General features: G+C 36.9%; 6 protein-coding genes across 8 annotated transcripts; 3 read left to right on the forward strand and 3 right to left on the reverse strand.

Moving 5' to 3' along the window:
- Positions 1–3,957: 3,957 nt before the first annotated feature.
- LOC120010074 lies at positions 3,958–5,670 on the reverse strand. Its single transcript, XM_038860769.1, has one exon. The coding sequence runs from the start codon at positions 5,668–5,670 to the stop codon at positions 3,958–3,960; it is 1,713 nt and encodes a 570-aa protein (XP_038716697.1).
- Positions 5,671–8,926: 3,256 nt separating this feature from the next.
- Positions 8,927–11,544, reverse strand: LOC120013093 (CBS domain-containing protein CBSX3, mitochondrial). Of its 3 annotated transcripts, none has more exons than XM_038864761.1 (6): positions 11,382–11,544; positions 10,239–10,501; positions 10,069–10,150; positions 9,605–9,678; positions 9,455–9,515; positions 8,927–9,377 (listed from the first exon to the last, which is right to left on the reverse strand). In XM_038864761.1, exons 2-6 carry the CDS (start codon positions 10,494–10,496, stop codon positions 9,370–9,372), a joined length of 483 nt encoding a protein of 160 aa, XP_038720689.1. In that variant the 5' UTR covers positions 10,497–10,501; positions 11,382–11,544; the 3' UTR covers positions 8,927–9,369. The 3 variants fall into 3 exon arrangements, with proteins under 3 accessions (XP_038720689.1, XP_038720681.1, XP_038720674.1); XM_038864753.1 differs by having other exon boundaries at positions 8,927–9,381; XM_038864746.1 differs by having other exon boundaries at positions 8,927–9,319; positions 11,382–11,541.
- Positions 11,545–11,762: 218 nt separating this feature from the next.
- LOC120013084 lies at positions 11,763–14,190 on the forward strand. Its single transcript, XM_038864733.1, has 3 exons — positions 11,763–12,127; positions 12,478–12,710; positions 13,802–14,190. Exons 1-3 carry the CDS (start codon positions 11,894–11,896, stop codon positions 13,992–13,994), a joined length of 660 nt encoding a protein of 219 aa, XP_038720661.1. The 5' UTR covers positions 11,763–11,893; the 3' UTR covers positions 13,995–14,190.
- Positions 14,191–18,359: 4,169 nt separating this feature from the next.
- LOC119981451 (sister chromatid cohesion protein SCC4) lies at positions 18,360–24,182 on the forward strand. Its single transcript, XM_038824574.1, has 12 exons — positions 18,360–18,865; positions 18,974–19,115; positions 19,207–19,323; positions 19,566–20,034; positions 21,174–21,212; positions 21,290–21,411; positions 21,746–21,892; positions 22,161–22,250; positions 22,354–22,478; positions 22,915–23,120; positions 23,554–23,678; positions 23,807–24,182. The coding sequence occupies exons 1-12, from the start codon at positions 18,480–18,482 to the stop codon at positions 23,993–23,995; spliced, it is 2,157 nt and encodes a 718-aa protein (XP_038680502.1). The 5' UTR covers positions 18,360–18,479; the 3' UTR covers positions 23,996–24,182.
- Positions 24,183–24,664: 482 nt separating this feature from the next.
- On the reverse strand, positions 24,665–25,966 carry LOC119982130 (NAD(P)H-quinone oxidoreductase subunit N, chloroplastic). Its single transcript, XM_038825340.1, has 4 exons — positions 25,497–25,966; positions 25,280–25,396; positions 25,111–25,196; positions 24,665–24,917 (listed from the first exon to the last, which is right to left on the reverse strand). Exons 1-4 carry the CDS (start codon positions 25,890–25,892, stop codon positions 24,854–24,856), a joined length of 663 nt encoding a protein of 220 aa, XP_038681268.1. The 5' UTR covers positions 25,893–25,966; the 3' UTR covers positions 24,665–24,853.
- Positions 25,967–42,422: 16,456 nt separating this feature from the next.
- Positions 42,423–54,797, forward strand: LOC120014987 (ABC transporter B family member 25, mitochondrial). Its single transcript, XM_038867154.1, has 18 exons — positions 42,423–43,333; positions 43,499–43,560; positions 43,899–43,942; positions 44,998–45,100; positions 45,473–45,580; positions 46,657–46,740; positions 46,889–46,949; positions 47,161–47,306; positions 47,402–47,518; positions 48,644–48,729; positions 49,548–49,636; positions 50,235–50,290; positions 50,547–50,627; positions 50,718–50,783; positions 50,898–50,990; positions 52,516–52,580; positions 53,750–53,885; positions 54,206–54,797. The coding sequence occupies exons 1-18, from the start codon at positions 42,601–42,603 to the stop codon at positions 54,347–54,349; spliced, it is 2,274 nt and encodes a 757-aa protein (XP_038723082.1). The 5' UTR covers positions 42,423–42,600; the 3' UTR covers positions 54,350–54,797.
- Positions 54,798–71,182: the final 16,385 nt, after the last annotated feature.

Below are 71,182 nucleotides of genomic sequence, written 5' to 3' on the forward strand. Positions count from 1 at the left end.
CTCTCTCCAACCGCAAGTAACCTCTAGCCTCTTTTCCGACCGCAAGTAACTTCTAGCCTCCTTTCCAACTGCCTCTTAGAGAAAACCACTTGATTGATTTTTTGACTAAGATTCCCAACTTGTCATGGAGTCAAGAACCAATATTCTTTATAAATTGAAGCCTGAGTAAGAATCAGATTACACTACTAAATCTTAAAACTTTCATAAATTTAGTTAAAGAAGTAGCTAAATGCAAAATTAGATGAAGAGGAAACTTATTCTTTTATTGATGACACGTTGCCGAAGGCTTAAATTAGCCATAATCGGCATTACACATAAAATCTCCTTAGGTTGGAGATATTCCAAGTTCTGTGGACACTTCTGCCACTTGCCTAACTAGCCTGTAGGCTCTTTGGCCGACCCGTGCTATGACTTGGAAAGGTCCTTCCCAGTTCGGACCCAACTTTCCATCAGTTGGATCCTTAGTCTGAGATAAGACTTTTCGTAAAACTAAGTCCCCAATTTCAAAACTTCTTGCCCTAACACTTTTATTATAGGATCAAGACAAGACTTGTTGGTAAGCAGCCAGCCGCACCATGGCATGATCCCTTCTTTCCTACAGCAAATCTAGGTTCCTCTCCATTGCCAGATCATTGTTGCCTTCCTCAAACATTTGCGTTCGAAGAGTTGGAAGCCCCATTTCTAAGGGAATGACAGCCTCCGCTCCATAAGCAAGCACAAATGGGGATTCTCCAGTAGATCTGTGAGGAGTTGTTCGGTATGCCCATAATACTGACGGGAATTCTTCTACCCACCTTCCTTTGGAAAACTCCAATATTTTCTTAATTCCGTCTAATATGATCTTGTTGGATGCCTCTGCCTGACCATTGCACTGTAGGTAGGCGGGAGTGGAATAGAGATTCTTTATCCCATATCCACCACAAAATCCTTTAAATTTGGCACTTGAAAACTGAGTTCCGTTATCACTGACAAGGCATGAGGGATTCCAAACCTTGTTATGATATCTATGTCTCAGATTGCTGCCATAGGCTTTGCCTTGATCCATTTCGTGAAATAGCCAGTGGCGGTAATTAAGAATCTTCTATTGCCAGTAGCTCACGGAAGCGGTCCAACAATTTTCAACCCCTATTGGGCAAAAGGCCATGGACTTGTAAGAGGACAAAGATCCCCAGTGGGTTGGTGGGGGATTGGTGCGAATTTCTGACACTTCTCACACTTTTTTACGTACTGCAAAGCATCCTTCTGCATGTACAGCCACCAGAAGCCTTGGGTGATTGCTCGAAATGCAAGTGTCCTTCCCGCTGCATGTGCTCCACAAGAACCTTCATGAATCTCAAACAACAGGTCCTCAACTCTTCCTGAGTGAACACATAATAAGTATGGACATGAGAAAGACTTATTATAAAGCTTCTGATCAGGAGACAACCAGAAGAGCGTTGCTTTGACTGCCAATTTTCTGGCTTCTTTCTTATCTTTGGGAATAATGCCATCCTTTAAGTAAGCAACGATTGGATCCATCCAACTAGGCGTTTGCTCTTCTGCGCATCGTATCTCTTCTGGCAACTCATCTATGCTTGGTCGTTCTAGCACTTGTACTTGGATCACCCTCTTCACCCCTAGTTGGTCGACCGACGCAAGGGTAGCCAAAGCATCTGCGTGGTCGTTTTGTTCCCTTGGAATTTGTATTACCTCATAGTCATGAAGTCGGTCTAGCAACTGCTTAGTTTTTTCCATGTAAGCTGTCATGGTTGCCGTCCTGACATTGTAGAGTCCAGTGAGTTGATTGACTACCAATTGAGAGTCTGAATAAATCACCAACTCCTTTGCCCCAAGTCTTAGAGCATTCTGGACTCCATGAAATAGGCCTTCATACTCTGCTTCATTATTTGTTGCTGGGAACCCTAATCGTATAGCCATCTCCAACACTTCTCCTTCCTATGCTATGAGCACAATTCCTGCTTCAGATCCTCGTCTTGTTGAAGAACCATCAACCTGCAACTCCCAAAGATACTAAGGAGTTACCTGTACCTTCCATATCTGGTTGGCTTCTTCAGGCCGTTGCTCCGTGGTGAACTCGACAACAAAATTAGCTAAAACTTGAGGTTTAATGGCAGTCCTTGGGATGAACTACAAATCATACTGAGCCAATTCGACTGACCATTTGGCAACCCTTCTAGACATGTCCGCTTTTCCTAACAAGGTCTTCAATGGATATTCTGTCACCACTTCCACTGGGTATGCCCGGAAATAATGGTTCAACTTCCTAGAAGCCATTACCAATGCCAAGAGAAGCTTTTCCAGGGGCGAGTACCTTGTTTCAGCATCTAGCATTGTCTTGCTTACGTAGTAGATTGGGTACTGGACCTTCCTTTCTTCTCTCAGGATTACGGCACTGATGGCATGATCTGACACTGCCATGTATAGCTGAAGCGTGTCTCCTTCCTTGGGAGTTGCTAACAATTGGGGTTTCTGCAAGTAACTCTTAAACCCAAGAAAAGCCGCCTCGCATTCATCATCTCATTGGAAAACTCTTCCCGACTTAAGCAGTCAAAAGAAAGGCCTGAATCTGTCTGAGGATCTACTGATGAACCTGTTAAGTGCCGCCACCATTCCAGTTAATTTCTGTATCTCCTTCACCTTGGTAGGTCGCTCCATGCATTGAATGGCCTTGATCTGCGTTGGGTCAGCATCGATTCCCCTTTGTGTAACAAGATGGCCTAGGAATTTGCCCGTACTAACTCTAAAAGCGCATCTGCTAGCATTAGTTTTAGGTTATTTCTCTTTAAGACATCAAACACCTCCTGAAGGTGCATCAAATGGTCCTGCTAAAATTTGCTTTTGACCACCATGTCATCTATGTAAACTTCCATAGTCTTGCCAATCAGTGGTCCAAAGAGTTTTGTCACCATCCTCTGAAATGTAGCACCTGCATTCTTTAAGCAGAAAGGCATTACTTGGTAACAGAATATTCCTTTTGGGGTGATGAACGAAGTCTTCTCCTGATCAGACGGATGCATTGGGATTTGATGGTACCCTCGGTATGCATCCAGGAAGCTCATCCTTGCCATTCCTGATGTCATATCCACCAATTGATCGATTTTAGGAAGCGGGAACAAATCCTTTGGACATGCTTTGTTCAAATCGGTGAAATCAACACAGACCCTCCATTTTCCATCCTTATTTCGGACCACCACTGTGTTTGAGAGCCATTCGGGATATTGTACTTCCCTGATGGCCTTAGCTTCCAGCAAGTTTTCTACCTCCTTAACCACGGCCTCCGTATGTTGAACCGATGACCTTCTCCCCTTCTGAATTACAGGTTTAAAACCTGATTTGACATTCAACCTATGGATTGCCAATTCCGGATCCACCCCTGGAAATCTCATAGGGAGTCCATGCAAACACGCCCACATTTCTCCTTAACATCCCAATTAAGGATTCCTTCTCTGGTATGGGCAAGCTAGTCCCAACTAGAAAGTATCTGTCAGGACTTTCTGGTGTAACTTGAACCTTCTCGAGTTCTTCCATCGATTTTGTTGTTAGCTCCTTTCCAACTTCCTCTAGGACTGAAGCCTCTTCGTCCATCATCATTATTCTTCCTGCTTGCTTTGCTTTTGCCATAAAACACTCTTTTGAGGTAGCTTGGTCTCCTCTTATTTCCACCACTTTGTCCCCGAAGGGGAATTTGAGCATATGATGATAGGATGAGGGAATAGCCTCCATTAGGTGAAGCCAAGTCCTGCCCATGATTGCATTATACATCGAGGGTAGATCTATAACAAGGAAATCCACCTCAACTGTTCTTGGACCTGCTGTGACTAGCATTCTTATCCTTCCGAGCGGCCAAACTGGGGTTGCATTAAGTCCCACCAGATGTGTCGGAACAGGAATCAAATCTGCATGAGTTTTCCCTAACTTCTGGAAGAGTGAATAATACATGATCTCTGCGGAACTTCCTTAGTCTACCATCATTCGTTTCACTGTTGCTGCTCTGATTTGCAGGGAGATCACAAGAGCATCATTATGCCGAAAGATCACTCCTGTTGCATCTTCCTTGGTGAAAGTGATTGCAGTTGCCTCCCTTGGTCTTCCCAAATGGGGATTAAAATCCATCCGCATTACCTCTTGTTGGTGTCGGACCCTCCTATACTCCGTTCGCCTTATCTCATCACCAAGTAGTGCATCCGGTACCATTGTATCAATAAAATTAACCACGTAGTGTGAAGGTTCTCCTCGCTCCTTTGACTGAGGTTCTGCCTTCTTTTCGGCAGCGGTTTTCTCTTTGTCAATAAATTCCTTAAGATGCCCCTGCTGAACCAATTCTTCCAAATGCCGTTTGAACTCTCTACAGTCTTCTGTCCTGTGGCCTTTGTCTTTATGATAGGAACACCATTTGGACTGGTTTCGAGTCGACGAATCCCCTGACATCTTATTTGGCCATCGAAAATACGGCTTGTCCACGATCTGAGGCAGAATTAGGAAAATTGGGTCCTTAAATATTGTTTTTACCGCCTCGTAAGAAGTTGGCTTTGGATCCTTCTTCGAGTCTTTTTCTTTCCCGTTCTTCTTTTCAAACTTCTTATTTTCCTTTTTTGTCCCTTCTTGAGAAGCAAACTGCCGATCCCCCTGTTTGTCTTCTTCCAGTTTGACGTATTGATTAATCCTGTCCTGGAGCGTGACCATACTCTTGGGTGGAGCCATCGTCAAACTCTCTCGTAATTTATAATCACGAGGGAGCCCAAGGCGAAAAGTAGCCACTGCGGTCCTTTCATCACAATCTTCTATACCTGCATAGGTATCTGAATACCTAGCAGTGTAAGCCCTGAGTGATTCTCTTCTCCTCAGATGTAAAGCACACAGCGTATCCAATGTTGCTGGATCTCGACTATTTGCTATGAATCTTGCTACGAAGATCTGGGCCAACTCCCTCCAAGACGAAACTGAATTCTCTGGAAGTTGGTGGAACCATTTCATGGCTGTTGTCCCGAGGCTTGACGAAAACATTTTGCACATGAGTCCATCTCGACCTGCCCAAAGAACCATCTTATGAGTGTAGGCTGAAATATGTGCTACAGGATCTGTTTTTCCATCATAGATTGCAAACGTCGGGTGTGAAAACTTGTTTGGTGGATCTTCCAGTCGCAGAGCCCGTACAAAGGGTGTGGAAGTCATCTTTCTGAGGCTTTGCTCAGCCTTCTTCTGAGCACTCCATAAGACTTCCCCAGTATCTTTCTTCATTCGAATTCTTGGGGAAAAGCTTCGGTGCCTTTTCCTCCTAGACGGTTGCGAGGATTTGTTCCTTGCACCCCTTGGAGATGGAGTATGCCTTCTCCTTTCCGTAACTGGTCCCCTCCTCAGATAAGACCTCCCAGTGCTCCCACTGTCTTGCTCCTGAACACGCTTTGGATCTGCATCCCTATCACCTCGGACAACACTCTGAATTTCACTAGCCAAACGCTTCTTCTTTCTCCTCATGGTTTGGAGTCTTTCCCTTAGAGCTTGAGCATGCTCTTGTCTCTTTAGCAAATCTTCTTCTGCCCTAAGGAGGGCTTCTTCCAATTCCAATTCATTTGGAATTTGCTCTTCTATTTCATCATGATTATGCCGAGCCCTCTCCTCTTTTGGATGAGGCAGTTCCTCATGTCGTGATAGTTCCGCTTCTTGAGACATGGCTTATATTAAAGAACATTTTCCCACAGACGGCGCCAATTGTCGATGCTAAATTTACACCGAGGTATAAAATATGTTTAAAGTAGAAAGATTCAAGAGAATGACAACAGAGTTTACGTGGTTCGACAACTTGCCTATGTCCACAGAGTCTAATATTCTATTAGAGTTGAGTGTCGATGATCCTTACAAATGTGTGTATTTATAGGCTTGGGATTTGTCAGTTGATGCGGTTATGACAGTTCTTAAGACAATTTAACTGCCTCTGGTAACCTCTCCTGGTAACTGCTCGTGGTAACTATCGGTAACTGAATTGTCGGATAAACTGCTTCTGGATAAAATTCTTTTTGTCTAGGAGCTGCCAATCCTCTAGAACTGTACATTCGGAGTGTGTAATAATTTACTCCACAAATTCTTATTTATGCTCTTGGTTGATTATTATGGTACTCTTTTTATCCGAATCGCAATCTTCCATGTTTAAACATGCATCAATGTTTTCATCTCTCATTTTGGGACACTACTTCGATTGTCACCCAACTATATCCCACGGTTTAAAGCTCACTACTTTTTTTCCAAATTGTGCATGCATGTGTAGATCGGTTATTTAGTGGTAGTGTCTCTCTCCTACACCATCGAGTTCAAGGGTTCGAGGCACGAAGGCGTTGATGGCAGGGCGAACAAAAACCCCCATCAACAGTGGGTTTTCCTTCAATTTCCAATTCTCTACCCGATAATTATACACTAACATTTAAATCCATTTATACTACATATATATATATATGTAAGTCTAGATGTATATATATGCATATGTCACACCATTTTAGACCGATGTACATTTTTTTTGTATGATCCATGTAATTGTTTTCATTAATTTTGTTAATCTTAATTCCAACATCGATTACTTACTCACGTCCACGGCACATGTTAGATTTTTGGGTCAAAATTATACATATTTGTATATGTATCCGTATGGTTATAAAAATAATTTTTTTTTTCTCAAAGCTCTTTATTTATTTAACTATTTCTCCATGGAAAAATTTACATGTAGATAACCCTAAATTCCTACACGTGTACAAAATTTTGATAATTAACCTACTTTATAAGTTTTCTGGTGTTACATATGCAGTGCAGATAAATTAAATTGATATACAGTATAAATAAATTCATATATAGTGCTGATAAATTCATTGCAATTCAGATAAATTAAATTTACATGTGAAATTTTTTTCATCTCAGAATATATCAATAAGTGATCTTGTTTGACAGAGTTTTTCACACTGGTTGAGAATATATAATTTTTTTCAAATTCCGTCATGTATTTTGTGAGAAATCATTTTAAAGTTTCTTTTAAGAAAAAGAAAAATGTCAAAACTGATGATATCATGCACATGGGTGTTAGGAGCAAAAGTGGCAAGATAAAATGGACTAATATTTTTTAAAAAAAAATGAGATGAGCATATACGTAATTTAAAATTTTTATGTCTTTATTCTTAATTTTTCAAGTGTCTTTATTAGAACAAGTTTTCCTAATTTTGTCATTATTGGTAATTGCACATTTTCAAAAAAATATATACTTAATTTTTGTGACAAAAAATATACTTAACCTATTAATAATGAACAATACATGATAATAATAATAGTAATCTTGATATTATTCATTTCATTATTGTTAATATTAAACAACAATGCATAATAATACTTTTTTGTTTTAAAAATTAGATTGCATTTGTAATATGACTTCTAGTTATACATTTATATATGCTATTTCATTTTTACATGATCTTTAATTAGTTTTTGTTTTCATCAATTTTAATATGTATTTGTATTAATCTTTTGAGTTACTTTATGACAAATGAATGTTTATCAATAATATCGTTTCAATAAATCATATTGTTGCAAAATAAAAATTCATCGAACATATCAAAAAAGAATTATCTTAAAGTTGTCATTGCGTAAAGTTAGCCCACCCATTGGTAAAGAAGCGTCAAGGAGAGAGTAGAGAAGTCGAACCTTTCACATCATAAAAAACTAGTGTCCCTCTTGTCACTAAACCAATTGTGGGGGACGTACACTGGTGGAATTCTAATCCTTACCATTCCCTTTTTTTCTTTTTTCTTTTTTTCTTTTTTTTTATAAATCCCCGACTATTCTTAATATCATACGATTGATTCTTACAAATTAACTTAAAACTTGAATTGCGTTTTTCTTCATTTATTCAAGTTTTGAATATAATTAACATCAAACACTAACTTGCAATGGGCTTAAGATACATTCACATTCACTTGAAAGAAGTGCAATGAGTGAGACCGGCAATTGACACACCTACTAGTCTCTTAACAATTGCATCATATAACTGCTAACCCACAAGAGAATAATGACGTATCACAATAAACCTAGTATAAGCAGAAGTGCCAAGCAATATGGCTGTGACTATTATTATCATTATCAACCTTCACAACCGTTAACTACATGCTATTGCGTACATCTAGGAATGACCAACCGAAAATGCTAAATCTACAAGTGAAACTTGTGGGAGCAATTTTAGGGCCTTGCCCTTTGTCTCTCCAATCAGATATTGTACGCTTTCGGTGCCCACACCACCTCTCTCACTATAATCCATGATCATTTGGAGATGGGTAGTGAATACCAAGTGACCACACAAGCTAGATGGTACAAAACTCATGGAACGATATTGGCTCCGTTTTCTCACTATAATCCATGACCATGACCATAGCGAATACCTTTCTCACTATAATCCATGACCATTTGAAGATGGATAGTGAATACCAAGTAACCACACAAACTAGATGGTACAAAACTCATGGAACGATATTGACTCCGTTTGATGAGGCGGTCCGTATAGTGGTACTGTTAATAGTCCCCACTTTGCTAGACCGCCTCACCAAAAGATATTTTTATTTTTTAAATTTTTTTTTTGTCCCATAAGTTTTTATTAAATATATTTATATTTGTATATTTATATTATACATATTATTTATATTCATATTAAATATAATTATATTTATATTAAATAGATTACTAGAATTATTTGTTAATAATTATAAAGTAATTAATTTATTAAAATGGAATAAATATAATATTTATATTGAAATGAAATAAATAAAATAAAAAAAATACAAACAAAATATATTTTACACATCTTTAAACTCAGGTTTTTCTTTTCAATCGTTAAAAATCAACACAATCACTCTACCAAACACACAATTATATTATAACCAGAAAAAAAAATGCTGACTTGAAAAAGCTGTGACAAATCACCATGAACTGAATAGAGTATCTGCAAGGTGCCAAGAAACACAACAGAGATGATTATTAAGCTTCAGAGTTCAGACTGATAGCTACATGCTACCGTTCCATGTCACAGCAATTGACATCTGGGACGATTAACAGAAGATGCACACAACATAAGCAAACCATATTTACAAGCTTTTAATAGTGCTAAAGGAGTTTCGCAAGTAAAGTTCATTTCATTGTCATCATCATCATTTCTAGTAACCACCCTGTATATAGGCATTCAAGCGGTCGAGCTCCTCCCGGTGCTCGCTCACCACAGCTCGTACAACATCTCCAATGGACACCATACCCAACATCCCTCCCTTATCAATCACAGGGATGTGCCTGATACGGTTATCTGCCAAGCCGTTAAAGAATCCAAGTTCACGCAATTCATCCATGATAATGTCAATCAACTGACTTCAGAAAACATTAAAAAAAAATTGGATAGTGCAAGAAAAAAAATTGGATAGTGCAAGCAAAAAAATGATACCTGTCATTAATTGCATTGCTCGCAGAACCTTAGTGTCAGGTGTGACCGTGATAAGTTTGTTCTACAACCATACCACAAAAAATATAAAATTATAGCGGCTGCAAACACATGCATATATTAATATATTCTTGCAAAGCACTGAAATCTTACCTCTTCAGTCATGATGTCCCCAACTTTAGTAGACTTCGAGGATCGTCCCTGTACTATGATCTTCCTCAGATAATCTGAAATTGAATATCACGAAACAATAAATAACAAACCTATTGGATCAGTGAGACTAGCATGTGAACATGTCACATGAACAAAGCTTGTGAAAGTAAAAAGTTTCCATTTACTTGAAAGTAAGAAATAGAATTTCCCAAGATATCCAATATGCACTAGTCGTGGCTATCCATAGCCCATGGACAACAAAGATCAAGTAGTAATAAATGGAGGGAAACGTGGCATTTTTGTGGTATGGTTTCACCATACAACTACTCTCCTCCCACCAGCACACAAAGCACAAGTATAACTCTATATCATTTCCCTCACACTTATACCTAATTACCTATCACAAAGGCAAAGAAGGAAATTCGTTTTTCACGTATCCAAGTATGATCATAGACTCTTTCTACCTCTCTCTGTGATGATTCCTGCAATTGATGTCTGCTCCCCAGGTTTGACCACCACCAAGGCTCCAACATTGTGTTGCGTCATCTGCAAATTTAAAGCCTTAGTTAGTTCACACATATGCTTCCATATGCAAAGCCGACTGGATGATCAAAATAAAAAAAGATTTGCATACCGACTTCACAGCATCATAAACAGTGTCAGTCATGGTGCACCACAGCCAAGAGCCATCAGCACTTTTGCCTTTTGCTTTCAATATGTCTGCAATTGTGGTGCTTTCAAAACCATGCTCTTCAATCCGGGCTGATGAAACAGACTGAGAGCGTGAAAATACAAGTGGCCGCAACACTGGATCCATCATGCGAACATGTTGCAAAACTGAGCTTTTGATTACGCTCGAGTGGGATAGAAATGCACGAAACGACCCTTGCATTTTTCCTGATAATAGCCATTTAAGAAATGATGCTCAGTCACTTAGGCTCTGCTTGGGAAGATGAAGGGGAAGGCAGGTTGAGGTTATATTAGGTAAGGTTTGGGAATATTTTGTAAAGTGATGTGTCAGGGTAAAAACTAACTTTTGATTCGGCGAGAGGGGAGGTTAGTAGAGGCCTGGAGGGATGAGTTATATATGTTGTTTCAGGGAAGGGATCGAGGAAAGATCATATTTAATGAAACCTCCCAAACTCCCCAATTTGAAGAGTTGGAAAACACACCTTCAAATGAGGTTTTCCAACTGATGTTATGCTTCTCCTCACCTCCCCTCAACTCCCACCCAAGCAGAGTCTAAACTCATAACTTAAATCAATGGAAATAAATTATTAACTGGGATCACCAATCATCTAAAACTCAAAATAAAACCTGTTGCAATTGTATCAGCATAACCACTATAAACAAGATCAAGAAGTAAACGACGATTTACAAGATTTATCATGGAATAAACATTCATCCAACAGCCAAGAGAGACGAAGAATCTGGCAAGAAAATAGATAAACAAATGATAATTACAACTAAATATTACTTAAACAGGACAAGTTGCGACCATTCCCCACGATAGATCGATCGGACGAAAATAAATAACATGTTGTCACTATGGTCAAGAAACGCGAATCCGATCATGCAAAGCCAGATATGTATAACAGAAGCAAGAAATGAAAACTAGCACAAGTAGTCGTTCAGCAACCATCCATAAACTTTCTGGTCAGATCCAATACTAGTTGAACACACTCAACAAAAACAGCATGCATCATACCATCACCACCACCACCACCGCCACCGTCAACGACGATGAAACAAGGGAATTTGGGAATCTCCAACTTACCTCAGTGGATGATACACAGCAAAAGCCAAAAGCCACGACCACTTGAAGAACCAGAGCGGCTACACGGATTATGAACACCCACAACCGAAAGTGACCTAACTATAGAGAGAGCAGAGCAGATGAAGCGTCACGGGGATTAGACGTTATTTTATCTTATCCATCCAATGCGGTGTCCTTTTCCCATTCCTTCACCCACTTTTTTATATTTCAAAACTCAAAAGTATTGCAAATCTGTGGATGAGATTTCGATCTGAGTGTCAACTTGTCACTTACTGGCAAAACCATGGGTGGTCGTACTAACGTAGCAGAGAACCAGCACCCAGAATAAAGTACCCAACTATCAAATAAAACTGTAATAAAGAGAGTAATAGTTAATTAATAAATATCCTATCGTGGATGAGTAGATAAGGTTTCGCCATTTCAGTTTTCCCGATCTCATCCAAAGTTTTTAGACCGTTGATAACAACATCACAAACGCCATAAGCCGTAATTGGTGGAGTAGTGGGAGAGTAATGTTGGGTATCAGTGCGGGTTCGTCATGCGGGACGGTGATGGTGGGTGGCGGGCCGTTTTCCGCTACCCCGTCTGGTGCTGGCAAAGCATTTGCTGTGATGAGCCAGACTAAAGGCGGGTCCAGTCACTCAGAGAATCTGGTCTTACCCACCAGACGTATTTCCTCCTTCAAGACTGCCGTGGCTGCCATTGACTCGGGACACCTCAGTTCCTCCTCTGATTCTCCTGATAAGGTTTTGTTTCTTCTTTTATTTCTCACGGCCACGAATGTCTTACTTCCTTTCCTACTCTGCCAATGTATGAAATGTGAAATCTTAGAACTGGCTTTACCTGTTATTTGGAATGCATGTGATTGTGGACCAAAGCAAATCACAAACCACAGTTAATGCAGCTCAAAGGTTTGCTTTTGAGATAATGGCAACACAGTCTGGTATAGAAAAATGCGAATTTTACTGAGAACGATTACTCCTTTTCTTCCTACCGAAAAACTAGGTTCGCAAACTTAGTTGCTTTTATACGGTTATTGTGTTATCTGCTTATGGATATCCAACCTTACTCGCTTGTTCTCTATTCTCTAATGCAGCAACAAGCCAACAAGTATTATTTTGTAGTTGCAAACGCAAAATTCATGCTGGATGAAGAGGAGCACTTCAAGGAGCTCTTGGCTGAGCGACTGCGTCACTATGGAGAGCGTAGTAAAGAACAGGATTTTTGGCTTGTAATTGAACCCAAGTTCTTGGATAATTTCCCAAATATTACCAAGAGGCTAGGGAGACCTGCAGTTGCTCTAGTCTCAACAAATGGTCCGTGGATCACGTAAGAACTTCACTTTAGTTCCTGTCCTTTTATTTACATTGTCTTATTTCCAGTTGGCGTGCCTAATTTCTTTGCTGCTTCTTCATGTCATTTCAATATGAATTGCCCATTATTTGATTGTAATGAGGCTCAATTTACATCATTAGCGAACCCCACAAACCCATCTTGGCAAAGTAAAGCTCACTTGCCATTTTGGTAAGCAAAACTGTTATAATGGAATTATGGGAATGAAACTAAATGGTTTTTCTCGTTGAGAAAAACGCTGAGCTACTCTCTCATGCTACATGATTACATCTATGCTGCAAATTCATTGGGTTGTCAAAGCATAGATTATAGAGTTGGTAGGAAAAGAGTTGCTTATATTTGTTTTTTTTAGTGCAAGATTTTGGCCGGAATTGGTCAATAATTAGCCTAGCTAGTACAAAGAAGTTGAAGTTCGGAGCTTGAGGCTTGAAAAAAAATTCTCGTGATTGATATTGTCGATCAGGTTTCACTTGGTTTCTTCATGCTCATGAACAGAGTTCATCACTGCCCATGAGCAGGGGCTTTACATATTAGTTTATTACTGAGAGTTCTTGTTTGCTATTGTCTATAATTATGATTTGTGAACATGTTAAGATGAACTTGACTCCCTTGTCTGCTCAAGTTGAGTGGATTCAAGTGTGAGCTTTAACAATTAATTTGGGCTTATGTTTATTTTTATTTTTTTTGTGAAAAAAAAAAGAAAGAGTTTTAGCTTAAGAATAAGTTTGACAAACCAGGTTTGAACTTTGAACAACTCAAAACAAAGCTCAGCTAAATTTGTTGTAATGGCTCTCAGTACTTGGAATGATCAGGCATTAGTTTTCTAATAAAGACAGTGAGCATATTTTTTGTTTTTATCATACTCATGGATAAAAGGTACAACACTTTCTGGCATTTTTCCTTTTCTATAAATTTGAAAATTTGAGCATTCCTGCCATGATAATTTTGTAGTATATGGGAGTCATCTCCCTGCTTAATATGAATGTTTTATTTTGTCTTTCTACCTTATTCAGGCCTCTCCTTCATTTTTAATGCTTATTAATACTCCCCCTTGATTGGATCGGCAGGTTCATGAAATTGAGATTGGACCGAGTTTTGTCAGGTAGCTATGAAGCTGACAGTCTTGAAGCGGCATTAGCTTCTAATCCCGCTGCTCTGGAGTTCGAGAATCCAAAAACATGGACGGCCCCATACCCAAAATATGAATTTGGATGGTGGGAGCCCTTCTTGCGAACTGGATTGATGGAATCGAAAGCATAGAACATCTTACTTAATCTGCCTGGTTGTCTTTTAGAGGGTTATGTAATCGAATGAAGAATTTCGCTCTGTATTTGTAACCACCAGGTGAAGTTGGTGAGGTTCACATACAACTATGTATTACAATTTAGGGGTTGTTCTCAGGAACCAGCCCCATTTTAGTCTCAATAATTAGTTTGGAGCCCCAATGTATTTATGATCCATGCCTCAGAATTAGGAGATGTCATCGCATGATGCATTGAGCTAATGTCTCAGTCTCAAAAGGCTTGTGTCTCAGTCTAACGTTGAGAATCCTTCGAAATAGCAGGTCTCTAGAGTAGAGACAATGGGTATGTTTGGCAGTGAGTTCAAACACTGCAAAACGCACCTCATTGTGTTTTATATGGATGCGTCTGGGTTATTTGTGTTTGGGCATGTGGTAGCAGCAACCTCACCACACCTGAGTTGAGTTTTTTAGTAAAGCAGATCACAGCTATGGCCAGCAAAAAAGTGGAAGTTAAACGCACGCGGGACGCTAAATCTTCCGTCAGATACGTTAATGAAATGTCAGAAAATTCCTCCTAATTTTTTTATTATTACAACTCTACCCTCAACCCTATCATCTTCTCTTTTACCAGTTACAACAAGTCCAGCCGCTCCTCCACTGTTCTCTCCCTGAAGCACGACATCCTCCTGTCAAATGGCATGATTGAGGTAGTTTCCAAAGAGTTTTTTCTTGTTTATTGGTATTTTTGTTCATCAATTCTTGTTATCCGTTCTCTTAACATTTGTATGCGTTTTTTATCGACGAAAATAGCGTTGAAACGTGACATCGGATCGGGTTCGTTTCAGCACATAAAGTAGCTGGATCTCTTTCAGAATCATAGTCGGCTCCAAGGGGAGGTCAGACAGGCAGTCGCCTAGGGCCTCTCATGGGGGAGGGGCCTCACTTTTCATTAAATTGTATATCTTTTTAGGTGTATATAGACAGTACAATGTACTTGTCAATTGATATAAGAAAAAAATGGATTAGGAGGCTCCGCAATTAGTTTCAAATTGTAGAGTCTACAATTGGAATCCAATGGCTTGAGAGATGTGCCACATCACACTATATTTTTGTTTTTTCATTTTTAAAATTTGTATGTCTTTTTCTTCACCATTGAATATAAATTGTAGACTCTAAGGAATTGTGGAGCCCCCAAATCAGAAAAAAAAAATCCTAATATATTGTTATTTAAGAAAACAAGCCCATTAACCCAAACACAAAATGACACGCCATCACATATATAAAAATTAAAAAGTGCAATTCATTGACCTATAACTTTGATTGTGGTAACAAATCAAATCCGAACTATACAAGTGAGGCCCCTCCCCCATGAATTATTTGGTTTAGCGTTATTTGGTTTCATTTGATGTAATAAATTTATAAGTTTGAGTCGCTTAATTTATTGGATATTGGTGATAATTTATTTGTATTCAAGAACTAATTATATTGCATTTTGAATTTATTAGATATGCTGGATTTCATATTTATAAAAAAAAAATTATTTTAGGTAATGAGGGCCTCAGTTTCTTAACTTGTCTAGGGCCTCCAAAATGCTACAGACGGCCTTGTTCAGAATAGCAGTAGAGGAGTAGTTGGGTGAGTGTTTGCTTTTCTACTCCGTTAGATATTTTGCTATTCTCCTATATTCGTTCTTTGATAATCATAATGTATTTAGCTGAACTTGATTAATGGTGATCATAGGCCCTGATAGTTGCTTGCGTTAATGCCCAGCTCTTGCTTGGTCTTCGATTGAGGACCATTGTACTAGTCTTTTGTACCCCCATTAAAAACAAATTATTGACTGAGGGTGAGGGGAAAAAAATCCGTTTGTTTTTAAAGTTGTCTTTTGCTTGTGGCTGAAAGCTAAATCCATATCGTAAAGATTCCCCTCTTGACAATCGATTGAATGGCTAGTGAATTGATGCATAGAAAAGTGGGGATTCGGCCCATAAAACCATGCTCTCCCTTACTTATACAACCAAGCTTTGCCCATGAATCTTGTTCTATTCAATCTGCTTTAACGAGCATCATACATGCAGGAAACATATATACTTTGCATTATCTATATTGCATAAATTAAATGCGGTATACAAGGAACCTGTGTCCTTATACTTACCCTGCCAGGAAAGAGCTTTGCCTATTATGGTCTTGCACTTTGTTCTGTAGGTCTAAGTATGGGTTAATCCATTAGACCATCTCCAACCCAGTTTGTAAATGCAAATGTGAGATACTGTTTTGTGAGATACTGTTTTGATTATGATACTGTTTTGTGAGATACTGTTTTGTGACAAAGGTATCACCTTGAAGTTTTTCAAAATGGTCCGGAGCCTCAAGGTCCCCGTGAGGCATTCAACCGTGCTCATTCATCTCTTAGGAGTGTTATTGAAATGACGACTTTACGAGATATGATTGCAGCAGAATTATTTGAAATATAAGTTTAATGTAATTTTAGAAATATATATTAATATTATATATATATGTAATTAAAGACGATCTTTTCTTCAATATATAGAATATTAGACATTAAAATACAATAATGTTTAATTTATGTAACAATATATTTATTCCAATGTATAATTTAAACAACAAATTATCTCTCATCACACCTCAACGTAATTTGTAATTGCCAAACGCAAAACTACATAATTACCTCACCTCAACACAGTTTTTTAATTGACGCGCCAAACACTTTTTTTCATTAGAACTCACAGCACAGCACCACAGTTTTAGAACTCACAGCACATCACCACAGCAGCTGAAAACCCAACACACGCCCAAACAGACCCAATGATGGGTTTAAATTAAGCAAGGCTTGTATTTATTGTTGCTTAGCCCTGTGAAACGGAAGAATTCAAAGCTTTTGGAGGCCCATCAGACATGACCACCTACATGTTTATTTCAACCAAGGCCGTCTTCATAGAACACCGGTGCTCCTGCAGCACATCAAACACTGCAGCAAACAATGGAGTAGTTGTAGTAGAAATCCTGTGAACGATGACATGGGAAAAGGGCATGAAAAGATGCACACTAGAAATGATACTACATGTTAACTTGTTAATTAAACATTTTTTTTGAGTATGGAACTTGTTAAACACGTGTGTACGCATCTCTAACACTTGTGTAGCACTGGTACCTTCTTCAGCACATCAAACCCGTGTAGCTCCAAACGGAGCCCTGCACGGTCACTCTAGCGTTATCTTCCTATCCGTCACTCGGTTGGTCGATAACGGGTGAACATGTGATTGAGTCATAGATTTACATGTCTATGAAGCATGCAACCTATGATATCTATTGCTAGATGCAAGTCCTTGAACATCACCTTTCAATCTCAATTTAGCATCACAACATTCAAATATTGACTAGCTATTCAAAAGCATTAAGAACACCAATAGACCCTCAATCATGGAATAATAATTACAAATTAATATAAGCTAAAGTTGTCAAATATTCATGGTTAAGCTACATTAGAGTTTTAGTAAGGAGGATTAGTTCCTCATCAAATATCGAAATAAATCTAAAGAAATCCACAAGTTTAGAGAGATCAAACACTAGGAATAAAGAGAATAGAATCACAGCTTGCGCCTCCTCCTTTTCTTTGTTATGGTGTAAGTCTGTTTAATCTTAAAACAATTGAGAGTTTGTATTTAAATAGTTTAGCCCTCTTTCCTAATCCCAAATTACTCACTTGACCTGTTGTAAACCTTCTTTTTAAGTCTATGACGTTTTTACCCTTTTAAGCCTTCTTTTCCTCACCCGTGAGATTCAATTTCCACTTAAAGTCATGCCCTTCCTCAAGAAAGGGTCTCCAAGAAGGGCAAGTTGGTCCGTAACTCACTTTTGCATAAATGAATAGTTTTTCGTTCTAAAACTTGAAATTTAGATAAAAGGCAAGCTTTAGGTAATATGATAGTTCAATTCAACTCAACCGAAACAAAAACAAGTGCAATTATAAGTATAAAACAATATAAATAATGAGTATATCAAATTATCAATGAACATATGATTCAGTCGTAAATTTATATTTTTATAGAGACAATCTAAAGGTTACACTTCAATTCTCAAAAAGATTATCTCCACATATTTTATGGGATAAAGTTTGCGCGCACATTCGGTCTATCCTGACCCTGTTCAATGTGGAAGTTTGTGCACATATTTCCTCCATAGAGGTCTGAAAATCGGAAGACTCTGAATGTTGCAGTGTACAGTCGTTCTCTAAATAGGCATGCGGCCCTGTTACTAGTTTACCAGGTTTTTTTGAGGGGCTTTATATGAGTAGTTTACCTGGTTTATTAATTATTACTTTATTATTTGCTCACATAAAAAAATTATTATTTGATTATTTCCCAGACCTGTGAACACACACCCAAACAAAAGAAAAGAGAATTTTTAGATGTCAGAAAATTTCTCTCTTTTTCCCCTAAAATTAAACAACACTTGGTAATTCTGGAATTTCATGGTTGATTATGGAAGCTGTGGCGGAAGGGTTGTGGGGACTCGCAGACTATGCAGAGAAGAGAGGGGAGATAGGGAAGGCGGTAAAATGCCTTGAGGCGATATGTCAAAGCAAGTCATCCTTTCTTCCCACGGTAGAAGTGAAGACCCGACTACGCATCGCCACCCTTCTGCTCAAGCATTCCCACAACGTGAATGAGGCGAAAACCCATTTGGAGCGCTCCCAATTACTGCTAAATACAATACCTTCGTCCTTCGACTTGAAGTTTCGCACTTACAGCTTGCTGAGCCAGTGTTACCATCTCGTAGGCGCAATTCCCCCTCAGAAACAGATCCTCAATAAGGCTCTTGAACTAACCCAGACTGTGTCTTCAGCGGCAGCTGTTCCCGCTTATCAGTAAGTTTTATTTTCGAGGGCCAATTGGAACTTTCAAGTTTCAATTCGTACTAAGGGTTTATTTTAGTTTAAATTTTGTTAACATATTCGATTTTGTGCTGTCCCAAGGATCTCTGGGAAATTGTGGTCCTGCAACTTCAATTCGCAGCTTGCCAATGCGTTAATTATTGAAGGAGATTATCAAAATGCTATATTTGCTTTGGAATCTGGGTTTCTTTCTGCTGCCGAGTTATATTATCCGGAGCTACAGGTCTCCTAATCTTCTCCATATTGACATTGAATCCTTCACTTCATCCACAATTTTGTTTCATTCATTGTGCCTTGTTTTTTCGGGATGTCAGATGTTCTTTGCGACTTCTATACTACATGTGCATCTCATGCAATGGGAAGGTCAGAGTCTGGTAGAGAAAGCTCTTCATACATGTGATGAGGTCTGGGAGTCTATACCTCTTCACAAAGTACGTGTCTACATGCTTCTGATTTTGTAGGCATTTTTAGATTTCCATGTTGATATCCATTTAATTAGGATCTAAGATACATGACGAATGAATTATTTTTGTCTTTTTCTCTGTGATATCTTATTTTGTGTCACGCTGCTAAAATCCCCATTGCAATGTACGTTTCATTTATAATGTTTAAGATTTGTGATTTTCATCTCATACATTTACTTTACCTGGTATCGGTATAAACCAACCCATAGAGGGAACAATGCTTTGGTTTGCTCTTCTACAACGACCTGCTCCACATATTCTATCGACTTCGGATATGTGATTACAAGAATGCTTCTCAACATGTAGATAGATTGGATGCTGCTGCGAAGACACACTCCCAAAAAGCTGCTCAAATGCAGGACCTCACCAACGAACTTAATGCCCTGAACCAAAGTCTCTCCAGATCTGACCTATCCTTCCGGGAAAGATCAACACTCTCTTCTAAACAAGCACTGCTTCAGGAGGGCCTTGGAAGCATCCCTAGTCTGGCTTCCACTGGTTGTTTGGAAATACATGCAGATAAAATTTTTCTGGCACCACCTCCTATTGATGGAGAATGGCTTCCAAAAGGCGCTGTCTATGCACTGGTTGATCTTATGGTTGTGATTCTTGGGCGTCCAAAAGGATTTTTCAAGGAGTGTGCAAAGCGGATTCAATCTGGTATACATGCTATTCAAGGTTAGTATAGACTGTATGGTGGATGAGACAATATTAAAAGTTACACAAAACTCGAGATGTGAAGGCAAGTATTAAAGTCAAAAAAATTTAAATTAAGTAGGACTAAAACATAATATATGAAATGTAAGTTTAATAAGAGTTGACATTAAACGAACAAACATTTGAATTAGATGGGAGTGACTTAATAGAAAGTAAGGTTTTAAAATATTTTAACTCGATTTTTCAAGATGGCAAAGACATTAGTGAAGATGTAGCTAATAAGATTAAAACGGGTAGATGAAGTGAAGAATTGCATCCGGGGTTTTATGCAACCGAAGAATTCGTTTAAGGTTGTATAGAAAATTCTATAGGTCAGCTATACGACATGCGATGATGTATATTAAGAGACAACATATCCAAAAAATGCATGCTTTGTTGGATGTGTGGTCACACGATGGAAAATAGGATAAAAAATTAGATTGTTAGATCTAAGGCAGAAGTAGGACTAACTGAAGATAAGTTTCGAAAAAACAGTTTAAGATGATATGAACATGTGCAATGTAGAGATGGCAGTTGTCTAGTGAGGAGAATTGAGAGAATTTGTATAGTTCAGAGTAGGAAGGGAAGATGAAGACTCTTAAATACATGGCTTGAAGTGGTAAGAAATAATATGGATTCAATAAAAAATTTATGAAAGTATGATCTTAGATAGAAATGAATGGCATAAACGAATTTACATAGTGGATTTCCATTGATTTTCTCACAGACTGATGTAGCCCACCTTAAACTTTTGGTATAAAGCCTCGGATGATGATGATATTATAGGGTTGAATTTTGGCATCAATATTTATTTTCATTGAATTTACTGGTGGATCTCCTATACAGCTGCCCATATCGGACAGCAACTTTATTATCTTGTTCACACTATTTAATATTTACTTCTTGTTAAATTATTGATTAAAGTAAGAAGAAGAATGCAATCTTTTGTTAGTTTGAACTAAACACTTCTAACAAATTCAGTTCTTTAGAAACGTGATCTCTTTGTATTTGGTGACAACTTGATAACTAGTTTAGAGAGTTTTTTTTAAGTAGTGTTTTATTACCAGTTTTGCATTGGTAACATACACTCCTGAAAGTCTGGGTAATTATGTTTCTTGTAGTGGAGCTGGCGAAGCTTGGAATAACCGATGGCGTTAGAGGTGAGCTTTATTTTTTTTAGTATCGTCCATGAATAATTTGGTTATTGCTATAACAGATAGGATCTTATGTTGAGCAGAAGTGGACTTGCAACACTCTGCCATTTGGATGGCTGGTGTGTATTTAATGCTACTAATGCAGTTTCTTGAAAACAAAGTTGCTGTAGAGCTTACAAGGGCTGAATTTGTTGAAGCACAAGAGGTAAGTGGTATCCACCCGCAACACCTCCCAACCTCTCTCTTTCCCTCTCTATGCATTGGTGGGTTGGTGTGCCGTTTCTGTTCTTCATTTATTATGAGAATGCGTCCTTCTTTTAAGCATTTTTATTTTAGTCCAAGGTTGCGAAAATTGGCACAGCTGAATTTCAACTCTGGAGCAACTACTTCTATTATTAGTGCAATTTAAAATCGTCATTCTGTCGTATTCCCCAGTCGTTATTCTATTGTGTTCCCCAGTCTTTGTCTTTGCACACCTACCACATCTTTTTTGTTGATTAAAAATGGAACTAATACAGGATCTTTATGAAATAATGTAGGCATTGGTGCAAATGAAAAGTTTGTTCATTCGTTTTCCAACAATTTTACAATCTTGTGAAAGCGTTATTGAGATGCTTAGGGGCCAATATGCTCATTCTGTTGGCTGTTATAGTGAAGCTGCATATCATTATGTTGAAGCAGCAAAGGTATGTCTTGATTTTCTGATTTACATCACAAGCAGAAAAAATGTGATGCCTATTGCATTTTTGTAAACTCTGTGGGTTTAATGGTGCTTTGAGCAGTTAGCTACAATACCTTGTGCATTGTATATTTATGTTTACGCTCCTTTTCTTTTAATAGTAGCTTATATAAATTAGTGCAAGCTACCACCCTGTGTATGCTAATGATAAGTATTTTAGGAGTTAGTATTTACTTTTCCTATACCATATGATAATTCCACACAACCATTTTCAGCTAACTGAGAGCAAATCAATGCAAGCCATGTGCCAAATTTATGCAGCTGTATCCTACTTCTGCATTGGTGATGCTGAATCTTCTTCACAGGTTGATTTTTTCTTTGTTCTTTTTAATGTCTACTACGTAGTTTTGGGGCAGAAATTGATTTGAGTGATTTTGGAATTAAAACCAAGAAGTTAATTCTATTCAGGCACTCGATTTGATTGGACCAGTTTACAGAATGAAGGATGCTTTTGTTGGAGTTAGAGAGGAAGCAAGTGTTCTCTTCGCCTATGGCCTTTTATTAATGAAGCAACAAGATTTACAGGAAGCCCGGTATATGCGACCTTCTGGTTATTGTGTGCTTCTGTTAGGGCATAAATTGGAGCTAGATGATGCTTTACATCCAGAATTGATGAGCTGTTTGAAATCTGACCAATTGGGATTTACTTTGCTCTATCAAATAATATTTGGAGTTTTGACTTTTTTTTACGTTATAACTTGGACCTATAAATGCCATGAAAACTGAAAATTCTTTGTTTTCTGGATAACCGGTATCAACTATGTGAATGCTACAAATCTTTTCAAAACTTTCATTAGACCTCTCATTAATTTATGCATGTGTGTGAGTAAAGTTAGGGAGTGACAGAAAAAAGGAGGGGGTTGAGGGCGACAAGCTCAACAAGTTTAAAACGTCTCACCTGCATATGCAAAGCTCAATGGCAAGCCTCTCTCTCAATCTCTCATTCTGAAATAACAACTTTTGATGCAGGAATCGACTGGCCAAGGGCTTGCAGATTGCACATAATAATATGGGGAACCTTCAACTTGTTTCTCAGTATTTGACCATACTTGGGACTTTGGCGCTTGCACTGCATGACACTTCACAAGCAAGAGAAATCTTGAGATCGGCTCTTACGTTGGCCAAGAAGCTTAATGACATCCCAACACAGATATGGGTTCTCTCAGTTTTGACAGGTAATACCTCTACTCACTTCCCATATTCTCAATGGACTGTGGAACTGAATGAGTTATAATGACTAACTAATTACCATCTAAGGACCTCTAATTAATTCTACCAGAAAAGCAATGCATTTTCAATTATGAAGTTTCAGATCTTTAAGAAGATTCATAATATAACCCCCAAAATAATTCTGATCAGAGAAAATGGAAACAAATGCCACATGTCCACAAAATTTCGAACATAAAAAATACGGGGTAGCAGTTTTTAGCTTTAGAAGCATAATACAAAGACTTGGCACAGCTTTTATGAACTTTAGGAGATTGCTGCAAGCATGGCCTTCAACTTCTTTATTTTCAGTGCACCTAGCATTTGTTTATTTCATAGCGTCATCATCTTTGGATTTTGCACTAGTCTCACGTGGGTTATATATGACTATCCCTCTTACAGATTTGTATCGAGAATTAGGTGAGGAGGGCAATGAAATTGAGAATGATGACTATCGGAGAAAAAAGTTCGATGAGTTACAGGGAAAACTTGCTGATGCACATTCCTCCATTCATCACATTGAGCTGGTAAGGGTATTAATATGTACATAATAGAGATAACTGACTGTATGATTACATCTCATACGCTCTTCACAGACATATTTGACATATGCTTAAATCTGCTGGCACTTATTGTTTATGCATTCTGTGATCAGATTGAGGAAGCCAGAGTTCAAGTTCAGCAACTTAATGACATCACTATCAAACGTGCAATGGAAGGCCAGTCCATGAGAATCAACCTCGACATTCCAGAATCAGTTGGTCTATTTGCTCCAGCTCCACCTCTATCATCATCTAGGCTTGCTGATTTAGACACTCGAAGACGTGGAAAGAAAAAAATCTAGTCCTAGTTTTAGACTCTGCTGTTTTGTGTTCCCAGTAGTGAAATATAGTACGTTTAACCTTCATGAGGCAACCTGTAGATTGCCAAGTAGATAACTCTGGCTAGACAGGGTGCTTCCATTATTTATATCATTAAGTAATGATATTTGCGAGCCATGTTCAAATATCTGCTTGCGATATTCTTCCTTTTCATTTTACTGAAGCTCATCCCCAATAATAATTTCAATTTTATTTCTTGGGTTCTTTTTTCACCATATGTTTGGCATAGACAATTATGCCTCCGTTTTTCACCAAACGGCCTAAATATGCTAGCTCATAAGGAACCGTATTTTCATAGTTGCAATTCTCTCCTTTTATTTCTCTCAAATGTAACTCTCTCAACTTTAAAAGTACCACCAAACAACTACAGTTTATTATTTGATAGTTTATAAGTTAGTTTATTTTTTTAAAAATAGAGCTAATTTATTAGCCCCGGTGTTGCAGCAGAGCTTGCTCCTTGATATGCTAATGGATTGGCATCAAGGTAACATTCGGTTATTCAACCTTTTTTGGTGTCATTGTAAATACTCCATAATTGCCGTAAAGCTCAGTAAACGCTAAACAGCATTTGTTTTCCGCATTTAACTATCCTCCTATTTAGCAAAAAAAAAAATTCCATCAACCCAGAAACAAAATCTGCACTTGAAGATCATTTTCGCATTTAAGGTAATCTGAGCAAAATTAAAAGTATCTGCAAATACTTGAAAGCCCGTTTTTCTATAGTGTCGGTCATCTTCTTTTCGTTAAAAAGAAACTTGGAGGCTTTTCAGGTGAGAGGAAGATAAGAGTTGTAGTAGACAACTGGAAGGGAGAAAAGTTTTTCACGCTCCATCAATAGGAGTTAGCCCAGAAATCTCTTTGAGTGGCTTCCACATGAACTTTCTCCTGCACATACATAGATTGTCATGACAAACTGAATCATGACTCTGTTTAAGCAGTTGCTTTGGTACATATTTGCAAACATAGCACAGGAAATTGAGTTGCTTTGGTACATATTTGCATTAAGAGAGAGATGTGAATTGAATTGGTAAGAGTCCGATAGAGGGCAAGGATAAACAAAGGAGGGCTATTGGCATACCAGTTCCCGCATTCAGCAATGACCCTGACTCTTGGTCGGAGTGTAGGAAGCAGGGCAAGAAACTGCAACTCAGACTTGGATAGAACCTGGGCAAAGATAAGGTGATTTGTGCTTCCTGTCAATCATTTACGAAGAAATTCAGATAAACCTAAGTGTTGGACTAGCTTACCTTGGCTTCAATTATCCAGACCACAAGTCCCTTGGCATCTGGAGGCAGGGCTTCAAGCCTATAATCAACCTCCGGAGGGAAATACCACCTCGCGATGGGTTGCTTGCCAAGATGAGCCTACAACATTTCCTTTATTTATGTAAGCAATCTGGCTAATATATCGAAGTCTGGAAATGACAATGATGAGAAATAAAAAGAAGAGAAAATTGAATCATACAGGGCAAACAGGGTGAATCTGAGTGAGGGTGGCTTCAGGGTCGCCAAGACCACGAGCACTGAGGTCGAGGAAGTAGTAGCCCTGGTATCTGAGACGGTTAAGATATCGACCCTCGTAGCCACCCTCATGAGGAGAGTAAATGGCAAGTGCTTTGTGTTCTTCCACATCTGAAAGCCAACGTCCCAGATCAAACTTCACAAGATCGCCTCCTATGAAGTCCCCTATTCCAATTCCATTACTACCACACCTAACAACACCAATCCTTTTCTTGGAAGCCTTAGAACCTCTTGCTTCTGGTCTCATTATCTTTGGCATACCATGGATTGTTCCTTTATGATAGACCAAGCCGGGAGCTGGCGCCCCATGTCGCAAGTAGACTGCGGCAGCAGTTGCCATTCTCTTCTATCTTCAAATCTGAAGCCGAAGGCCAATCAGTGCTTTTCTTTCATAAAATTGTATGGTATTGTCTGATGGAGAGAGAGGATAAGAAAAACAGAGTGTGACATTGAGGCTCAACTTTCTCTTGAAACCAGGGGACCCATGTAGGCTTTAGCTGGGATTGGGTGTTTCAATTCTTCGTTACAATTGTAAGTTGTAACTACAGTATTCCCAAACCCAACATATCAACCGGCATGCTGAATCAATTCTAAATCTAGGCCGTCAATCCAACCCGTTTCATGCTAGTGACATGTAACACCGAACCGAAGCCTATTAAGGGAGAACAAGGCCAAAATCCACAATGGATAGTTAACTCTTTAAAGCCTCCGATGAGCCTTTGGCCTATGAAAGAAATAATGTTGAAACTGTTGGACATGAGAGATGAATTTCCGATGCGACCTACTGTATTTGCAAGGAGTTACCATAATCAATTTCATCATTTCAATCAAAGCTTCATTGTTTCCTAAACTCTAAATCTTTTTTCTTTTTTTTTGTAACATGAAACTCATCCAGGTGTTCATGGAACAATTGATTAATAAACCCTGGGCCATATGAAAGACCCTACAACTTCCATGGATCAACTGAGACCTGATCGAGGCCCAAGGAGGGAACCAAGCCCGCTAGACGCTGGCAACAAGTAAGATCAAGCCGAAACCTATTCGGGGAGAATAAGGCCGAAGCCCACAAAGGATAGTTAATTTCTCAAAGCCTCCTATGAGCCTTTGGCCCTTATAAGAAATAATGTCGAAACTATTAGGCATGAGCGTTGAATTTGCGATGCAACCAGCCGCATGTGCAATGAGTTTTCACAGTCAGCTTCATAATCTCAACAAAAGCTTCTTTTTTCCTAAGCCCTAAATTCTTAACCTTAAACTCTAAATCTTGAAAAAAATTTCGTAACGTGAAACCCATCCAGGTGCCCATCGGATAATTGATTGGTAAGCTCAGGGCTACATAGAAGACCTTACAACTCCCATGGACCAGTTGAGACCTAGGTCGTGACCTGTTGGTGCAAATTCGCAAGCGTATGAATTGCTCAAGTAATAAAGAGTGAATATAGAGTTATCTTCCCACAAGGATGTATTGACAATTCAAATTAATATCAATTAAAGCTAAAACTATGCTAAATGGAGAGTTTGTTTGTCAACTAACACTAAAATAGGAAATTTAACAATTAACTAAGCAATAAACAGGTGGAATTAAGCAATCCAACAACCAAACAAATTTCTGAATTATTAATTCAAGAGGGCAAACACTAGGGCACCTAATGTCACCACCACTTATCCAATTAAACTACCTTGGTTCATGAATCCCTAATTCCCAATTCAATTGTTGACAACTGATTTTCCTTCCTATTCAACGCTCCATTCCTGGTTACACCGAAAGTATTTTCAATACCAATCCTTGTTAATCCTAACAATCAGATTTAAATATCAAAAACCCATTAAGTTTAGTGGATAATCGTGTAGCGATTGCATATGTCATTCACCTATATTCCTATGATTCAATGCAACCTATGTCATCTAAGGTGAGGACAACCCTAGGTATCTCTTTACGGTCTCAACCTAGGCAAAACATCATTCGAATGGTGATCAAGCATTCAAAAGCATTAAGAGCATCCATAGATAATCAACAATTAAAGAGGAAATCAAGAACAATAAACCAAGTTCATTCAATATTCAAAGTGGGGCTCCATTAGGGCCCTAGCTAGAAGATTAGTTCCTCATATCATCTAAATACATAAACAAATCCAAAATAACAGTCATAATTATAAGAAATAGAGAGAGATACAAGAAAACCCCTAAAATCTTCCTCTTCTTCCTTGCTCCTAAGTTGCTTTCAAGAGCTCTCCAAAACCCTAGCCTCCAAGAATGAGACACAAACCTAATTTCTACCCTTTTATACTCCCTAAAACCCCATAGTCGTTTTTCTAACAAGTCTATGTTGAGTTTGGGGGTATTTTCATGAAGTTTGAATTGCAGAATCGCGAACTGGTAGAAGTTTGATCGATAGGAATTGGTGTCCGATTGATTGGAAAAATCACTGGGATGGAATTGAAATTATGATCATCAAGGCCTGATCAATCGAAAATAGGGCCCGATCAATTGAGAAAGTCACTGTAAAGAGACTCTCCAATTTTGCATCTTTTTGGATCCTTTCTTCCCGATTCACTCCTTTATACCTGAAATGCACAATTGAGACTAATTAAGCAGAATCTATCCTTAATCGATTCAAAATGACACTAAGATCAATGAAAAGGGTGCGCAATTGTATGCATATAATTGGCACAACACGGCTCAGTGCGGGAAGATAACGTAGTGTGGCATTCGCACACATTGGGCTCAGCCAAGACTTATCTCGCAAATTGTGATAATGGAAACACCATAGAACTTAAACTCACGATCTCTAACTTGCGCTAAGAGTTACCTTAGTCAAGTTCACCATTACAGCCAACGACCCATTGTTCTCTAAACCCTAAATCCTATTTCCTAACTCCTAAACTCTAATATGTCATTTCATAAAAAAAAAACCATGATTTAACATGACTTTTGGAGAAATTTTAACTAAAATTATATCTAACAATTAGAGCCCTTCCTAGCACTTTCAACCCAAAAACCAAGAAAAAAATTTCTTTAATAAATAGTAACACACAGGCTGCCAGGCACACCAAGAGAATTGAAAGTTTTTCATATGTGCTACAAAAGTGGTTTTTGGTGATAAGTCCTTTCGACCTCAACCTAACAATGAATGGTAAATGAGAATTTAGAACACAAAGGATTGTGAAGAAAGACTTTTTCATTTCTAGGGTTAAGCATGGGTAAGGGTAAGGTCAGTTGGTTGTTGGTCAATTATTGGCCCGACCCGACCAATCGACTATTGATTAAATCTAAAACCATTATCGGCCTGATCTTTTTGGATCGGTAATGATTTGTTGGTTGACAAATGAATCGACCTCATACCAGTCTAAAATAGTAACAAAATCTAAAATTCTAATTTCTAAAATTTGAATTCCCTCATAAGTCTACATTCTGCATACAATATAATTATATAAAAAACACACAAATAGAACTACATATGTTGATAGCCTGATATGCTTATGAGTATATTACTCAATGACTAACATAATGACATACATATATAATCAAATTATCAGCTATCAAGTGTTGAAGAAGACAAGAACCAAGACTTTTCTATAAAAAAAAAAAGAATAAGAGTTCAAAACTTCGAGTAATCAAGAGATTGATGAATACATTAAGTTATCGACCAGCAATTGCCAATTGAGAGCCACAATCTTGCTCCTGCAAAGCGAAATTGCAAATTCCAACCATCCAGTAGGCAGAAATCACTAATCATTATCTAAGATCCCAAGTTATCAATCCACAGCCATAGTCACAGCCCACATGTCAATAATGGCACAATCACACAAACATAGTAATATACAATCATTAATTATATCATTACCAATTTACCATACTGGAGGATAGAGGGATTAGGGAACTAGTTATCAACCACAGCTATAGGTGACAACCATGAACGAACCAATAATGAAGAACGTACCAGAGGTAGACGGACTAGGGATTAGGGAACTAGTTCTCCCTCAGTTATCCAAACAAAAGTAAAAACATGAAAACAATATAATATTTTAACTTGGGATACATGGTTAAACAAAATAACAAATACAACTCTACAATCCAATAATGAAGAACTTCAAACACCAAACACCGAATACCAAACTCTAAATTCTATAGTCCTCCTGGTCCACTCCACAGTCCGCACACAATCACACACCACACTCATCTCTCCACAATCCACTCTCCAATCCAGTAGTCCATCTGTGAATGAGTTTGGATGGTTAAACACTTAATGTCAATGACATGATCAAAGTGGTAGCTATATATTCTTATATTATAATGCTATACTATGAATGACATTAAAGAATCGTGTCTCACATAAGAGAGAGGTGAATTGTGTCCCCAAATTTCAAATAGGAACCTCTAGTACAATTTTGACCTCAGTGATCACCAAATACCATAACACACACAATGTAAGTCTCTAAGTAATTAACTAAGTCAATTTTCAAGTAATTAATGCACAAATTGTGATACCAAATGTAGTGAATGTCAAGATAATAAAGTCAAAGCAGCAAAATGGCACTTAGAACACAATTTGACTTTGAATGCAATTTCACTAAAATGACAAGGTTACGCACGAGTTCACTAGGACTCAATCCTAGGGTATTCAAAATGATTCCAAATTACTCAAACAATATATGGTATGTCAAATGAACTATCTAAGCAACCTCAAATCACCAATTTAACAACAATCACAAAATGCACAATTCTAGACCTATAATCGGGTAGACTTTGATTCACCTAGCAAATCAACTCCAAATGTAGCCAAATTTGATATGCAAGCTAACAACACTATGATGAACAATATATATTAAAATGGAATTCAAAAACTCACTATAATCAGGTTGGCCGTAGGTCACAAATATGGGGCAGATTTGGACAATTTCAAGATCTAGGCAATTAACTCAATCAAACATGCAAACTAGTGATCCAATAATCTCCACTAAGTAAGCAAACAACCTCACACTCGTGTTCAACACACAAGGGCAGAAAATCAAGTTTTAGTGCAAGGTCCACAATGTCCAAAATCAAGCTTTGAAAGCAAGTAAACAAGTAGACAAGCAAAGATCAACATAATCAATTTTAGAGTGGTTCGGAGACCCTTCTTCAATGTTCACTACCTAGCTTTACCAATCTAGGACTTTTTCAACTCCACTAAGGTGTGGTTTTGTCAAGAGCTCTACAAAACTCAATAACACCAAGGGTTTCTAAGAACTCCCTCAAACTTCCAAGGTTTACAATGCCCTAACAAAGGGAATTTTGCAAAGGATATCCAAATGGGTTCTCACAAGTAGAGAATCATTCTCTCTTTTTGCAAAAGTAAATTGATGAGAAGGCCTTGAGTATGGCTTAGGTAGAAACTTAAATCAATGGAAAAAATAGGCTTGAATGCTTGTTGAAGATGAGAGCAAGTAGTCTTTCAAATTTTCATAACAGCTTCTCCAAAGAACAATGAGAGAGAGGAGATCCCTCTTTGATTCAATCTTCTATTGCAATATTGACCATTGGATCTTCTTCAAGTCTTCATCTCAGCCATCCATAGATTCTTTTAATGTTGACCATAGATCATTCAACTTCATAAAATCTCCACCATTAGTGATAGATTCTCCAAGGAATGTTGCAACTTTAAGCTCAACTATTGGATCAAAATCAAATCTTCTATTAAGGGTCATGTTGGGGTTTTTAGCCATTCTTATAGTGCAGGTTGAGTGCTCAAGTGATGAAAATTAACTTCTTGTTTTATCTGTGTGAATATGTTTTCTGTGTGCGGTGATATATCTTGAAATAGGCTACCCTACTGGAAAGTTTCAAGTATCTTGATGTAGGTTTGGATCAGTTTTCACACGGATCAAGTATTCCAGCTCAATAGTTATGAAATACGGATTATTTGGTTCATGGGCTTTGTGACATTTGTCAAGGACTAGGTTAAAATTTTCTTTTATCAAAAATACTTTGTCTAGGTTTGTTTTTAAAGGAATACTTGTATTTTACGTTTTCTAGTTTAAAGTTAAGGAAACTCCTGTTAATCAGGTTGATGATTGATTCCAACTTAGGAAACTAAAATCATAAGGGATTTGAAGTCTTAGGCAATTAAGGTTCCTGGGAAGAAATATATACTTGACGTCCAAGACTGTCAAACCTATTCAAGTATGAGCTCAAAATTCAAGGCAGATTCCTATCAAGCTTCGGAGTTTTTTGTTTCATGTGTTATTGTGTTTGTTGGAGAAGAAAACTGGCGTAAGATAGCTCTTGGTGGAGTGTGCTACTCGTTGGCAGTGTACCAAATAGTATCTTCTCAACACTGTCACTTTGGTTACGGCCGAAGTCTGTCTAGTTGACATACTTGCTGGGGTTTAGAAAGCATACGCTGAATACTTGATGTACTAAAGTATCTTAGGTTCGATCTTGTGTAATCTTTATTCACATAGTGGATTGTTTTCAAGATTGGTTGCTTGATAGACTCGAGGTTTTTCCCTGCTGAGTTTTTCTTGTTATTCTGGTGTGTTTGATTGTTGTTTAAATATTCTGCAAGTTCCATAAGTTTGACTAACTGTTCTTGAACAAGAACAAACTTGCAATTGGTATCAGAGCATGTAATCAATATGAAACATAAAAACAATCAATTTTCACACTTTAATGGATTGAACTATTCATAATGGAAAGCTCATATGAGAGCATATATGAAGTCCATAGATGAACGTGTGTGGGTATCATTTGTACAATGGTACAAAGATCCAATGATTGATGGCACATATGGTAAAAAGATCCTAAACCTCTTAATACTTAGGTTAAAGCTGACTTAGACAGTACATGTTGGAATAGCAAAGCCATGAACTCTCTATTAGCTGCACTTTCCATACATGAGTTCAGAAGGATTTCTCACTATGAGATTGCTAAAGAAGCATAGGATCTACTGAAAATTACCCATGAAGGAACTACGTCAGTAAAGCTATCTAAACTACAAAGCCTCACCACACAGGTCGAAACTATCAAAATGGAAGAAGGTGAAAAGTTTGATGAATTCTTTTCAAAGCTGAGTGACATAGTTAATACATCTTTTACACTTGGAGAATCTATTCTTCTTAACAAGATTGTTAGAAAAATTCTGAGATCACTGCGAGAAAGATTTCTAATGAAGGTTGCTACAATAGAAGAAAGCAAGAATATTGATGAGATGAAAGTCAAAGAGTTGGTAGGTTCACTACAAACCTATGAGGTAAACTTTGTAGCTCAAAAGAAAAGTAAAGGGATAGCTCTTAGTTCTATAGAGGATCCTAACCTTATTTTTGATGAATTGTTGTTGCTAACAAAAAATGTCAAAAGTTTTATAAAGAATAGGAAGACCAAAGATCTGAAGAAGTTTGGACAATCATCTCAGCCATCTCAGAAACAAAAAATAGATGACAAGAAAGGTAAAGACTTGTCCTCAATGCAATGCTTTGAATGTAAAGGATTTGGACACTTTGCATAGGATTGTGCTAATAAAAAGAAGAAACCAAAGGCTTTGAAAATGGCCTGTAGTGATGATATTGATGAGGAATCAGCCTCAGAAGATGAAAAAGATGAAGAATAAGTAGCTTATCTAGTTACTCTAAATGACTTTAGTGTTGAAGAGAGTTCTGCTGACAGTGAATCTAAGAATGATGGTGATGAACTTCAAATTGCATACAACAATCTCTTTGATGAATGTTTCAAAACCAAGAAGGAAAAATTGGAACTTATTAAAGTCAACGAAGCATTGACCAAAGAGTTGAATCAAGCAAAGATTACTATTGAAGAACTCAATGATGAGATCTTAAAGCTAGAAGCATGTTGTTTACCTCATACATTTGCAGATACAACATATTTCATTGACGCTGAGGCAAAACGTGAGAAGGTGCTAAAAAGGTGTGTTCTAATGTTGACAAGTTTGAATATGGCTCTAATAAACTCCAAAACATATTAGGCATGCAGAGAATGTCCAAATAGACCACTGGTATGGGGTATGAGGAGGGGGAAAGCTCCAGACAATGTCAAAAGAATAAAACTTATTCAAAGTTACCTTCTCAATGTGTCAACTTCGTACCAGCCAGTACAAGAACCTATGTGCAAGAAGAAAAGTCTTTTTCAGCTCCTCCTAAGGTAAACAAAAAAGATAAAAGATCTCATATACCTCTCATGCGTGAATCCACTCAAAGTTTTTGTAGGACTGCGCAACATTTCTTTCAAAAGATGCACTACCAAAATGACAGATATCACAAGTTTACACCTATTTGTCATTATTGTTGTATTAAATGGCATATTAGACCCAACTGTCACAAACTATATGGTATGTCTATAGCGTATCTTACCAGATTACCACAAGTTCAGAATAGTCAAAGAAAGTTTTTGAGCAATAGATATCAATTCCTTGCTAAAAGGCCTGTTGCTATTCCTAAAATTATGCCTACAAAAAAGGATTCTTCTGAAAACAAACAAGCGAAACAATTTTGGGTCAAAAATATGAATTGAATTGTTTGTTTGTTCATACTACCCTGAATGCTCTTAAAGGAGATGCATGGTACTTAAACAGTGGGTGTTCTCGTCACATGTGTGGTAACAAGTTTTTGTTTCCTTCTTTCAACAATTATGATGGCGGTAGAGTAACTTTTGGTGACAAAAGTAAAGTAAAGATTAAAGGGAAAGGTCACATGAAAATTGTGTGTTACTACAAGGTCTTTGATAATAACAAGTTGTGTGTTATGCAAGGAAGAAGGTCACATGAAAATTGCTACACTATTCCTGTTAAGCCCATAACTGCATACAATTCTACGGTAGTTCCATCTTCTGACGGGTTATGACATGAAAGATTAGGTCATCTTAACTTCAAAGATTTATAGAAAATATCAAAGACAGAAGTTGTTTGTGGAATTCCTCACATCGGTTCAAAGCATGGTATGTGTAATCCTTGTCATATGGGTAAGCAGACTACCTCAACTCACAAAAAGGTGAATACGGTTAGTACTATTAGACCTTTTGAACGTCTTCATATGGACTTTATGGGACCTACTAGAGTAGAAAGCCTGGGAGGTAAGAAATACATTCTTGTGATTATTGATGATTTCTCTAGATACACTTGGATAAGGTTCTGTGAGAAAAATCTGCCACTTTTGATGCTTTCTATGATCTATATCTAAGATTAAAGAATGACGATGATTTTCACCTATGCAAAATCAAGTATGATCATGGTACTAAGTTTGAAAATGTAAAGTTTGATATGTTTTGTAGAGAACATGGAATAAAGCATGAGTACTCAGCCCCCAAAACTCCTCGACAAAATGGAGTTGTTGAAAGGAAGAATCGTACTCTTCAAAAAATGGTACGAACTATGCCACACGCTAAATCTGTCCCTCAAAAATTCTGGGTTGAAGCCATTAACACTGCGTGCTATGTCTTAAATCGAGTTCACATCAACCCAGGTACTTCTTATACTTATGAATTGTGGGAAGGTAAAAATCCTATGGTGAAACACTTTAGAGTTTTTGGGAGTAAATGCTACATCTTGATAGACAAAGAAAGTCTAAGCAAGTTTGCCACTTGGAGTGAGGAATATACTTTTCTTGGATATTCGTTGCATAGTCAAGCATATCGAGTATATAATCATCGAACTATGAATATAATGGAATCTGCAAATGTTATTGTAAATAATGAGACAACAAAAAACTCTATTGAATTAACAAGAGAGCACAATGATACAATTATATTGCAAGATGAAGCTGATATAAATGAAGAAGTAGGTTCTGTCAAAGGTAGAGACACAAATGTAACAAGAGAACATGCTACTTCAGATGACCATGCTAAAGAACCTGAAGTAACCTCTAGTAAGCCTATGACAGAAGAACTTATTCTGTCTCAAAGAGTGAAAAAGAATCATCTGAAGGACTTAGTGATGGAATAAATATTTACTCCAATGAAAACTCGTAAGCAGATGAGAGAAGAAGTTAGTCACATATGTTATGTGTCCTATATGGAACCCATAAATGTGAAAGAAGCATTAGATGATGATTGGTGGGTCAATGAAATGCATTATGAGTTGAATTAGTTCATCAGAAATGGTGTTTAGACTCTTGTTCCTAAACTAGATAATGTTAACATCATAGGCACCAAATGAATTTTCAAGAATAAATTTGATGAAAATGGAACAATTGTTAGAAACAAGGCCAAGGTTGTGGGTATGGGTGAGGATATAAGGGATGTAGATTTTATCTATACCCATGTTGAGGATAATTTGGAGTTAACCCTTGCAAAGGATCCGGTTGAAGGTGTGCTAGCATTAGGTGCGAAAGTTAGTCAACCTTTGTGAGAGAAAGATGACTTTGAGAAATTAGAGCTTCCTACACTTAGAGTTGAATCATCCCAATTGCATCCACCAAGACCGGGAAAAAAACCTTTAGTAAGTAGAGTGAAAAAGTCTCCTTAACGCCACTTTGTGCAAAAAGTTATTGGAAAAGTTAGGAAAGTGTGGCAGCCCAAATCTTGGGTACAATTTTTTCTCAGGATTTGCGGACCAAGGAGAATGGACCTTTAGATGTTCGCCATGTTCCTCAACATGGAAGTAGTGATTTTGAGGACACTAGTGGCAAGAAAGTGTTTAAGGTGAATGACCAATGCTTGATACCATTCATGGAGAACTTTGATGCTTTGGTTGTTCCTCGGGATCTAAAGAATCCCACGCCCACCTAGTTTGTGGGAGATTCCACCTTGTACCATAGTATGGTCATAATTAGTTTTGATTTGATTTCAATTTTTGTGCGTGTCTTGTATGCTCACAATCCATTTCTCAATTTTTTTTCTCCTTGTGCTCATTCAAGTTAGGGGTACGAATTGTGAAATGGTTGTATGTTATGTTGTGATTTTCTTACCCTTATATTTTGGTGCGTTTTTGTATGTTCACAATGTCTTTCACAATTTGATCTTGCCTTGTTTTTCATTCTTGACATTGGGGACAATGTCTCATTTAAGTTGGGGGGGTGTGGGAATTGTGAATTCATTGTGAAACTCGCTTTATTTTGGTGTGCTTTGTGAATATCAAAAATTTGAAAATTTGAAAAAAAATCTTGTTTTGTCATGCTTGGATAGTGTAGTTGGTATTAACTTTTTCAAGATATGCTTTATTTCTCTTGATTCCAACCACTTTTGAAGAGTATGGTATGACTTCCTACCCTCCATCCTATTGTGTTGGGCTTTGTTGTTCATACATGCTAGATGGACTTTAGGAAGGGATAAGTAGCAGCTTTTGGGATTCACTACCAATTTGAATGTTAATTTCTTATTCTTGTTCAAACGTGCAAGTGTAGAGTAGGTTTCCTAATTTCTTTTGCTAAATTGATGCATGTAATTGAGTAGGATAATTATGATCGATTTCTCTTTGAATGATTGGGACCTAGTTTGATATAAAATTGTGTAATTGAGCAAACATCTTGGTATTGAAGCATTTGTATGACTGTGTCTTTTGATCATTTTGTATAAAAATTACCTTTTTACCCTTCTCATTCTTTTGAGCCATTCTTTATTGATATACATTGGGTTTTGGGTGATTCTCTTCATTGTTATTCATTCGACAATTTTATGAGCGTGTTTTTTAATAGCTTTGCATTCATTACATTTGATTACCGAGAAGTGTGAATCTTTGCATTTGCCACTTGCTTATAAACTTAGGATTGAAGGATTCATTAGGTTGTGAGATTTGAGCTTAGCCTATTCATTTGTGAGTGATTATAAACCCTAAATTTCTTTGAGCCTCTTGAATTACTTACAAGCCTTGTGTGAACCACTTTCCCAAATATTTCTCACCTTTGGTTGCAAGGTTAAGTAGGAACTTGAAAGATAAGTCGGTGTTGGTACTAACCCTCCTTACTTTGAAAAAACAAGGGGGATTGAGCTACGATGTACAAATGAAGAATAAATTCAAAAAGAAGAAAAAAAACACAAAAACGAGAAGTATGCAATAAAGATATCCCTAATATGTTTAAAGGAGAAGTAGTTGAATTTGTGGTATTTATGAAGAGGTGACAAAATGAGAGTGTAGCTCCCATATTTGAACTTAACCTTGCGACTTGTTTCCTAGTTCCAAATTCTTCCCACCTTGTCCCCTAGCCACATTACAACCTGATAAAACCTAGTGATGAATTTGATCCGAGGTAAGCAAGTGAGTTGGTGGATGTATAGTTTCTCTTGTTGGTGAATTATTTCTCAAAGCTATGCACATCCAAATTGCCTTTCATACACATATACATTCAATTCAATTGTGCAAGTCATTTACTTAGCACAACATTTATGTTATTGTTTGCAATTGAGATTGAGAATTTATGAACACCAAGATGGTCCACGACAAGGTTTCACTTGTGTGAATGTGTTGAGTTGCCTTACTTGTTGCACTTATATTTTTTTTAATATAAAATGTTCTTAGTCATCTTTGAGGGGATTGAGATTGGTTGTCCAATGATTTTGCATGTTTCGACTAGCGGGAGAAACTTGGGATTTACTCTACTTCTACACGTGAGAACTTAAGAATCATTTATGGTGCTTTTAAAGTAATGATGGATCCCTTGGCAAGGTGTTTGTGGGTATCGCTCTGATAAACTCTCACGAGACTATAACTCATACACTAGGGTGACCTACGGGTTTAAAGGCTTGTTGCATGAGCTAAATGCAACTGTGATGCCTACGACAGTGAGTTAGGATTTTATTTAGTACTTGCTTTCATTTTTAGATAGTGTTTGCATTGCTAGGGACTAGCAAGACTAAGTTGGAGGGTGTGATCTGACCTCTATTTTGAGGTCATAATGGCCTTTAATTAGGATGTTCTAGTACTTAGATGATGTATTTATGTTTAATTTAGTTAGTTTTAGTCTTATGGTTGCCTCTCATTGGTTTTGCAGAAAATAGGATTAAATCAACAAAGAGATGAAGAATTGTTCAGACACCTTCATTGGATGTCCGGACAGTTGAATCGAGGGGTAAAAAGGTCAAAGAATCTTGAAGCTGCAGCCCTAAAATGGAAAGTTACACAAATTGTCCGAACACCTTATAATCCGTCTGGACAGTTGGATCCAAGAGCTTTAATTGTCCAAACAGATTTCTCAACCATCCGGATAGTTTCCCGATTTCTACACTCTGAGAATAGATAATTCAGCTGGGTTTTTGGGTATTTCTAAAACGTAACCAATGGGAGAAAGCTTTGTAAGGGTAGATAGGTAATTCCACTTGTAAAAAGAGGAGAAAACCCTAAGATTTGGGTTTTTGATTCAATCATTCATTTTTGAACATCTAGCCTCCATTGTAGTTTCTCTCTCTCTCTCTAGATTTTGTCAAGCTTCTTGTGATTTTGATTGTAAACACTGATTTTCTTCTATAAAATTGGTTGTTTATCTTCATTATGGTGAGTGGCTAATTTCCCTTTCTAGTTTCTAGTCCCGAACGGTGGGTGCAAGGTTTGGATTGCTTAAGGTATGTCTAAAGAGTCGTAGCTTCGATCTCTCTCTTCCGATTTTGTGAAATTTGTGTATTTGGGTGCTTGAGAATAACATGTTTATTGTGTTTTTGGGATTGTATAATCTAGGGATTCAATTTAATATGCTTGATTAGGGATTGGTAATGTCAATGCATGATTTTCCTAATTGATTGAGTTTTTATTGCATAGCTATTGATTGTGTGTATTGATGATGAGATTTTGTGGAAATTATGGAATATGCATGGTAAAGTTATGGTCAATTGGTCTTTGAGTGTGAAATTAGGGTGCTAGCAAAGCCGAGCCCCAAGGGAGAATATTAATCCATAAGAGTAGGTGTCACCCCTTTGCGTTCATCGTAGACCAAGAGGCCTGACGGCCTCCATGTAGGAATTTAAGTCTTTATGCCCAATTTCCTTTGCATATGCATAGTTAATAGTATCGCACAATGCATTATGTATGGTTGTGCGTGTTTGCAATTATACATTAAGCATGAGAAATGAGCATCCACCAAGACGGATTAGGGACTAGGTTTTTAATTAGTTGTTTCAAATCAAATCTTGTTTGATTTTGGTTACAAATTGCCTATGCTACCGAGTCATTCGACCACCTTTCTTACTTGTCTTTATTTTGATATTCGTTGCGTTTAGTAGTGTTAGCGAGTTGTTGACATACCATTCACCACCATATTTGCATTCATTCCTCGTGGATACGATACCGGACTCAGTGGTTTTATTACTTGCCGAAACCCTACACTTGGGGTAAGTACACATACACTTTTGTGTCGATCACATTGATGATAGGAAAAACACTTCTGGCGGATGCTTTTATATTGGAAACAATCTGGTTTCATGTCACAACAAGAAACATAATTCTATTTCTTTTTCTAGGGTTTGTTTTGTCTGATACTGTGATTGTAAAAGCTTGAACTTAAAGTCTCGAATAGTCGAATATGGGTAGTGGTGCAATGACAGTGGATGTGAGAACCGAGACTAGAGTTGTGAGAACTGGACCGTGCCAATCAGTTGGACCGAAACCCAGTGACCCGATCGCGAAGCCGGCTTGATTCTGTCGATATTACCGTTTGAGCATGTGACCCAGTGAAAATCGATAAAATTGAGAGGTCAGATCGGAAATCCGATAACCCGATCGATTTTATATTAATCGGAGATGATATTTTTTAGAGTTAAATGATTACAAAACATTGAATTCTTTTGTAATTTTATTATATGTATTTCATTTTTTTATATATAATATGATAATATCAATATATGTATATCAATTATCACTTATCAAAATATATCAACATAATCAACATAGCAATATAATCAATATATCAATGTAATATATTATTATTAATGTCAATCTTACATACATATTTTTTATGATCATATTTCATTACTTTGGTATTTAATTTTTTTAAATTAAATTAAATTATAATATTTTTTATTTATTAATTTAACCTTCTATTAAACCGTTGATCCATTGGTTGAACCAATAAACCAGTGACCCAATCCTTTGTTTGGGTCGATGTCTGGGTCGGTTTTAACAACATTGACTAAGCCTGAGGAGTGAGCCAGTGGCCCAGTGAGGTGACATACACTTATAATAGTTTGTTGATCAATAATTTGGCCAATCGACATTTGGGTATTTTAATAACCGTTAACCGACACACATACATGGGTCGAATGTTATTATATGCCCGATTCCGTGGTTCAGTTGATGGTTGATTATTGATTGACCAATAATGGGTCAAGATTAATTGATAATGACCAAGAATACCGATCCATGTCTGGCCCTATTCATTTTCATTTCATTAGGGCAGTTGCAATGGTGGGCTTTTAGGCAAGCATAGATGGTTTAAATGGATTTCTAATGGAAAATAGAGAGGTGCAATTCATACAATGGTGGGCTTTTTGACAATCAAAATTATTGGACCAAGTTGGAGATTAAGAACTTTTGTTGGGGCATCAAATGACCTGATTGGTGTGGGCCCATTCTCAACACCAAGTGAGGCTGAAGGGTCAGGCGTAGGAGGAAGCAGATGTGATCATGATTTATTTTCTTCCATCATTTAGAATTTGTTTTTTTTTTAAATATTGTATTTATTTAGTCTAAAAATTTATTAATTAAAATAAGTATTGATGATTAATGTAATTTGATAGAAAATCATGTTTCAGGAGTATATACATTGTTGTATGTTATTCAAATATTTGTCACAAAAATTAACTAACTCAAGCCAATATCTATTAACACCATTGTACAATAACAAGAGACAATACATTTTTATTCCTATTTATATCAGCAGAACACATTTTTTAATATAAATGATTATTCTCATTACACAACAATCATTACAAGTGCCATTACATTAACCAAATTGACTATTACAGACTATGTGCCTGTTTGGCACAGCGGCTTGCAAAGCGGGACCGTTAACGGTCCCGCTTTGCGGAACCGCTGTGCCAAACGGCACAGCGGTGCCAGTGGAAACGCTGGCTATGCAACAGCATTTCCGCTGGCATTTCATCTGCTCCCAATAGGAGCTTCTGAAGGCGGAAATGCCTTTTTTCCCCCTTTTTAAAGTTCACGTGGGGCCCATACTGGCCCCACAGTTTGTACTTGAATAAAATTTTTAAAAGTTAACAGGGGCCACAGTTTGTAAGAAAACTGTAATTTATTTTTTTAAAATTAAATACAATTTATTCAGCTTTAAACTTTTATAATAATTAATGTGGACTCCACAATTTTAATAATATATATTTCTACTTAATATTATAAAATTATTTTTTAAGAAGAATTATAAAATTAAATTTAATATTTATAATTAATTTATATTTACTAAATTAAATTAAATGATTAAAAATATATGAAAAATTATTATTAAAAATAATTTATATTATTATTCCCACTTGTATCATATTAAAATATTTAAGTAATAAAAAATATGCTTAAAGTTAATTTAAATAAGAATTATATTTATTATATTAAATTTAATATAAACTTTTGATATAAAAATAAAAACTAATATTATAGTACTTTATTTCAACAGTTTTTCCGGTAACGTCAGTTTTTAGTTCAACAAACACCTCACAACATATTTCACAGCTTTAAACTCAACATATTTTTTACAATATTTCCGCTAACATTGAAAATCAAGTTTTTCACTCTATCAAACGGAGCCTATACTTATAACGTATATACAATTATCAGAACGGTTTTGAAAATCGAAACCTGTTATCGAATCAAAAAGTTCTTTCGATCCATGATTCAATAAAAAAATCTCGATTCTTTGAATAACCGGTTGGCACGGTCCGACCGACCGGTCTGTTCCGGTTCTGACAACCTTGCTCATTTGCCATGCCAGCGTGTACCCGCTGATACTCTGAACCGAGACAAAGGTTCCTAACACTTAGACTTTCAAGTTTCGACGCCAAGAGAATCCCTTTTGCTCCTTCTTCCGGAGCGAAGTCCCCCAATGTTTCATTGATATTAGGGTTCTTTACGAGAAAAGCATCCATCTTTGCCATTAGGGCCGTTAAAATCGAACGGAAAGCGGAGCAACATGCTTGCTCGATCGGCGTCGAAATGCTTTGCCGTGAGGGCGGGCGAGCTAATACTTCGCAAGGACTTGAGCTTTTCCTCTTCGATTCGTTACAATGATAATTGCAATTGTCGTCGCATAATCCTTAGTAGCTGCAGCAGCATCTACGGGAATTTCCCATTTTTGTCAAACACAAACTGCAACACTAGAACCCCTGGTAATTGTTATAGCTATAGGCGCAAAGCAGATTCATTTTCATATAGAGATACAAATGGAAGTGGAAACCGCTTCATCCAGGTCAAAGCATTCCGTTCGGAATCTGGTTCCCAACCACTACGAACCTCACCCAAGTCCATTTTTCATTTTCCGTTCTCAACGTCAGCTGCTGCTGCTGCTGGTCCCCCTCATGATGATAACAAAATCAAGGCGCCAGCCACAGCGGACCACCAACGGCAAGTGACGGACATGAAAATTTTACGCACTCTGGGTAGTTACTTGTGGATGAAAGACAATCTCGAATTCCGCTTCAGAGTCATCGCTGCCCTGGGGTTTCTTGTTGGTGCTAAGGTTTTGAATGTTCAGGTCCCCTTCCTCTTCAAGCTTGCGGTTGATTGGTTGACCGTTGCCACCGGCAATGCCACAGCTCTAGCTTCTTTCAATACTGCCAATTCAACTCTTTTAGCACTTTTTGCCACTCCAGCTGCTGTTATTATTGGATATGGCATTGCACGCGCTGGGGCTTCTGCTTTCAATGGTAGTTTCACCCATGTCATATGTTTATATGATCATATATACGATGTTGCTTTAAATTACTCTTCCTTGAGACTAGTGACTAGTTTCATGATTATTTTTTGACACTTCTGTCATAGCATATTCCAATCAGTTAAGCTTATATGATGGTCCCACTATACTTTGGCAGAACTGCGGACTGCTGTGTTTTCGAAGGTTGCATTGCGAACCATTCGATCTGTATCTAGGAAGGTTAGCCTCCACCCATATGCCTTTGCTGAATTGCATTTTTGAAAACCCATCTGATAACGCAAGCCCTCTTGCTTCGCCTTGGATCTTTGATATGTTATTTAAGTTTTGATGATTCTGTGACATTCACATTCTTCAAGGAAGGGAGGAAACTGGATTGAAATTCCAGTAGAGGGGATTCCTGATCCAATGTGATTCATGTTGAAGAAGAAGAGTTCTGAAGTTCCATCGTCTTCTCAGCTCTAGTTTTATTTTTGGCCAATAGAAATGCTAGTTTGATATTTGACGGTTGACTTTGCGTTTCTTTAAAATTGCTCATCGAATCATAATTACCGGTGCAGGTATTTTCACATTTGCATGACCTCGACCTTGGCTACCATCTTAGGTATGTGTAAACCTTCTAAATGGTACTTTAAGACTTTTTATTGTTATTTTCTTTTGCTTTAGTAGTTAGTTATGTAGATTAACTATTAAGAGACCGTGTTATACTTGATTTTTCTTTTCTATCCCAGTACATTGAAAGACTAAGCTAAAGCAATTTTGAGGTAAGCAGCCCTCATGTCCCTGCCAAGTTATATTATGGTTTCCCCCTCCATTGGGTAACAATGAATAAGATTTCATTTTCTTCCAAAATATAACCAGATTTTGACCTCATGAACAATGTGATCATCATCCAGAAACCTTTTAGATGGTATTTTTGAAACTCTCGAAGGTAAGGCTGAGCTTGTGATACTGAAACCTCATCCTTGCCTCCTTATACTTCTTTCATCTGATTTTATGCTTACAGATTTCTTGTTTCATAACCTTGTAATTTAAACCTTACTTTCATATTCATTAAGATATAATTCATGTTGAGACTTGAGATACAAACATGGACTTTTATAGAGTGGAGTACAGCTCGACAACAATTATAATTTAGACATATATACCATGATCATTAGAGCCTCAGACGGATTTTAAGTTGACTTCATAAAGAAATAAGTGAACTCATCGAAGACTTGTACTAGATACTTGGTTTGAGTGCCAATGCACTGCGAAAGTCTTAATTGAAGCTCATAACTGGACGAACATGGGGAGTCTTTACGGATCTCTCATTTCTTTTTTTGGTGTTTTCATGTGCTGAAAATCCATAGATTGGGATGACCCTGTAGGTTTCTTGAAAGTTCTGTCTCGTACAAGGTTTTAGGTACAGGAACTAAGCAAAGTAATATGTGAATCAGGTCGGGCCAGAGTGATACTGAGAATTTTTCTAACTGTCTTGAGATACCAAACTTTTGTACTTTATCAATGCATAGGATGGCATGATGTAACATATCAGTCTCTGTCAAAATTATAATTCACATAGTTCTGTTGATTTTGTGCTCTCATTTTTCAGTATAATTGTGAATTACTATGATCCTTAACATTGCTATATTATTTTGTTCCTTACATGATTTCCAGTCGAGAAACGGGTGCACTAAATAGAATAATTGATCGTGGTAGCCGTGCGATCAACTTTATTCTCTCATCTATGGTGTTCAATATTGTACCCACCATTTTAGAGGTATGATTGCTGTGATTTCATAGTGCTGCTGAACTTTATCAATATAGTTAATTTAGTTACTGGCCATACTGATATCCATGAGAAAGAGTTGAGAATTATGCTAGTTGGGTTCTCTTTGTTTATGCTAGACCCAATTTCTGTGTCTAATCTCTTAAGCTGGCATATTTCTCCATTTCTTCAACCTTTTTTGTGATAGCTATGTGATAAACTTTGCCCTCTCATCTATGGTGGTCAATTTCTGTGAGGTGGGTTCTCTTTGTCAATGCTGGACCCAATGGCTGAGTCTAATCTCCATATTCGCAAATTTTTCCATTTATTCTCCATTTTTTCCCTGTTAAAAAAGTTGACAAATAACTTGCATGTAACCATCAGATATCCATGGTGTCTGGTATTCTGGCCTACAAATTTGGAGCACCGTTTGCTTGGATTACTTCACTTTCAGTTGCTGCGTATGTTATTTTCACATTGTCAGTGACACAGGTACTGTTTCTCTTGTCAATGTTATTGTGTATAAATTATCAAAAAAAAAAAAAAAACCTTGAGGAAAAAATGAAAGTAATTAGCCCCATCCAAAAGGTTCTCTTTCTCGCTTTTTTTTATATTTTTTTTATCTAAATTTATTTCCGAAACATATTAATTTTATTTCCAAATAAAATCAACTTTAGCTTCGTGTTAGAATATATGTAAATAATGTGAAATGTCTCAACCTAACAATTTAACTTATTGGGTTGAATGGCAAAGGCAAAGTAACTAATTTAAACATGGTATGAGGTATTGTAGTAGGAGGTCTTAGGTTCAAACCTTAGCTTCTGTAATTTAAACCCCCAAACCAACAAGTTAACTTATTAGGTTGAATGGCAAAGTAACTAATCTTAACATGGTATCGGAGCAAGAGATCTGGGCTTCAATCCTTAGCTTCTGCAATTTAAACCTCCAATTTGTTGTTGCCGCAAGTATAGACCTTTGTGTGGGCCTTGTGTGAGAGTAGCCCTAGTGTTGGGACTCGTTTGTTGTGCATGTGTTAAGTTGTCGGATTGTCCAACCTACACATGAGGAGGAGTGTGAGAATATATATAAATGATGTGAATGCCCTAAACCCAACAAGTTAACTTATTGGGTTGAATGACAGAGTAACTAATCTTAACACTTTAGAAATGATGCTCGCTCACGCATTTCAAATGTATGAAGATTGTGGGGAAAGCTTAATATGTTTTACAATAATGCCTATTCTGGAAAATAAATGTCACCATCATCTTTGTCTTTGTCCATGGGTTTGACAGTGATATGTGCTACGGACCAATCTTATACACTGGATAAGCCACATTCTATGTTCTACCTATTAGTGTGATGTGATATACCTATATCCATTCATTCTTTGTGAAGGATATTGTTTAATTTTGTTTTTCTTTGATTTGAAATGCTACTTTGGTTGGGGGTTAAGGGATGGGTTTTAAAGGGGTGAAGTGTTTTCTATTTCTTTTATTCTCATTCCTTTCCAGAGTTGAAAAATATATTGCTTAGTTGCTTCTACTTTAACTATTCGTTGCAATTGACAGTGGAGGACCAAGTTTAGAAAGGCCATGAATAAAGCTGATAATGATGCAAGTACAAGAGCGATTGATTCTCTTATTAACTATGAGGTGAGCTTGGAATTCTTTGACACATGCTTTTCTATTTCTCTAATATTTGGTGACGCATTCTTATAGCCAAGAATTTTAATAAACATTTTATGGCCGTATTCTAATGATCCCAAACATTTTTGTGGCTTCTTCTTTTTCTGGTATTCAGACTGTCAAGTATTTCAACAATGAAGCTTATGAGGTTGACAAATATGATGAATTCTTGGAGAGTAAGTCATTTTGAGGACTGTATTTGTTCTATATTTAATCCGTAAGTGGTTTTGAAAGCTACGTGGGGTTAAGAGAAAAATAGTTGATCATTCAAATAACTTGTATTCGTTTGATGTTCTTTGACCTAATGTTCTGCAGAAATTTTGATGCTTTGCGGGGTATGATGAGCCCATATTGTTTCACTTTGTTTAATCTAATACTTTCTTTCAGGATATGAACATGCGGCAATAAAAACACAACGCAGTCTTGCTTTTCTTAATTTTGGCCAAAATGCTATATTTAGCACTGCTCTCTCCACAGCTATGGTGTTGTGTTCACAAGGGATAATGGGTGGCCAGATGACAGTTGGTGACTTGGTAAGACTTCTTGGTTTGTTCTCTTTTCAAGCCTTGAATTCTCTACAATGATTGAGTTATGCTGAAAGTTAAGGTGTATAAATTTAAATGCACAGGTCATGGTAAATGGGCTACTCTTCCAGCTATCTCTACCTCTCAATTTTCTTGGCAGTGTATTCCGTGAGACCATACAGAGTCTTGTTGACATGAAGTCAATGTTTCAATTACTTGAGGTATTCAGCACTCTGCTGTTTTGTACTTGATTTAGTGTATGTTTGTGTGAGCCACTGACAGCCTTAGAATCACTTTTTGGAGTAGGAAAAGCTATTTTGGTGTTTGGTTGCTGATTTTTAACCGCTTTTGCTACTCCAAGAGCTGTTTTAGTGATTATAAGAAAAGCAAGATAAAGAAGCTTTTTACCTATGCCTGTTTACCGGCTTTTCCTTAAAATTGATTTTTACTGATTTATTGCAGCTTTTAGTTTATATTACCAAATGCCTTTTTAGTTAAGGCTCTATTTATTAGCACCACTTCTCATGTCATACTTATACAAATAGCTGAAGCCGTAATCCTAGGGAGTGTTGACTTTGTTGGTATTTTTGTTCTGTTAAGTATATTGTATTGCCTGAAGTTTTACTCTTTGTTAATGCCCTAGTTGTTTTCGTACTTTCTGTGATCATAGAAAAATTCCTTTATCTTTGCTCATTTTGCTAATTGTGCAATATCATAAAGTGGTGGATTGCCAACAGTTATTGACACTTGTTTAATTTATGTGCACTATGGTTATTCTCTTGCTAACATGTGGGCTAGTGGTAGAGTTACAGGGCTACAACCTATAGGTCACATGTTCAATTCCTGGAAACAACCTCTCCACATAATATTAGGGGTAAGATTTACGTACATCCTGTCTGTCCCTAACCCCACCCATTGTAGGAGCATTGTGCATGGGAGTTGTTACCTATGGTTATTCTCTTGATTGTGCTATAAGTGGGTGAGACAGTACAAGAGGTAGGATACAAGGTGTTAGGAATTTATTTGGCAGCGGCCAAGTTGATTGAAGAGGAGTTATTACCCGGGGGTCTCGAAGTATGTATATATACCGATAGCAATAACTATTAGTTTGATCCATTTCACCGTTGCTAGTTTGAAGTGAAAAGAATAGGTGAGCTTCAGAAGGAATTTGCCTCTTTCAATTTGTATAGATAGTCAACTCAGCATTCTTCTTTTCATTTGTTGGAACAACTATGATGATGAGCTGGATGTGTTCAATTTCCAATTTTCAATATGTATATCCTGCTTTCACAGTATTTTCTTTTTCTTTTTAATAAAATGTAATTTTCTTTCAATGATTGTTGCAGGAAAGGGCTGAAATTAGAGAAAAAGATAATGCAAAGTCTCTGAAGTTAAGTGGAGGCAGCATTCAGTTTGATAATGTACACTTCAGGTACTTGATGCCATTTTAATTTTTCTTCCATTGGGGTGAACAAAACGTGTTTTTTGAGGACCTTTAATTTTGTTATCCAACCATTAAGATTGGATGAATTGCAGACATAGATGGTGCAACAAAGAGAGGTGGCTAGGGATTGTGACAACAATGTCACAACCCCCATTCACTACCAATTTTGATTCATCACTTACCATATTTTGACAGTCATTCATCATTTATCTTTATTCTTTGCAAATAGAGGTTTATTGATAGGTTCTTAAATTCTATCCTTTTTAAATGATAAACGACAAATTACTTGATTGTTATATAAAATTCATAGGTGACTCTCTTTTAAAGCTTTCAATGATAGCAGTGTTTACTTTTTTAATCATTTCTTTATTCTTTGCAGTTAGACTTTTTAACAAAATGTTTAGAATATTTTCTAATTTCTCTCTCATTTACTGGCACTGACATCAGTCCTTTACTAATTTCTGCCTGCAATTGGATAAGTATTTCTTTTTGACTTCTCTAGTTAAATACATGCAAATATTGGCTAGTGTTGGATTAGCTGTATGCAGAACTACTGCACTTGCTACTCCTCATTTCTCCATATCTGTACACTTGTATTAACAATTTGGATCGAAGTAAATTTCTTTGTCTCGTTTCTCCTTGTAGTTTTTCCTTGGTGTCCAAGGGTTAATGAGATTATATGTAATGTATGCAAAGTGCAAAACCAATTCCATATTATGCATAATATACTATCATTTATCTTTTGAGTTTCTTGATGATGGTGATTGGCTATTTCTCACATGTCTTATTTCTTATGCTTTCAACAGTTACATGACGGAAAGAAAGATTCTCAATGGGGTATCTTTTGTTGTACCGGCTGGAAAAAGTGTGGCTATTGTTGGAACCAGTGGCAGTGGTTAGTCAGAATCCTTAACACGTTGTTTATGTGCACTTAAATCTAATTCCAATATCTATTGGAACGGTTCTTTGACTTGGAAAACTATAGAAATCCTCTATTTGACCAGGATGGTCATAGTAATTTGTTTGTCTTCTATTCAATGCTTATATGCACATTGCTGGGACTGGTGTTTGTCTTAAAGTAATTGCCCATATCTGTTTAAAACAATGATTTGCTATCTCTAACAGAATATTTTTTTTTAAAAAAAAATCTAGTTCACGATTGCTGAATGCCACTTTGCGTGTAAAAAGTTGTTGGAAGGCATTAGCAAAAGCCATTGTATTTCCTTTGCATATAATAACTGGATAATGTGTTGGAAATCTTGGTTCTTGTTGATAACTTTCCCAACTGGAATACAGTGAGAACATTTTATTTAAACATCAGAAGTTGTGGTGTTATCCCTTCATGTTGTATCTCACTATTATTGTTGCTTGTCAATGAAGCTAAGTTCCTGCATCTGATTGCTCTGTTGCGTTTGTATTGAATGGTAGTTTCTGAATCTGACGATGCTCGTTCACTTGGTTTTCATTTTATGTAAATTGGTACCTATTTGCAGGCAAGTCAACCATTCTCAGGTTGCTCTTCAGGTTTTATGACGCTCACTCTGGGAATGTAAGAACTACCTTCTTTCTTGGTGCAGTATGGGCCTTCTGTAATTAATATTTTCTCTCATTTCCCTTCTTTTCCTTTTATGAGAGAGAAAAATCCTGTCGAGGAGTTGATAGAAAGATGTTTCAGTGTGATATGCTACTATTGAACAGCATGCATTATTTGGCTTCCAGACTGGGAATTCACTCTTAAATGGCATCATACATTCTCAACGTGCTTGTTCCTGTGCTTTGAGGGATTCACAATTTCTCTCTGACAGATAAATATTGATGGTCAAGACATACGGGATGTGACACTGGATAGTCTGCGCAGGTCCATCGGTGTTGTGCCCCAAGATACTGTAAGATAATTGAGCAATTTTGATTTTCTGCCTAGTTTGACTCACTCATACAGATTCATTGATGTGGTGGTAACATGTCTTTATGGGCAGGTACTTTTCAATGACACGATATTTCACAATATTCGTTATGGTCGTCTTTCTGCGGCAGAAGAAGATGTGTGATGATTTCTAATGTCTATGCTCCTTTTGTTTTTCAAGTTTCAACTCTGTAAAGCTTCCACAATTGTCATATTTCTAGTCTTTTTTAGTCCAAGAATTCTTTGCTCTCAGGTCTACGATGCAGCTCGCCGTGCAGCCATCCATGACACTATCATGAAATTCCCTCAGAAATATTCTACTGTTGTAGGAGAACGAGGTCTTAAGGTAAGAGGCTTAAAGCAATTCCATTTTTTAATATTATTCTGATTTCATAAATATGCAATTAGTTGTTCGACACCTAATAGGAGTATCGATCCGGGTTTAGTGGATTGCTTCTTTTGGAAGTGCAACAATTGCTATATTATAAGATAATACATTTTAAAAAAACCCACCAGTCTCACTTGATATATAAATTAATAATCTCCTTATACATCAAAATTATATATATACATGACTCAATTAGGAGGCCTTTGTAAAGTACTAAAATATGACTCACCGCTTGAAATTGATGTCTCCTTGGACCTCTTATGTAAATTTTTTTTAGTGCATTATGAAGCTCTGGTGTAGTATTCTTGTATTGTAAGAGAATTATGCAATGTGATTGTTGACATAACCTTTTTCAATATTGCCTGATAGATACTTTGATGACCTCTTGATTGTATTTGATATTGTTGCTTGGCTCACTTGCAAGTTTGCAATTGCTTTTGCGTGCAAGTTGTATTTTCTATAATGTACTGACACAATGTTTTACGCATTTCATCTGTCAATGTTGATTTTTTTTACATTTGAGATGAGAAGCCATTATGTTTAGTTTTATCGTTTGTGATAGTGCATGTTCTATTTATAGATGTTTTTTGCTTGAATTAATTTTCGTGAAGTATATTAATTAAATATACATCGAATATAATTTTAGTTTGTTGCAAAAATGGATAGATCCATGACTTCTTTTTATTAAGACTATTTACATTCATGAACTTGTTTCGGTTAAACAAATTAATTAAGTATACATAGAATAATGATAATTCGTAATTCGGTAGGTAATATTCATACGATCACAATACACAATACATATATTAAGTTCAGTGTCTTGGAAAAAAAAAAGAATACCTTGATAGATTAATTTTTTTTAATTAATGTAGAGATTAATAAATATTAATTTATTGATGAAATAATATCTCTATTAATTAATAAATTTTTATGGTCCCAAGGGTATTAATTTATGGAGGTTTAGCGGTACTTTGCTATGAGGCATGGAAATAGTCTTTGCTATTTTTTATTTTATTTTATTATTACAATCAAGGAATTTTTTTACTGAGACTTGATGCAGCCGCTCCAGTATTTATGGGATGAAGGCTTGTTTGTGTGTTGTGCTCTTTCCTTTATCCATTATAATCAATGGTGGAGCTATTGGTTTCTTTTGGTAATTATGTGATTCTAGGAATTTAGATACGTAGATCCATTGTCCTTTACGGGCCATGTTTCTTGCGGAGGTTATAATTAAACCTACTTCGAAGGCATTTGAAATGTCTTTCAGGCTATCACAAGGGTCCCTGAAAGTACACTGATAAAAGTGGAGGAGACCTAATGTATAGTTTGGAAAACTATGGTCGCATCATATCAATGTCGGATAACTACAGTGGTCAATGCAGTGATCGCATGACCAATTATGCTCAAGTAGAAAAATGATTATGTTTAGCTTGCTTTTCAGTTACATATCTGAGATTTTGACTGTTGTCTACTCATCTGCCAGTTAAGTGGTGGTGAGAAGCAGCGGGTGTCACTGGCTCGTGCATTCTTGAAAGCTCCAGCAATTCTGTAAGAACCACTTCAATAAACTTATCTGTAAATTCATTTATGGTGTGTTTGTGGGTAAATGTGGCTGATTCTCTGTTGAAATCTTTCTTTGTTATTCTTCACCTAAGTTTTCAAACCCTGTGGCTCACCACATAGGTTTGACTTCTCAAATATTCTTCTTAGCTCACATACAATATATATTTGCATGAAAGAACTTGGGAGTTTGAGATTAGCATAACCTTTCCACATCTTGTTTCAGTAATGAATATGAGGTTACTTAACCAATGCAATGTTCATTGTGGATAATAATAGCTAGACAACAGTGTTAAGTGTTGACCATTATCAATTTTTCAGCATCACCATATGAGGACAAGAATCAATTTTTTGTTGTTTTCCAGTCTATGAGCTTTTATTCACTTAAAGGAGCCTTATGATGGAAATAACTAGGAGAAAATCAAAGATTGTAGGATTTTAGAGCCACTTTTTAGTTGGTACTGGTAGGATCTTTTTTTATATGGGTTTAGGTCTCATTTTATGTTTCTTTGAGTTGAAATAGTTGGTCAGTGTTATTGAGTTTTGTCTAACTTTTATAAGTAGCAGATATCATGGCATTGTCCAGGTTTTCTAGAATTTCAAAATTAATTATAGTAGGAACTCTTATTACATGCACGAGGTGCAAGTTTCGATTTTCCCATTCCTCAAAAAATTGAAACGACAACCCGATGAATTATCTGGCAAAAACGGGTACTCTTATTAGTTTTTTTATTGTTGTATTTTATTAAGTCTAGTCCTAGTCAAAGTGAGAGTTGGATCGGTATCTTGTTATGACTCGGAAGTATTATTTTTATGAGGAAGGTTTTGCTAGAATTAGGATTATCAAGGAAATTACGTAACATTCTTTGTGAGTAGCTGTTTCTTCTCAATGATACAGAATTCAGCAGTTTTCCAACCCTAGAGACAATAAGTCTCCTCCCTTGTTCAATTACATACGTTTTAGTCCTTATTTTTCTATTCCTCTTGCTGTTTTTTTCTTACTTTTCCTGCATCACACTCCATTTATGAAGTGGCAATCTTCAGTGGTGGTAAACTGTGGGAACTGTGTTTGAGCTAGAAATCACAAGTGGTTACCCCTCCTCCTTTATTATGATCTTGTGGTTACGGATTACAATTTTCATATCATATTTCCTCAGGCTTTGTGACGAGGCTACAAGTGCACTTGACAGCACAACAGAATCAGAGATATTGAATGCGCTGAAGTCCCTAGCAAATGATAGAACTTCAGTCTTCATTGCCCATAGGCTTACAACTGCAATGCAGTGTGATGAGGTGAGCACTCATGGAAACGCTTGTGCATCACTCGTAAGAGTGATGAATTATAAAGTTTGTATAGAGCTAGCTCTCTTTCATCTTATTCCTGTTTTTTTTTTTTTAAAAAATGACTACCCATGGTTTTAAAATATGCTCATTAGATCAACATCCCCATTTTACTGAAGAAACCATGCTCTTGCTACCATCAAATAGTTCTTCTCTAAGCCTCTAATGCATTAGCCATTCACCATACCTTTTATCTTTCCTGTTTTGTTTTCCCCTTTGCTAACTTTGCATGTTTGTTTAATTTTTGCATCATATTTGAATGTGCATTTCAGATAATAGTTCTGGAGGATGGGAAAGTGATTGAACAGGGACCCCATGAAGTTCTATTAGCAAAGGATGGGAGATATGCCCAATTATGGACACAACAAAACAATACATTGGATGCAATTGATACGGCTACTAAATTGAAGGCATGAATGTTATGCTTGTTGTTCCAAAAGAATACCATGAGGCATCTGCACTTCAGGAATATGGGCTCTAATTGGTGTGATGACTGATGAGGGGTATTTTTTTTCCTGAAATCAATATGATTAGGGAGGGGAAATTTTGGCCAGTTGTGTCACGAAAAGTGCTGGTTGAGATGGGTTTGGGGCACCCATGATGGGTCCTGACCTGTGGTAATTGGGTGAGGTGGGGAGGCCCCAAAGGGTGTGATTTCTCTGTTGAAACAATTGTCACAAAAGTAAGAATAAAAAACTCTCTCAATAGGCTCTCCCTCTCAACTGTGTAAGAGCTCCATTTTAATTTATGGGCATCATGGTGTGCTCATTTATTGTGATGCATCTTTAATTAGCATGTATTTGATTCTGGTATGTTGTGAAAATATTATTTTTGTTCATATTTAATGCATGGGATCTTCCAACATTGGTATTGGAGAATTGGTTAGCATAATTATCATCTGTATAACCTATATATATAGGTAATGATCCACCAAAACAAAGGAAATTGGTTGAAATTTTGAATTTCAGAAACATGGTCGAACCGAGATGTTTGATAACTTTGTAAATATGAAAATGCTTTGTGGTTATAATTTTGAGATTCATAATTGTCCATAATTTAGGTGGTATGTTGACTCCTTCCCGCTTCTCTCCTCATGTTTTCTTACTTTTTAATATCTCCTCTCTTTCTTCCCCATTTTTCTTCTATTTCTTTTCTCAACTGGCAGTGGAAGAAATTATGGCTAGCTCTTTATTTCTTCTCTCTTCTCTCTCTCCAGCGCTCACCGCCTCTTTGCATCTTCCGCAAATGCCTCCTACCTCATTCTGTTGTAGACTCGTCGCCTATGCAGCCAAGTTAGGGTTCACAATTTTTGTTGTTGTTTTCTTCTAGACTCTTTGGTTGCCTTTTTTGTTGTTTAATGGAAAACAATATTCTTTGATTCGGAAAGAATTTGGTTCATTGTTTTTGCGATTCTACTCGTTGACGATCTTGGTGAAAAATATATGTTTTTTTGGTGCTATACAGTCTTGTATTCTTTATCTTTTTATAAATTTGGGTGGAATTTATGCAGCTTGGACAATGAAGGAAAAATTTACTCACCAGTGACTTATTACATTGACAGTGTATTAATTACATTCAAAGTGTAATAAACTCTTGCCACGCTTACTTAGCCACCAAAGCAAAGTTTAATTAGAAGTGTCTTATTACATTAACAGCGTAACATTTACATATAAAATGTAATAAGCCCCTATCAAACTAAATAAGCCAACACTGCCACGTTTACGCACCAGTGACTTATTCATTGACAATGCAATGAATTGTATTCAAAGTGTAATAAGCCCTTGCCAAGCTTACTAAGCCACCAAAGTAAAGTTTAATCACAAGTGTCTTATTACATTAACTACGTAAGATTTATACATAAAATGTAATAAGCCCTTGTCAAACTAAATAAGTCCACATTGTTAAGTTTATGCACCAGTGGCTTATTACATTGACAGTGTAATTAATTGCATTCAAAGTGTAATAAGCCTCTACCAAATTTACTAAGCCACCAAAAAGAGAAAAATAAAATAAAATAAAATATTTCAAGCTTCCAAAACATACGTTCTTAGTTTCTCCCAGCTTAGATTTACTTTCACTTTTGAAGTCTCCTTTCTCCCTCACACCCCCTCAATCTCCCATGGAATCTCACTGGAGAATTGCGTTGTATCATATGGGAGTGGTATCTGGGTCTGCCTATGCTTTCGTTAATTTTCTTCTTCCGTTTCTATTGATGGGCAGGGGCATCTACTCGAAGCTGGTGCAGGACAAGCGGTCTTTAATTTCCATGCTTATAGTCTATTGTTTATTTGATTGCTTGATTACCAATTGGGTAACCAATTAGGCTCATCTAGCTAAGACTAAGGAACGAACATAATTCACATGTCTTAGTAGAACTAAAATTAAGAAAATCAATTGTCGAATGATGAGAACACGGTTTAGAGGATTGGTTGGTTGTTATAGTTCTTTAGATCGTAATCAATCATTGACTTTGGATTAACGACTACGAACTTATAGGATTAGTCCATTGTTTAATGATATTTGTTGGCACCGCGAATGAACGAACCCACATGTTTTAGAAAACCCTTGAATTGGAACCATACATCATGTGCATGTTGATTGAATGCGTGTAATATGATTGTTAGGTGAAATCATTGCCCTAATATTCTTCTCTTTTTGGTAAAAAAAATCTGAATTTTGGCTTCAGATTTGTTTAATCTAATTTCATAATCAATCATCCGTATTTCATTTCCATCTGTACCAACTCATATCAATTGTTAGGTTAGGTACATAAATTGAATTAGACTAGTCTTTGTGGGATCGACCTCGTACTTGCATACATTGTGCTATTTATAGACTATCATGCACTTGCGAGAATTATTACATCACGTTTTTGGCGCCATTGTTAGGGACTAGTTTTTATTTAATTGTGTACTTAGCTTTCTTTCTCTTAATTTCCAGGTTATGCATGATGGCGAAAATTGTGCAAGCTGAGACGATAGGTGATCTTAACATCCCCACCATTCCACAATCTCCCTATTGCATCGCATTTCCGATTGTAGCTAGGAACTATGAGCTTAAGAACATTCACTTCAATATAATGCCTTCCTTTCATGGTTTAAGTTTTGAAGATCCTTTTAATCACATTCGTGAGATTTTTATCATGGTTTCTAGCATGTTTTTGACTACAAGGGTTACTAAAGAACTTCTAAGGATGAAAATCTTCTCATCCACTATGAAGGATAAGGCAAAGATGTGGTTGAACGGTTTGAGGTCGGGTTCACTAACTACTTGGACAGAGATTCAAAATAAGTTCTTGGAAAAATTCTTCTCAACTCAGAGGACTGATGCTTTAAGAGAAAAAATAATGCAATTTGAGCAACAACTTGATGAGTTATTCTCCGAGGCTTGGAAAAGGTTCAATAATCTCTTAACTCAACATCCTCATCATGCCTTGCCTATTCTAGTGTTAATGCATATTTTCTATATGGCACTGACAATTTCTAGTAAAGATGCAGTCAATAATTATATAGGGGGAATCGATCAAGAACATGACTGCAACCGAATATCAAAGTTTATATCTTGCTCTTGAGACACAACACTCGGAAGTAAGAGGTAAGTGAACTTCTGTTTATGAGGTTACTAATTCTAATTCTTTTGTACCAAGATTGCAAGTGGATGGTATCTCGAACAAGTTGGACATGCTTCTTGCAATGAATGGGCATGCATTCCACAAGAGCTATGTGTCATATGTCATGTTCCTGGCCATGCTACTATTACATGCCCTCAAGGAGTGGATTTTCTGGACTTTGTGCAAGAACAAGCGAATATGATAAACTCCTACGATAGAAATCCAAGGTTTGATGACTACTCTAATGCTTATAATCTAGGTTTGAGGGCACATCTAAACTTTTCTTGGAAGAACACACAAGCTCAAGCCAATCCACCTACCACCATATTGGTGGACATGGTGCGACAATTGGTGATTAGCCATTAGAAACTGGAAGCACAAGTAGGTCAAATCACATAGGCATTTAGTCAACGGGAGGTTGGAAAATTTTCGAGCCAAACTGAGGTCAATACAAACAATAGAGAGCATGCCATGGCTGTCACACTTTCTAATAAGAAACAAAGCCGAGTTGTTACAAAGTTGGAAGAGCAAAAAAGTTCAAGCACAAGAGCAGCCACTTCACCAGTTGCCTAGTGCAGTCGTATGGTCGGCCTAACACTGATAATAAACTTGTGAGACCTTATATCCCTCCAATCCTTTTTCTAGGGCGTCTTGGGAGAAATAGAAAAGAAATGTCCTCATTACAAGAGAAAACCCCAAAGACGGATGTGAAAACTTCTTTTGTACTAGAAAAGAAGAACATAATTCACAATTGGGTATGTAATTAGGCTCATCTAGCTAAGATAAAGGAACAAACATAATTCACATGTCTTAGTGAAACTGAAATTAAGGAAAACAATTATCGAATGCTGAGAACACGGTTTAGTTTAGGGGATTGGTTGGCTGTTATAGTCCTTTAGATCGTAATGAGTCATTGACTTTGGGTTAACGACTGCGAACGAACATGATTAGTTCATTGTTTAATGATAGAACCAACATATTTTAGAAAGAACCAACCCTTGAATTGGAACCATATATCATGTGCTTGTTGATTGAATTCTTGTAATAGGATTGCTAGGTGAAATCATTACCCTATTATTCTTCTCTTTTTGGTAACAAAAATATGAATTTTTGCTTCTTTTTAGTTTAATTTAATCTCATCATCAATCATCCATATTTTATTTACATCCATACCAACTCATATCAATTGTTAGGTTAGGTACATAAATTGAATTAGACTACTTTCTATGAGATTGACCTCGTACTTGTATACATTGTGCTATTTATAGACTCTTATCAGTTGCAAAAAATTTTACATCAAAGTTTTTATGGTTACTCCATAAGAGGAGGATGAACCAAGGAATATAAATGAGGCTCTCACATACCCTACTAAGGAAAAATGAATATCAGTAATGAAAGAGGACATGGAATCCATGAGATCAAATCAAGGTTGGGAATTGGTTGATCTACCAAAAGGACACAAAACCATTGAGAACAAGTAGGTTCTCAAAATTAAGTGAAAAATCGATGGCTCAATCGAAATAAAAGGCTCGCCATACTCAACAGATGGAATTGATTGTGAGGAAACAAATTTCTTTTATGGTAAGATTTATTTTGATTCACCTAATTCTAGCTATAGTGGCGCGTATGGATCTTGAATATCAAATGGATGTAAAAACTATTTTTCTCAATGGAGAATTAGAAGAGGAAATTTACATGAAACGTCCAGTTGGCTTTATAAAATAATCTTATCATGGTATGTAAGCCTGTAATTTTGAAATGAAGAATATGGGTGAAGCAACATATATTCTTGGAGTTAAGAATTCAAGAGATTGTTTAAAGAATTTATTATCTATTTCACAAGAGTCGTATATCAAGAAAATTCTTGCCTTGAAAACTCCCAGAGATATTTCAACCACTCCACCATCTTTATCTTCATCTTCTTCCTTAGGCTACTGAGGTAAATCCTTACTCAATGTTTACTATTATTTAACATACTTCAAGTTTCAAATAGATTGATTTGAGTTTGGACATTAATCACATATTTCTATTTGATTTGTTGATGGATTAATGTTTGAGGCTCAAATTGAGTTCAACATGAACTCGTCGTATTATAAGGAATAATTTTTGAAAGAAAAAAAAACCAGTTGGTTATCTCTCCAGACTTAGGGTCTATAATGCCTGAGAATGTGAGTTTGAACCAACCAGCTGCGATATTTTCTTGTGGAATCTTGCCATCTTGGTTCTGTGGTCTTGTCCAATTTCTAGGCTCCTACTTGTTGGTTGAGGAAATCAATTTTTAAGTTTTGAAAAAGTGTTTTAGGATCAACTTAGCATAGGTACAAATAAATTTTTTTATTAAAGCGATACCCTACCACCCCATAGCATCTCATGGCCAACACGTGTTTGTCTAGCATGTGTCTAAAAAATTTATTTGGTTACAAAATACCAAATCAAGTTTTAATCTTTATTAGACTTCTAGGTTTATATCTATACAAGATTAAATTTAGATCTAAGCATACTATGGCATCAAGGAGTTTAGAAAACTACCAACCTCTTTAATATCGAGGTCTTACGCTTTCTTCTTTTCTTGAACGCACGATCTCAACCACCTTGTAAAGCTTACGTCATTTCCTTGATGTTCCCCTTAGTGATGAACCAAAAATCACAGACGGTCACCTTGGGAAACTAAATACAGGACCACCCTTGTGAAGTATCACACGACCTCTCTTAGAAAGAATACCACACGGCCTCCTTCTTGAAGCCTAATACACTGACACCTATGAAGTCCCAGTGTAATCTTTCTTCTTGTATTTAGTTTGGCAAATAATTGCCTCATGTAGTGCTACTAGTAGTGGGCAAAACCTAAATATCTTTATTTACGGGCTCAACCCAATATCCTTATCTATTTTGCAATTCCACAAGGTAAAGGCCCACGGCCCGCCAAAATGTCTATATCACATGTCATACAGTTTGACATCAATCAAACGTCACTATTGCTTACATCATGTCTGCCACCCACAACAGACTTCACACCAACCTATAAGGCTAACATCCACCTACGACAAGTATTATCGTCTGCCAACTACCCAGCATGGCATCAATCAGTGAATCATCGGGCGTCATTCCAGCTTTTGGTTTGTCCCCACTTACAAACTGGATCCTTTGGTGTGAAAGACATGGCATCTCCATCATCACCCCACTTGGCAGGTTTGATTATTTATCCTCTTACATTATCATCAGTTAAGAATGCATAAGCATTCCTCGTAAAGACATTTTTCTCCTGTCTCCTTGTAACATGTGGCTAGTCTACTTTCCTTCTAAGCATATGGCCTGTCTAAATTACTCATTTTCCTTTACTTTATCAATCTTACTTTACTACTTTTCAAAGACTACTTTTACCCACTTGCATGGACCCAAGTTCCAAGATATTACTTTTGTCAAATAGTGACATGTCATTTGTTACAAAGGATATCTATAGATAGTCCTTCTCCATTTTAAGGAAGCGCATGCACAAATAAGCCTAAACACTTAGCCTAAATTCTCTTCCACTATTCTCTACCAGAATACTCAGCCCAAACACGAACTTTTGTCAGTTTCCATCCACGATCACTCTCTTCCTTATCCCTATTACTGACTTGATCATCGGAGTCTTTTCGACCTGCACCCCCCAATATGGTCTACGAACTTCTAACAGTCTAGTTGTTTGAAGTGTTATAGGACCCATAGATTGCAGACAATCCTACATCAACAAGGTTGACTATTCAACCAGTGTAGTTTCACGTACCTAAAAATTGGCGCGCTAGGTAAGGGGATTTTTGCAATCAATTTGCCCAACACCTTCATAGTCATCTACCACCATGTCTATAGGAGAGGTTACCATAGCCTATCTCTTGGCACAAATCATTGATCTGAGAAAGGAATTACAGAAAAACAATAATCGCATGGGGACCATGGAGGGGAAAACGTGGCTCTACTGGAGAAAGTGCAGCAGTTAATAGCCCTAAGCTCGTCACAACCTCAAACCTCTCTTCGGGTGCCCATACCACCAGTACCGCCATTCGAACTCTACCTATCAGAATCACCTTGAACTCCCCTCTTAGCAGTTATTTTGTCCTTAAACAAACATCATGACAGAATAACTCATCCCTATCTAAAGAAAAAGACCCTCAGACAGTTAATGTTCCGCAGTAGTCAAATGGAGGCCCTTAATGTAAAAATCTTGCAAGTGTAAAAGAGTACTAATAGCACAGTGTAAGCAAGTATGAAGTCAATCTCACAAAGTCTAGTTAATCTAATTAATATACCTAACTTAAAGTGTGAATGAGAATTGGTGAAAGATAAGAATATGTATGATGAAACTAGCTAAGCTAACAAGAAACAAATTCAGATTGTTGAGATATCAATATGTGAAAAATACTAGCTCACTAACTTCACCTAGCAATCCTATCACAAGTATTCAATTAATAAACACACAATTATGGTTCTGATTCAAAGGTTGATTCTATCTTAAATATGATAGTTCGTTCATTTGCAGTGCCAACAAATATTATTAACAATGGATTAATCCTGTTCGTTCGCAGTCGTTAACCCAAAGCTAACAACTCATTAAGATCTAAAGAACTAAAACAACCAACCAACCCCGTAAACCTTATTCACGGCAGTCGACAATTGATTTCCTTGATTCTGATTCCACTAAGACACATGAATTCGTTTTGTTCCTTAGTCTTAGTTAGATGAGCCTAATTACATACTCAACTGGTGATCAAGCAATCAAATAAACAATAGACTATAAGCATAAAAATTAAAGACAAGAATCATTGAACTAAAATCATGCATTCATTAAATTGAAAAATAATTACAATATTCATGCTAGGTTACATCAAGTCCTAGCAAAGAAGTTTAGTAACAACTCATTATCTAAGTAGTAAAAAAAATCTAGAGAGAGAAAGCATGGAAGAGAGATGAAGAAAAACCCCTTGATTTGATGAAATTGAGGTTGGAAGAAAGCCATGAATCCTTAGAATCCTTGCAAAAGCTTGGAGAGGATGAGAGTTGTTGCCCAAAAACCCAAGAAAAGAATATGTCAACTTAAATTTCCTGCCCCCTTATATATTAACGTTTAGAAATTAAGAAATCTAAAACTAGTCAAATTATGAAGCGTAGGGGGTGGATGGATCCTTCTTGGCCGATCTATCCATCATATATATATATATCTCCTGGAGGTAGCAGCTAAACAATTGGTAGATCAATCCGTCTACAAGGATGGATCGGTCGAGTAACGATCTTCTGATGGCAGCAACTATGTTGAAGCCCAAGGGATCCTCCTACAAGGATGGATTGGACCCTAAAAACTCTTACACGTAATTTTGCCTCTCTTTTGCTCCATATGAACGTGCCAACTCTCCTACAATAAAAATACAAGAAATTCGCATAATATCAACTCAATTCCATCAACCTAACAAATTCTCCTCCTAAAAGGCAACCCTAGTCTGCGAGGTTGCCACCAAATCCCTCTATATTCATTAGAGGTCCAATTAACATTGAGATGGCTCATCAACTTATGGAGTTGAATGCAAGGATTGATAAGATTTCATTAGGAGTACTCGTTCCAAAGAAAATAAATACAAACTGCTACTCTGATTCACCTTTCATAAGAGTTGCCAAATAGATTCACTATGCCAAGTCTGAAGTTGTATGATGCCACAACTGACCCAAAAGATCACATGTCCCATTACAAGTTGTAAACATTGGGAGAGTGTCGTCTAGAGTGAGAGAGAGGGATTTGGGTTAGTTCTTGAGTTCAAGAACTCATCTCTTTTTGTATCTTCATCATATTAGTGGAATTCTTCGTTGTTATTTGCCCTGGGACATAGGCAAGTTGTGTCGAATCTCGTTAAATCTTGTGTCTTCTTCCTTTGTTTCTGCAAGTTTTCTATATTTGAGTTTTGTTTGTTTAAATACCAACAGTTATTCCTAATAATTAGATTCAAATATTAAAAACCCATTAAAAACAATGGATAATCTCATAGTGATTGCAGGCCATGCCCCTATATTCCTATGGTTCAAGCAACCTATGTCATCTATGGTATGGCAAACCCTAGATATCTTTTTCCGGTCTCAACCTAGGTAAAATATCATTTAGATGGTGATCAAGCATCCAAAAACATTAAGAACATCCATAGATAATCAACAAGAAAGGGGAATCAAGAATCACAAATCAAGTTAATTCAATATTCAAGGTGGGGCTCCATAAGAGCCCTAGTTGAGGATTTAGTTCCTCATAGGGTTCAAATACACAATAAGAGAATCAATAACATTCATAATCCAAAAGGAAAAGAAGGAAATAGAGAAAACCTCATTCTTCTATAAGCACCAATGGCTGCCCCCTTGTGTGTCTTCAATCCCTAGCCTCCAAGAATGATATAAAACCATATTCTTTACCCTTTTATACACCCTAAAACTATTGTTCCATTTAGAGAAGTCATTGGGGGGGGGGTCGTGTTGGGTCAGACCCACTTGAGTTTGGGACTCTTTCGCGAAATCTGCGCAATGCTGTGAATAGTGTTGCAATCGATCTAAAATAATTTAGATCGATCGAAAAAGTCTCTTAAAGAAAACTACAATTTGATCAATTGTTTCTCGATCGATCTAGAAAGTCACTGGAAAGCCAAATGTCCATTTTTGCCTCTTTTTGGATCCCTTCTTTCCAGTTCGTGCCTTCACACCTGAAATGTGCAAATATCAAATATTTAGGCAATATTAATTCTCAATTCACTCAAAAAAGGTAAGAAAACGCAAGTAAAAGAGTGCTCAATTATATGTATATAATGAGCACAACAAGGATGCTCTTTAAAAAGGACTTAATACTTTATTTTTCTCATTTTCAGTTTTCTTGAGCATTTAGATGGTTTTTTATTCAAAATGATCGATTTTGGGTATTTTGAGGAAGCATCAATTGGAGAATAAAACTATGACCTTGAAGAATGTTGAAGAATATTTATAGAATTTCTGGTGAAGCCAATTGACCCAAATTTTGGAGACAAGTTGAGCTGAAATATGATCTCGACATAACTGCGTTGCCTGTGAAGAAGTGGGTCCAGAAGATTCCACAAACTTTTTCTAAAGACATGCGAGTTAGCCTTGAAAAAGCTAAGACATCAAAATTTAATTTTCATATTTTTCAGAATTTTTCTGAAGGTTGTAATGTGGTCAAAACATGCGAACAATCTGGCAGACCAGTTCCTAATCAAAGAAGAAGTCAAACTTTTCCTTTTTGTTGGTTTTTATTGTTTAGGAAACCGGATTAAGGGGAGGTCCAATGTTAAAAAACACTGGACTCCTCCGATGTATTCCTCTAGCCATCAGATTAAATCTGACTGTTAGGAAAATAATCCCTTTTTTTCTTAGTCATTAATGCTCTTTCGTATTTCTCATCTATGGCATAAAATGGCAAAAACTCTTATCTTTCTTCTCTGACACTGCAAAGACAATCTCTGAAAACATGTAATAAAAAATAAACAAACAAAAAATAGATTAATTTCAAATCGAGAAATGCTAAAAGTGCAGAAAAAATGGAGAAGAAAAAAGTGAAATATCGCATGCCCTTTGCCCGAATCCAAAGATTCCATTGACGAAGACGATATGATGGAGATCTTTAACATTGGTTGTCGTCATCGTCGTGGTTGTGCCTCTGGCCACCTCTTCCTTGACCACAGGTTTGATAAAACCTTCAATCCATGCTTGACAAAGATCACCAGCAACAGTAGTATTGAATATGTAAAACGCATAAAACAAATGAACCACCGAGCTCATGAAAAAGCGAGCCCTTTTCAAACCCAAAGAAAGAGAAAACAAAGAAGGCTCTATCTTGGAGAAAGTTGGATCTTGGAAGAAGAAAGTAAAAAGAGAGATGGAGAAGAAAATAAAAGGAGAGAAGACTTGGAGATTTTTTTGATTAGGAAACGTGTTAAAAAATAAATTATTTTGCTAACCGTCAGATTAATCTGATGGCTAGAGGAATACACCGGAGGAGTCTCCCCTCAATCCTAGGAAACCAAGGGTAACGTGTGAGATTTCCTTGGGATTTTAGTATTTGTTTTAGGGGAAGTTTAGGGTTTGAAGGAGGCTATTTAAGTAGAACTTCAGAGAGATACAAGAACATGCTCACACACTCGAGCACTCTCCATTGGCTGCCAATTTTTATAGGGTGTTTTCTAAACTTTCTTATGATTTTCTGGTGGTTTTCATTTATGATGATGTGTAACTAAACACTTTTACTAGAATGTGATGAAGTCTTGAGAATACAATATTCTTTTCCCAAGATTGTTAGTCAACATAATATGAAATCAATGCGGAAAATAAGCAAATAAGAACACTATAAATTTAACGAGGAAACCCTGACTGAGAAAAAACCTCAGGTCTATGAGCGACCATCCTGTCAAAACAATCCACGCTTACAATCTATCGTTACCTACGACTCGATCATACAACTTGACTCAGCGTATGCTTTAACCCCAAATCAACACACCAATGATGATTTGTAATTGCTCTTGGCGCCTCCAAGAGACTTTGTACTCAAGAACGATCCAGGTAACTTCTGAGGTAGCCTGCGTAGGTTACTTCAAAACAGTGCAGTCTTGCTCTTCTTCTTCCTTTTATGGATCAATCAGAGAAATCAACAGAGCAGCACTCAAACACAAAACTCACACTCTCTCATAATGAATACAGATATGAATCACTCATCAAAACATCTAGGATAGTGGAAAAACGAAACGAACAAACTAGACTCGAAGCATAAAATATTTCTCTCAAGATTTTTTTCTCTCAAAGCTTCGATGTTCTTCACTCCATGTTGATGTGCTTTATATAGACACCACGAACCACTTCTGATAATCTCAGATGTTGATCATATGATTATCTTGAAGATAATTGCTGCACATGATTAAGATAAAAACCAACACATATATATCCAATTAATAGACATTAGTTCTTATCCAACAACTAACAAACAAGGAGTCCATATCAACTTCAACTATCCACAAAGAGTCCATATCAATCTTCAGTACTTTGTTCCTATCACATCTCTTGCAGTAGATAATATCCAGATCAATTTTATCTGAATAAAAACGTGTTCCAAATCAATACAGAGATAGAGTTCAAGCAAAATAAAAATTGTAGATTCAGATCTGGTAACCTCTGAAGCTTACCATAAGCTTACCTTAAGACTATTTCAAGTGAATAATTTAACTTATCATACAAGTGTCATATCAGTGTAGGATTTTTAATCCCAACAATCTCCACCTTGACACTTGTTTGATCAAAACACTAGTAATGAAAAACACCTGCATAAAACAACCAAGCAACCAAGTACCAGATTCAAAAACACTTGAATGAAACTCCCCCTTAATATGTGAACTCTCCCTTAATGGAACAACTCGCAATAAACAGTTAACCAAGCAACCAAGCAATAACTAAACACCAGACATCAAACCTACAGACATACATGAGCAATGCAAGAAACCACATGCCAGACCAAAACACGTGCATGACCACATGCCAGACCAGAAAATAATATTCCAAAGAAAAATAATCAACCACCATCAAAGTATCAACCATAACCCTACCATCAATGTATCAACCAAAAACAAAGTATCAATCAAAATAACCCTAACAAATTCTCCCCCTGTTTTGGTTACACAAGGGTCAACCTCTCCCCCTATTTTGAAAAGCATGAAGAATATTAGCACATTTAGCAACTTCTTGTTGTAAAGTTTCCAACTTGTGACGCGTATCAACACGGTGAATCCCTTCACGCTTAATGCCAAAATCCACTCGCTCCATGACATAGTCCAGATTCGAAGCAAGAACATGTTTGGATTCTGAAAGTTCAGTTAGCCTGGAGGAAACAGTGGCATTCACAACATCCATAGCATATTCAGCCTTGGAGTTAACCAGAGCTTGGAGATTCTCAAATAAAGAGTGCAGCTTGGTAACCTGCTCTATGAGTGAGGTAACCTGTGTTGTTAGGGAAGTAACCTGAATTTGCAGAGTCAAAAACTCTGTAGAAACCTTTGCAGATTCTTGAGCAACTGATGTGGTACTGAAGCAGCAGGAGAGTCAAACACTCAAGACATCTGAGATTGACTTCTCAAAATGGTCTTTGTAGTGATTGGAGGTCTAAGTGGCAGAAAATCAGGTGGCATAATCACCCCTTCAGACTCAAAGATCTTGGTCAAAATGACCCCATAAGGCAGTTTATAGGATCGGTTCCATTTGACTTCACAAACATGATTTGATTGAAAAATCAGGGTAGGCAAACAAATGGTTTTTCCAGTGAGCATGGCATTATGCAAACGGAAATACCTCTCGGTCAACTCACCATGATGTTCAGTAGGCAACAATGTAGAACAGACAAACATATTCAGAAGCCTATGATTGGGTCTAAGAAACCTATGAGGTAACTTATCATGAACTATCTCAAAACCTCATTCGCTTTGACTTCTTCGGCTTCTTCAGAGGTCTCTTCGATTTTGCTGATGAAGAAGACTCTAGAATCTCCCGTTTTCTTTTGGCCATGGAACACGACAAAAAATAGGGATTTAGCACTTGAACGGAAGAGAGATAGAGATGAAATAGGAGTAGGAGAGAGAAACCAAACCGGTAACTTGCAATTTGAGAGAAAGTGGGAAACTGAAAGATGTATCTCTTCAATGAAACCCATTCCCACGCAACTCCTCGTTGTAGGAAACCGTGAAAGATGTATCTATTCAATGAAACTAACCCATTCCCACGTAACTTGCCTTTTTGAAAAAAGTGCCTCTTTAACTGACTTGTCAGTTTGGACAAAATTCCAGAAATGTCCTTGGGCCAGAATTACGTAGACATTTGAGGTTACACATCAGCTTACTTCTCAGTTGGCCAACTTACTTAGTAAATTTTCCCACCTAGAACACAGCTAAGCTATCCCAGAGAATTAAAAACACATAAAAAGCATCCAAATAAAATAGATAATCAAGAGAAATTGGTTTCAAGAATGGAACTTTTAGATTTTGATACTCAATCAAATGAAATAAACAATGATTAGAAAGACTTACCGTAAGATATGCTCATGAAATAGACTTACTATTCCCTCATCATTTCCTTGAAATCTAATCCATGTTATTCGTTCTTGTGCATCTGTGTGTGAATCTCAACAATACTGGTTAAATCAAGATATACATAATATTAGAGATAGACTTTTCATAAGTTGTCAAATCTAGATCTGTTGGTACTTTTATGTACATACAAGTAACTTACAAGATTACCCACTTTATTTCAAGAGGTGAAACCTTGGATTATATGGCAGCTTTCACAGTCATACTTAGGTAGCTCTTTTTATTTCAAAAGATACACACCTCTTTTTTTTTTTTTTTGTACCTTTGATGTAGCCCTTTCCATTTGTGTTGCTTGCATCAAGTTTCCCAAGGAACTATTCAATAGACCTATCAAGTCAATTCTCACACATTATGTTAATCAGACTTTACCAGAAGAGATTTATGAAATACAATATATGACTAATAACATTATCTTTTCAATTCCATGGACGGATTAGTCAATTAACAATAAACATTTGCGGAGGTAACATCAAACAATCAATGCTATAATCATCAATTAAGAATTAAATCACATATCCCACATACTTGTTACCTCAAGCTTACTTGGAAAATCTATTCTATTTTGATCACCCCTAGTGCTTTTCTTAGGAACAAAAACCTTTGCATGTCTAGAGGTTTTGTAAAAATGTATTCAAATTTCACACAATTGCTTTCAACAAGGTCTCGAATGAAATGATGACGAATGTCAATATGCTTAGTCCTAGAATGTTGAACAGGATTTTTGGAAATGTTAATAGCACTCATATTATCACAAAATATGGTCATACTTTCCTGTTCCAATCCGTAGTCAACGAGCATTTGTTTCATCCAAAGCAATTGAGTACAGCAACTTCCAGTAGCTATGTATTCTGCTTCAGCTGTGGAGAGGGAGATGGCATTCTGCTTTTTGCTATGCCAAGCTATCAAGTTTGTACCTAAGTAGAAACATCCACCTGAAGTGCTCTTTCTATCATTGCTGCACCATGCCCAGTCAGCATTCGAATAACCTGCCAATGACGCTTAGTATCCTTTAAATAGAAAATTCCGAAGCCTAGTGTACCATTGATGTACTTCAAGATCCTTTTCACTGTCGAAAGGTGAGATTCCTTGGGATCGGCTTGGTACCTAGCACACACACAAACACTAAATACAATGTCAGGCCTACTTGCAGTCAAGTAAAGTAAGCTTCCTATGATACTTCTATACAAAGTCTGATCCACAAACTTTCCAATTGTATCCTTACTTAGCTTAATGCTCAGGCTCATAGGAGTTGGGGCTGGTTTGCTCAAGGCTACATTGAATTTCTTCACCAAGTTGTTGCATACTTGGTTTTAGAAATGAATATCCCTTCTTGGGATTGCTTCACCTGAAACCCTAGAAAATAGGTTAATTCACCCATCATACTCATCTCAAATTCAAATTTCATTAACTCACCAAACTCTTGTGACAAAGAAACAGAAGTGGATCCAAACACAATATCATCGACGTATATCTGAGCAACCAAATTGTGTTTGTGATCTTTCTTTACAAAGAGTGTCTTGTCAGCTGTTCCTCTTGAAAATCCTGTACTCAAGAGAAAATTTGTGAGTCTTTCATACCAAGCCCTAGGAGCTTGTTTCAAACCATACAAGGCACGATTAAGCTTATACACATGTGATGGATGAATTGGATCCTCAAAACCTTGAGGTTGCTTAACATATAATTCTTCGTTTAATAATCCATTCAAGAATGCACTTTTCACGTCCATCTAAAACAACTTAAAACAAAGTAAGCTTGCTATAGACACAAGAATGCGAATGGATTCTAAACGAGCAACAAGTGTAAATGTTTCATCAAAGTCAACCCCTTCAACTTGTGTATACCTCTATGTAACTAACCTGGCTTTATTCCTAGTAATCAAACCATGTTCATTAGTTTTATTCTTGAAAATCCATTTTGTCCCAATGATATTGACATTTTCAGGTTTAGGAACTAAAGTCCAAACATCATTGCGTGCAAATTGATTTAACTCTTCATGCATTGCATCCACCCATGACTCATCATTTAAGGCATCCTTAACATTTTTGGGCTCATATTGAGACACATAACAAAAGTAACTTACCTCATTTTGAAGTTGCCTTCTTGTCTTCATAGGGGCGGTTATTTCTCCAAGAATAAGATCTTGTGGATGGTTCTTCTTTACTCTTTTAGAAGGCTCAAGAACATCTGGCGTAGATTGCTTCACTGCTTGTGTTGATGTAGGCTTTTCCAAGGTTACTTCAGTGGTTACAGCAGGTTCTGCTTGTGGAGAGGTAGCCTGCTGTGAAGTTACATCAGTACTTTCATAATCCTTTTTAGCACTTGTACTTAGCTCATCATTTGATGGCTGAAATACATTTTCCTGTCCAACATCACTTTCAAACACATCATCATGTATAATAACATTTGCAGATTCCATCATCGTTTTGGTTTTGGTATTGAAAACACGATAAGCGCGACTATTTAAGGAATATCCCATGAAAATACCTTCGTCACTTCTAGTGTCA

This window comes from Tripterygium wilfordii, chromosome 2 (assembly GCF_013401445.1).
Source record: "Tripterygium wilfordii isolate XIE 37 chromosome 2, ASM1340144v1, whole genome shotgun sequence".
NCBI lineage: Eukaryota > Viridiplantae > Streptophyta > Magnoliopsida > Celastrales > Celastraceae > Tripterygium > Tripterygium wilfordii.

What these genes read in the sequence shown, in the direction of transcription:
- LOC120010074 (XM_038860769.1), bottom strand. Translation starts at nt 5,670, where the DNA reads ATGTCTCAAGAAGCGGAACTATCACGACATGAGGAACTGCCTCATCCA.
- LOC120013093 (XM_038864746.1), bottom strand. Translation starts at nt 10,496, where the DNA reads ATGCAAGGGTCGTTTCGTGCATTTCTATCCCACTCGAGCGTAATCAAA. An exon ending in TTTATGATGCTGTGAAGTCG is followed by an intron (nt 10,151 to 10,238) that starts GTATGCAAATCT and finishes TTAAATTTGCAG; the next exon opens with ATGACGCAACACAATGTTGG. An exon ending in AGCAATGCAATTAATGACAG is followed by an intron (nt 9,320 to 9,454) that starts GTATCATTTTTT and finishes ACGGCTTGGCAG; the next exon opens with ATAACCGTATCAGGCACATC.
- LOC120013084 (XM_038864733.1), top strand. Translation starts at nt 11,894, where the DNA reads ATGTTGGGTATCAGTGCGGGTTCGTCATGCGGGACGGTGATGGTGGGT. An exon ending in CCTCTGATTCTCCTGATAAG is followed by an intron (nt 12,128 to 12,477) that starts GTTTTGTTTCTT and finishes TCTCTAATGCAG; the next exon opens with CAACAAGCCAACAAGTATTA. An exon ending in ACAAATGGTCCGTGGATCAC is followed by an intron (nt 12,711 to 13,801) that starts GTAAGAACTTCA and finishes TTGGATCGGCAG; the next exon opens with GTTCATGAAATTGAGATTGG.
- LOC119981451 (XM_038824574.1), top strand. Translation starts at nt 18,480, where the DNA reads ATGGAAGCTGTGGCGGAAGGGTTGTGGGGACTCGCAGACTATGCAGAG. An exon ending in GCAGCTGTTCCCGCTTATCA is followed by an intron (nt 18,866 to 18,973) that starts GTAAGTTTTATT and finishes TGCTGTCCCAAG; the next exon opens with GATCTCTGGGAAATTGTGGT. An exon ending in ATTATGTTGAAGCAGCAAAG is followed by an intron (nt 21,893 to 22,160) that starts GTATGTCTTGAT and finishes AACCATTTTCAG; the next exon opens with CTAACTGAGAGCAAATCAAT.
- LOC119982130 (XM_038825340.1), bottom strand. Translation starts at nt 25,892, where the DNA reads ATGGCAACTGCTGCCGCAGTCTACTTGCGACATGGGGCGCCAGCTCCC. An exon ending in AGATTCACCCTGTTTGCCCT is followed by an intron (nt 25,397 to 25,496) that starts GTATGATTCAAT and finishes GAAATGTTGTAG; the next exon opens with GCTCATCTTGGCAAGCAACC. An exon ending in TCTGGATAATTGAAGCCAAG is followed by an intron (nt 25,197 to 25,279) that starts GTAAGCTAGTCC and finishes ATCTTTGCCCAG; the next exon opens with GTTCTATCCAAGTCTGAGTT.
- LOC120014987 (XM_038867154.1), top strand. Translation starts at nt 42,601, where the DNA reads ATGCTTGCTCGATCGGCGTCGAAATGCTTTGCCGTGAGGGCGGGCGAG. An exon ending in TGGGGCTTCTGCTTTCAATG is followed by an intron (nt 43,334 to 43,498) that starts GTAGTTTCACCC and finishes ATACTTTGGCAG; the next exon opens with AACTGCGGACTGCTGTGTTT. An exon ending in CTGCAATGCAGTGTGATGAG is followed by an intron (nt 53,886 to 54,205) that starts GTGAGCACTCAT and finishes TGTGCATTTCAG; the next exon opens with ATAATAGTTCTGGAGGATGG.